The 66,291-nt window shown below is 60.9% G+C and overlaps 6 protein-coding genes across 8 annotated transcripts in view; 2 read left to right on the top strand and 4 right to left on the bottom strand.

Annotated features, from left to right (window-relative positions):
- The window catches only part of LOC148221364 (uncharacterized), an 8,955-nt gene extending 8,564 nt beyond the window's left edge, over nucleotides 1–391 (top strand). The window contains exon 3 of the mRNA XM_088177770.1: nucleotides 1–391. This exon is cut by the window's left edge and continues 1,083 nt beyond it. The gene's annotated coding sequence lies outside the window, so the exon portion shown is untranslated.
- Nucleotides 392–4,001: 3,610 nt separating this feature from the next.
- Nucleotides 4,002–7,616, top strand: RNF26 (ring finger protein 26). The gene has a single exon (XM_014884676.2). It carries the CDS (start codon nucleotides 4,064–4,066, stop codon nucleotides 5,426–5,428), a length of 1,365 nt encoding a protein of 454 aa, XP_014740162.1. The 5' UTR covers nucleotides 4,002–4,063; the 3' UTR covers nucleotides 5,429–7,616.
- A 3,963-nt stretch (nucleotides 7,617–11,579) lies between these two features.
- C1QTNF5 (C1q and TNF related 5) lies at nucleotides 11,580–14,608 on the bottom strand. The gene is made up of 3 exons (XM_014884641.2): nucleotides 13,897–14,608; nucleotides 12,883–13,111; nucleotides 11,580–12,383 (listed from the first exon to the last, which is right to left on the bottom strand). Exons 2-3 carry the CDS (start codon nucleotides 13,094–13,096, stop codon nucleotides 11,866–11,868), a joined length of 732 nt encoding a protein of 243 aa, XP_014740127.1. The 5' UTR covers nucleotides 13,097–13,111; nucleotides 13,897–14,608; the 3' UTR covers nucleotides 11,580–11,865.
- Nucleotides 14,609–15,326: 718 nt separating this feature from the next.
- MFRP (membrane frizzled-related protein) lies at nucleotides 15,327–19,387 on the bottom strand. Its single transcript, XM_014884646.2, has 13 exons — nucleotides 19,334–19,387; nucleotides 19,153–19,258; nucleotides 18,822–18,950; nucleotides 18,336–18,497; nucleotides 18,021–18,258; nucleotides 17,807–17,937; nucleotides 17,560–17,685; nucleotides 17,355–17,431; nucleotides 17,069–17,217; nucleotides 16,769–16,899; nucleotides 16,302–16,436; nucleotides 16,077–16,204; nucleotides 15,327–15,985 (listed from the first exon to the last, which is right to left on the bottom strand). The coding sequence occupies exons 1-13, from the start codon at nucleotides 19,385–19,387 to the stop codon at nucleotides 15,761–15,763; spliced, it is 1,791 nt and encodes a 596-aa protein (XP_014740132.2). The 3' UTR covers nucleotides 15,327–15,760.
- A 2,034-nt stretch (nucleotides 19,388–21,421) lies between these two features.
- Nucleotides 21,422–31,372, bottom strand: USP2 (ubiquitin specific peptidase 2). 2 transcript variants are annotated; one of them, XM_014884721.2, is made up of 12 exons: nucleotides 30,636–31,372; nucleotides 23,966–24,016; nucleotides 23,576–23,699; nucleotides 23,226–23,337; nucleotides 23,036–23,146; nucleotides 22,820–22,884; nucleotides 22,625–22,728; nucleotides 22,465–22,545; nucleotides 22,269–22,347; nucleotides 22,056–22,163; nucleotides 21,736–21,856; nucleotides 21,422–21,643 (listed from the first exon to the last, which is right to left on the bottom strand). In XM_014884721.2, exons 1-12 carry the CDS (start codon nucleotides 31,332–31,334, stop codon nucleotides 21,556–21,558), a joined length of 1,743 nt encoding a protein of 580 aa, XP_014740207.1. In that variant the 5' UTR covers nucleotides 31,335–31,372; the 3' UTR covers nucleotides 21,422–21,555. The 2 variants fall into 2 exon arrangements, with proteins under 2 accessions (XP_014740207.1, XP_014740208.1); XM_014884722.2 differs by lacking the exon at nucleotides 30,636–31,372 and adding an exon at nucleotides 26,494–26,760.
- A 5,018-nt stretch (nucleotides 31,373–36,390) lies between these two features.
- Nucleotides 36,391–41,590, bottom strand: THY1 (Thy-1 cell surface antigen). Of its 2 annotated transcripts, XR_015808188.1 has the most exons (5): nucleotides 41,553–41,590; nucleotides 39,281–39,362; nucleotides 38,785–39,120; nucleotides 37,789–38,292; nucleotides 36,391–37,439 (listed from the first exon to the last, which is right to left on the bottom strand). XR_015808188.1 is itself a non-coding variant. In XM_014884723.2 (4 exons), the coding sequence occupies exons 2-4, from the start codon at nucleotides 39,315–39,317 to the stop codon at nucleotides 38,180–38,182; spliced, it is 486 nt and encodes a 161-aa protein (XP_014740209.1). In that variant the 5' UTR covers nucleotides 39,318–39,362; nucleotides 41,553–41,590; the 3' UTR covers nucleotides 36,391–38,179. The 2 variants fall into 2 exon arrangements, 1 of the variants encoding a protein (XP_014740209.1); XM_014884723.2 differs by having other exon boundaries at nucleotides 36,391–38,292.
- Between the last annotated feature and the right edge of the window lie 24,701 nt (nucleotides 41,591–66,291).

Raw genomic sequence — 66,291 nt, 5'->3', positions numbered from 1 at the left:
AGCTGCCGAGAGCAGCTTCCAAAGACCTGTGTTTGGTGCTGGAAGGGCAGAACGCTGTGGGGTGTCTGCTGGTCACATTTGCTGCCTAACTAGGTTGTAGCTCTTGCTAGCAAGCACAATACTGATCTCTGCAGCAGGCCGGAAGAGTTACCTGTTTTTTCTTGACAACTTTTAGTATTCCAAGGCCTGTTGATTGCCTTGGGCCTGGAGCAGCACAAGATCCACAGCAGGGCACAAAAGGAGGTCTGGTCCCTCCTAGCCACCTTATCCTGCTGAGAGCCACTGTCTGGCCACAGGGGGACAGAGTACTCTGTGGTCTCCCAAGATTTGTAGAGGAGCTGACAGGGTGGCTTGGGGAAGCCGGGAGCTATTAATAAACCGTCCTTTTCCTTGGGAGCACTTCCGAGTCCATCTCCCCCAGTGCCGGCCGGAAAAAGGACCCATTGTGCTGGCGCCGGCTGGGACAGGGCTGGACACTTGCCCACACAAAGGGGCACACGATGGCACCGGCTCTGGGGTCCGGCCCAGGCTGCCCAGGGGACAGCGAGGGCTCCTGGCCACGCTCAGCCAGCACTTGTCAATGCCACAGCTGAGCAGGAGCGGGCAGGGGGAACAGCCCTGCCCTGTGCTCCTGTCACCCGGCTTTTCCTGCTCCCTGCTGCCAAGGAAGGGACGAGAAGCTGGGATGGGGACACAGCATCACTCCCTGGGCTTGCCTGCAGGGATCTCTTCCTCCTGGCTTTGTCTGCAGGCTCCCCCAGGACGGCTCATTAGGATCCTCTGTGACAAAGCCTAATGACAGCCTAGCCCCGTGCAGGCCCAGGTTTGGGGGAGCCCCTCTTGCAGGGGATCCCTTTGGAGAAGGTTCCCTGTGGAGAGGGGTGGTGGCAGCCAAGGGCTGACTGGGATAAGGCAGCAAGCAGGGCACAGTCCCACAGCACTGGGGACACAATGGAGCACCAGGGCCCAGGGGAGCCGTGGCTGGGCTGGCCAAGGAGGAATTTCTTCTAGCAGGACTTTCCCATGGAAGAGCGCTTGCCTTTCCCAGGGCTGTCTGGCCATGCTCCAGGAGGAGATAGATAGCCCAGCTCCCATCGTGGAGACACACAGAGCCCTCCAGAAACGCGGCGAGCAGCCCTCGTGCTCCTGCTCTTGCCCAGGGCTGCAGGCTGAGCAAAGGCAGGGAAGGCTGTGGCTGCTAGGCACACCGGGCTGGGCTCCCTGCAGCTGCACATCCTTCCTGAGGGCTCTCCCCAGCAGCCTGGGGCTGTTCCCTGCCCGTGGGGTACGTGCTGTAGGGATTCCATCTAAGGGCAGAGGAAGAGCGAGCCACAGCGTCCTGGAGCGGAGCCCGAGTGGGGCCGGGGGATTTTCCGGAGCGGATGCAGCGAAATGAGCCATTGTTCCATTGTGGGCTGCGAGCACGGGGATGGTGCCTGCTGTTCCAGCAGCTGGGAGCAAACTGGGAGCACTGGAGTGATGCCAGCGGCACCCACACTCCAGAAATTCCCTCAGGATATGCCCAAGGAACAGGGGAGGAAAGGCAAGATGCTGGGGCTGAGGAATTCCTTCAGGTATGCTGGGCTCCAGAGAATCCCTCAAGCACTGGGACACCCAGCCCTGGAGTTGTTCCCTGCCTTCCTCTGCTTGCCGATCAATCCAGAAGGACTCAGCCCTGGAGCTGGCATCCTCGGGCTGCTGTTTTTCTGGAACGCAGGGTGAGCTCAGCAGCGGGAAGGGAGCTCAGAGTAGTGATGCAGCAGCCCCGAGGCCGGGCTCGGTGCCAGCATGATCTGTGTTGCCCAGCCCCGGTTTCCAGGCAGGGTGAGGCTGCAGGAGTCACACACGTGCCGGGTTCTGCCCTCTCAAGGTCGGCTCTGGTGGTCCCAAATAGCAGCAGAGCTCTGTCTGCCCTGTGGCAAGTGAGGCTGATGAGGGGAGGGTTAGGGTTAGGGTTTCCAAGAGGAACACACCCTGTCCTGCTGCCAGCAGGTGCCACGGGCACAGCTGGGATTGCAGTGGCACCATCCCAGACCTCCAGCAAGTGCATGAACATCTGGTGTGACTCTTCTTGTGAGGAGGGGTCCCACCCACAGCCTGGCTACCAGGCACCTTGGTGGGGAGCTTGGTGTCCCCACAGAGCCCTGGGAAGGGTTTCCATCCCAAGCCCCACTCTACTCCAGCCAAATCACTGTCCCAACCTGAACTGCTGCCAGGTGTTCCCAGCCCCCTGCACCCCTCCTCGCCCCTCTGCCTCTCTCCTGCAGGTCTGGACACCCTGGAGCTGGACATCCTACCGGAATGAGAGCGGGCTGAGCTCCCCTCCATCCCACGGAGCACGGAGAAACCCTGCTATGGAGCCACGACCTCTGAACGCTGCAGCCAGTGTCCCCCCGGCCCGGCAGTGGGGTGCCCACCAGAGTGCCCCAGGGCATGGCAGGGCGTGGGCAGGCACCAGGAGCGGGCAGGGTGAGGCAGGTGCACTCCAGAGGCAGGGAATGAGTGGAGCACGCCCAGCCCTTGGCTTGGCTCGGCTCTCTTTTCCCTTCTCCTGTTTGGGAAAGAGACGAGAAATCCAAACATTACCATAAATGCTGAAAGCATTCTGACTCCGTCACTGGCGTGCACTCCCTGGGGATCCAGGCGCCCGCTGCAGGCACAGGGACAGCCTGGCGGGAGCCAGACAGCCGGACAGAGCCCAGGCAGGGACAGACAGACACAGATGTGCCAGCCGCTGCTGGAAGGTGATCCCAGCTCCCTTTGGGGCTCGTGCCTGCTGCCCGGGGTGTTGTGCTTGGCCCCGCACTGGCCAGAGCCTCCTGGGCTGCACATGGCTTTCCCCTGGGTCACCATCCACTGCACTCACACTCTCCTTCCTTAAAAAGCCTTGGGCCTCAGGGCTGCATTTTCCTGGACTCGTCATCACCTTGAGGGCAGCAGGGTTGGACCATCCCCTGGGGCACTGCAAAGCCAAGGCTTTGATAGCCCCAGGCCCTGGCTGGGATCCAGCAGGGAGGGCAGGGCCTGCTCCAGAGCTGTAACCTTGATCTGGGCCACAGCCATGGCTTTATGTTCAAACCTCCTGCAGGAAACTGCTTGGCCGGGTGACCCTGGGTTGATTGTGTCCCAAACAGGTCCAAGGGATCCTGCTGGCAAGTGCACATCTTCCCTGTGCCAGGGCTGAGGCTGGCACAAACTCATCTCATGCATTGACACTGCAGTCCATGGGTGCCCCCTGTGCTGTTTGGAACCAGGGTCGGGGGCTGACATCAAGCCCTGTCCATCCCTGCACGGTGCCTGCTCTGGCCTGGCTCCTGAACCCCATCCCATCACTCCATCCCTTGTGCCAAATTCCTCTCCAACTCTCCTGGTGCCCCTTTAGGCACTGGAAGGGACTCCAAGGTCTCCTCCTCCTTCTCTTCTCCAAGCTGGACACCCCCAGTTCTCCCAGCCTGGCTCCAGAGCAGAGCTGCTGCATCCCCTGAGCATCCCCGTGCTCTCCCGTGGGACTGAGGGCAGCGTTAAATGGGATTACAGGAATAAATTCTTCCCTGTGAATGTGGTGAGGCCCTGGCACTGGATGCCCAGAGAAGCTGTGGCTGCCCCTGGATCCCTGGAAGAGTTCCAAGGCCAGGCTGGACAGGGCGTGCATCAATCTGAGATATTGGAAGGTGTCCCTCCACCAGGAGCTTTTCCTCTTACCGTAGAGGTCCGGCAGATCCACTTCCACAAAGAGATCAGGAATTACCTTGATAGTCTTCATTCTGCAATTAAAAACTGCAAAAACCGATGTCGCGCGTGGTGAAGAGGACGGTGAGAGCTAACGGGAACTACTGGCCCTTTAAATCAGCGGCAGTGGGCGTGCCCAAGCTCGCGCCCCTACTGGAAGCCGCGCCCCCACCGCGCCCCCGCCGCATCCTGCGAACCGACCAATGGGAGGCGAGCCCAGGCGGAGCCCCCGCCGCTGATTGGCCGCGCGCCGCACGGCGGCGGGTGCCAAGATGGCTGCGCCCATGGCGGAGGGGCCCCGCGGCTGAGCTGCCGTACGGGCCCCGCGGCGAGCATGGACGTGCTGTTCGCGCTGCTCCGCGGGCTGCGCCTGCTGCTCGACCTGCTGCTGCTGGTGCTCGACCTCAACTTCTTCCTGGTGTCTTCGCTGGTGTCCGCGCTGCTGTGGCTGCTGGCCGCGGCCTCCAGCCTGCCCGCGGCCGCGGCCGGCGCGGTGGTGGCGTGCTGGGATGCGCTGGTGCTGGTGCGCGGGTGCTGCGGGGCCATGGAGGCCATGCGGGCTGCCGGACACCTGGCGTCGCACCTGGCGCTGCGGGGCCGGGAGCTGGCGCAGCGCGGGCTGGGCGCCGTGCTGGGCTGCGGGCAGGCGCTGGGCCGGCAGCTGTGCGAGGCGCTGGCCATCGGCACCAGCCTGCTGATGTACCTGGTCAACAGCCTGGTGAACGTGTGTCTCATCGGCACGCAGAACCTCTTCACGCTGCTCGCCGCCCTCTGGGACTCGCTGGTCGGGCCCGTCGTTAGAGTCACCGACCTGCTGGCCGCGTTCCTGGCACATGTGTCCAGCGGTGCCATCGCCGTGTCCATCCTGCTGTGGTCGCCCTGCCAGATGGCCTTCGAGCTGCTCTGCTCGGCCACCGACCTCTTCATCAGCGTCTTCTTCGTCAATGTTTACGGCCTGGGCTTGCTCCTGCTCATCGTGGTGGTCAGCGCCTTCGTGTTCAACCCCGGGCTGCTGTGGACACTGACGGGATACGTGCTGGGCTACTTCCACACGCTGCCCTCCTTCCGCCGCCTGCAGCGGGACGTGTGGCGGCTCTACCAGGTGGCCGTGCTGACCCTGGGCGTGGCCATGACCTCGCAGCCCTGGCGCAGGCTGGTGGACTGGATCCTGCAGGTGACCGACTGGAGCCTGCAGGTGACCAACTGGAGCCGGGGAGGCAGGATGGTGAACCAGGGCAGTGACCAGCGAAGGGCTGCAGCTGCCCCCAGAGCCCCGGGCACCGGCAGGGTGACCCCGGGCCAGGTGCCGGCTGAGCAGGAGGAGCAGCCAGGTGCAGAGCAGGGACCACAACCCCGTCCTGCTCTGAGCCGTGCTGGGGCAGGGCAGCGGCCCCAGACAGCCAGAGAGGAACCAGGCACGTCCTGGTGGAAAGCCCCAAGGAAGCAACAGCTGAACGCCACGGCTGGGAACGCCGAGGGAACCCCCGACAACGACCCCTGGGTGCTGCTGAAAGAACAAGAGGAGCGTAAGAAATGTGTCATCTGCCAGGACCAGACCAAGACAGTCCTGCTGCTGCCCTGCAGGCACCTGTGCCTGTGCCAGGAGTGCACAGAGGTGCTCCTGCAGCAGGACATCTACCAGCGCAACTGCCCCCTGTGCCGCCAGGTGATCCTGCAGACCCTCAACGTCTACCTGTGAGCCCACGAGGGGCTTGGGCTGTTTTCCCAGGAGGTCAAGGGCACCCCTGTCTGCACTTCCCAGAGCTGCCGAGAGCAACTTCCAAAGACCTGTGTTTGGTGCTGGAAGGGCAGAACGCTGTGGGGTGTCTGCTGGTCACATTTGCTGCCTAACTAGGTTGTAGCTCTTGCTAGCAAGCACAATACTGATCTCTGCAGCAGGCTGGAAGAGTTACCTGGTTTTTTGTTGACAGCTTTTGCTGTTTCAGGGCCTGTTGCCTTGAGCCTGAGATCCAAAGCAGAGCGCAGAAAAATGCTCTGGTCCCTCCTAGCCAAAGCTGATTGAAAGGTTAAAGGCTGCGCCCTTCTGGCAATCACAGGGGCTGGTGGAAGGCAAGGGAGGGTTTTTCCCAAGGTCTCACTAGAAAATTACCTGGCAGGCTGCATCCAGGCCTGTTTCCTCCTCCCACCATCAAAGTGGAGGAGCTCTGTGGGAAAAGGGAAAAGTGCCCTGTTTGCAAGGCCCAGGGAGAGCAAGGAGCACACTCGAGTTTTTTTAGTGTTTGCTGAACCTGGCTCTCAGCTGGAGAACATGTTTTCTGGGGTACTTCATCACCTCAGTGGCTTTGCTTTTAAAGGGATCTCGCTTGCCAGGACAGCATGGAGCTGTGATGAACTTGGGCTCCCTGCAGAGCTCAGTGTTGCTGCTGCTTCCACGCATCACCTATGCAAGACTAGCAAGCACACATCAGGTTACCTGCACGGGGAGGCTGGAGGGAGTCACTCCTTCTGCAGGGCTGCTGGTGCTGCTTGGGGGACCTGAGGAGTGGCTCCCCAGCCAGTGCTCCCAGCCTTGGCAGCAGCAGCAGCCCAGATTTGAGCCAAGGCTGGGGAATTCTCTCCAAAAACCACACATTTGCAGGCTAAGAGTGCCATGGAACAGGGAGGGTCACTCCAGAGCTTGCTGGCTCCTTCCCAGGCTGGGCTGGCTAGAGGGAGGAGCTCTTTGAGAGGAGAGGGAGCACCCCAAAGCTCCTGGGAGCTCACAGACATTCCAGCTCCAGGTGCAATTTCTGCACATCCATGCTGTGGATCTGCAGTTGTGTGCGTGGGGCAGTACCAGGACCATGGATATCTTGGATTAGGGCAGGGCTGTACTGTTCTTTTGTCTTGTTTTGTATCACCAGTGTAGCTACTTTCATTCAGGAGTGTCCCCTGAAGTCCACCAAGTGCATCCCATCCTGGCTGAGGGAGGCCTGAGATGGCTCATCCCAGCTAGGGCAACCAGCACCATTCCAAGAAATTGCTGGGCTGCAAGAAGCCCTTGCACTAAAAAGCTTTTCCTTTTCCAGCTGCTTGCCTGAGGTCAGCCACACGCCACAGCCAATTTTGGCTGGAACCAGACCGGGGAGCGTCTTGACTCTGGACTGCAAGCCAAGAGCCTGAGGGCAGCTGGCATGGTTTTCCTTCTATTTTCCTTCTTGATTAGCAATTAAAGCCAAAACAGAAGGAGCAGAGAGGCCAGACTGTGCTGGGAGATGCCTCGGAGCTGTAAAGCTGAGCCCTAGCAAGGAACTATCTTCTCGTTGAGTGGCTTTGCTCGGAAAGGCACTGCCAGGGCTGGTTGCTCCCACATTTCCTGGGAGCTGGAAGGATTCCCCAGGCCAAGCCAGCCTCCTGAGCACTAATGGGTGTTAGAAGGGCTCTCAGCTGCTTCCACTCCACTTCAAAGGGATGCAAAGCTCCCCATTGCTCAACCTCTTGTCCCTGTGCCTCCCCACACACTTCCCTTGGTCATGTTGGCTCTCTCTAGCCACCAATACTTGGGAGCAGCCAAACCCTCACCAGGGAAGTGTGAGCCCAGGCTTTGGCTTGTCCCAGGCACTTGCAGAGGAGTCAGGGAGCTGTACCTGGAGTCACTCAGGAGTGGGATTGTGGCCCTGCTTCTGGCCACAGGCAGCAGCATTCCCTTGGGACCAGCTCATGGATCAGGGGGTGCAGCGTTCCCTACATGAGTTACAGGCTGGGGGGAAAGGATACCTCCCCAAAACTGCAGTTTGTTCCCTTAACCCATTTTTTTTTGTATTATTATAGCAGTCACGCTTGTTTGTTTAGGACCTGTTTGCTGTTTATAAGAGAAGGCTTTGCCTTAAGTAACTCTTTGCACTATGTACTAGATACTGAGCAGATTAAAGTCTCCTTTACCAAAACTGGGCGCTGCCTCATTCTTGGGAAGGTTTTTTTTTCAGGAAATGTGTGTTTATGTCTCTTTTATCCACCCCTGGACTCCAAGGAAAGCCCATCACTCCCCACAAAGGGTCAACATCACCTGCAGGCTCAGGAGTGTTTGCCCCCAGAAAAGCAGAGCAAGGCTACTGCACAGGGAAAATCCAGCACCCAGGAGATGAATTTACACCCAAACCCACTCTGGGTGGGCTTGGCAGAGCTGGCAGCCCCCAACTCCTGCTCTGCCAACCCACAACGAGAGGAGATGGTTGTGGAGATACCACACCAGGGGACAGGGAGAAGGGGCTGGGGTTTCCCAGCATGTTCCAAGCTGGCAGGACCATGCTGGGACATGTTCGTTCCTGCACGAATCTGATCCCTCAACATCCTGTACCAGACTGTTCCTGGGATGGAGGCAGCACAGGGCTGGGTCTTGCCTTGCAGAAAGGCTGTGGCAGGCTCAGGGTTACCTGTGGTTATCTGTGAGCAGATGCATTTGCTGCACAAGGAGCTGCTCCCTGGCTCGAATCTGAGCTCCTGGCAGGTTGCTTTGTGCTTTTAAGCACTCTCTACTTCCCCAGCATCCTCATAAATTGTTTGGAAAAATGACTCAGGACCCTGATGGGCAGAGATTCCAGGAGTCCTGGCTTGCCCTGCCCTGGCAGGACCATGCCAGCAAAGTGGCTCATTTAAATCAGGATGGAAAGCAAGAGAGGGGAGCTGGGAGCTGCTGGGAGGCCAGAAAGAGGCAGATACCTGCTCAGGCACAGGGAGGAGGGCCGTGCTGGCAGATGGGTGATAAGTGGGTGAACTGAGGCACTTCTCTTGCTCCCAGCGTGTGACCCGAGGCTGGGTGGGCACCTGGGGAGGCTGCAGAGGGGGCAGGAAGGTGGGATCAGCAGGGGAATGTCTGCCATACCCTGCACAGGCAGGATGCTCCCAGCCCAGCACCCCAGCAGGGGATGGGAAGGGTGTTGGGCCACGTCAGGCCACTGTGGCCGAGCTTTCCCAGAGAGGACAGGATGTGCAGGACTCAGCCCTCCCCCGGGAGCCATCCTGCACACACTTGGCTCCATCTCTGCTCCAGCAGCCAGCAATTGCAGGAGGGAAATGCAACCACCTCCCTGCTAATGGACACGGTCTGTGAACCCTGCCTGCCCTGGCACTTGGGTTTTTGGTGCAGTTTGGGCAGCAGAAACACTCACAGACCACTCCAGGGCAGAAGATTTGGAGTCCTCGGGGTATTCCCTGCTCCAGAACATGCTTGGGAGGCTCCCACATGGCTGCTGTCAGCTCATCAAAGTTCCAAGAGCCTTCCCTAAGGAGGGAGGAGCGTGATGCTGCCGAGTGACCCCGGTTTAGGAGCACTGGGGTGGTCGGCTCTGGCAGCCTGCTCAAAGCAGGAGCCCCCAGGCGCTGGGAAAAATCCCATTGTCAGCCCAGCTGCAACTCCCCCGCCCTAATGAGCGGCTCGTCACAGCCTGGGGACAAGAGGCACGGTCTGCCTGCCAGCAGGGAGCGGGGGGACAGCCGGGAGCGCAGATGTGGCACAGCAGGAGCGGGGAATGATAGCCGGCCGGGAGGGAGGGAGCAGGTGAGGATCAGCAGCACAACCACGGGGGGCCTTTGGGCTGCTGCCGGCACCATTGGTTCCTCATTAGTGACCCAGCCCAGGGAGCCTCAGCAGCTCCCCGGACACAGCAGCGATCTCGCAGCCTCAGGGACACGGAGGGGCTGAGGCTGGCGGGGACATCGAGGTCACCCAGCCTAGAGCAGCTTGCACGGTACTGGGGACAGCGGGCTTCCCAAAATCTCAGCGCGGGGAGACTCCAGTGCCCCTCTGAGCAGCCATGCCAGGGTTTGATCAGCACAGAGATGCTGCCACTTCATCCCTGCTCGTTTGGAGTTTGGAGGAGCTGGTCCTTCATCCTCTTGGACACCTCTCCAGGACGTGGCATTCTCCCAAGGACATCCCTGAAGGAGCCAGTGTCTGCTCTCCTAAAATCCAGGCTTGTGGTCCTTTTCTTGCCCACTCCACCCCCATGTGAGCAAGGATTGTCCCCTCCCCTGCCATTCCCAGGTTAAAGGTGTCCTTACCAGGTCAGCAGTCCTGAAGACGTCTGGGAATGTTCCCTGCACCTCGTCAGCGATGAGGTCTCTGAACCCGGGCTGTAACCAAACTTTTGGGTGGAGCAGGAGCCCTCCTGGTCACCAGGCCACCCTTCACCACTGGGGGCATTTCCACGCTCTGGCACCATAAGCACTGTGCAGCTGTAGGGTCTCAGAGATGATCCAGTTGATCTCTTTAATCTCTGGTGCCTGCTGACCTCTTCAGGTGACCTTGGAGTGCCAAGGACACGAGTGCTGCTCTAAAAAGAGGTGCTGGCATTTATTTTTGTTTCTAAAAACCCACAACGCAACCACAAAAACCTCAAAAGAAACAACAAAACAACCCGACTGCTGCGTCTGTCAGCTGTGCTGCAGCACCTGTGGGCTCAGCCTGGCTCTTATACGGGCTTCTCTCTTGCCCCGGCTGAGGGATGCTGGCCCCTCCCTAACCTGGGCGCAGCTGGAACAGGATTTCCAAGCTCTCCTAACTCAGGGGGAAGCTGAGAGAGCTCATCAAAAGCAGGAACTCGTCAAAGTCTCTTGTGGCTCTCTTTTCCTTTCCTTTCCTTGCCCTCTTCCTCATGCTCCCTAGGCAGCAGCAGACATTCTCACATTGTCACAGGGGTCCCCCTGATCCCAGACAGTGTCCACACAAACAAGAGCATCCCAAAGGAAGCAGAGCCCAGAAACTGCTGCACCAAAGCGCTGTGGCTGCCTGTGCTGATCGTGCTCCCCCACATCTTGATGGGGACCAGGGAATGCTCCCAGCCCCCACACACCTCGTCCAGCAAATTCCCTTTCCTCCTCCCAGAATAGCCATCGATCTGCTCTGCGGCGTTGTTTGCCCCCTGAGCAGCTCTGCTTACAGAAAAAGCCATCTCCAGCCCAAACAGAGGCTTCTGCTGCAACCCGACCCCGGCGCTGCCTGAGGAGCTTTCGGGGTGCCCCCAAAGGTGTCACCCCTGTTCCCAGCACCTCCGCAGGTCCCGACGGATCGGGAGTAGCCCAGGCAGGTTGCAGTGATGTGCCCATGGTCCTGTCCCGGAGTGTGGGCTCCCCTTGGGGGTGGCACTGTCACACCGGTGTCCCCGCGGCTGCTGCCAGCCTGCTGCAGCTCCCAGGTGAGCAGGGACACGGTGTCTGCTCCTCCCGGTGGGCACAGCTGTAGTCCTGGGGGTCCATCCGGCACAGATGGGGGGATCTGGGGAAGGGGAGGGGTGCCTGTCCGGCTGTGTGGGGGTTCCTGGGCTGGGGAGCTCTGGCACGGCCAGGAGAAGAGCCGGTCCCAGCTGGCACCCTGCAGCCGGGCAGGGCAGCGTCCCAAGCCCATTAAGGGGTTCGGCCGCTGGCCAAGAGCCCCCTCCCCTGCTGGTCCCCTCAGGGACCTATTTTGGGCAAGGAATGAGGAAGCTCTTCATTTCCCTGCTAAAAATAGCGACCTTTCCCAGCGGCGGGTCAGCGCTTTCACACTGGGGCGGGGGGCGGGCACGGGGGGCTCCGCAAGCCACGTTCGAGGACTGACGGGGCACCCCCCGGACCCCTGGCTTTGCTCGCCCCGGGCAATCCGCTCCCCCCGGGGTGGCCCTGACAGCATCGGGACCCTCCCATCCCAGACACTCGGTGCTCGGGGGGACCCCGGGGGTGCTCCCGCCCCGCTCCCGAGCCTTGGGAAGGTGCCGAGGGCTGTCGCAGAGCTGCGCTCACGGCTCAAGGACGCCGATGCCACCATCTAGTGGCTCTCGCTGGCCCTGCGGGGGCATTCCCGACATCCCGGGCAGGGCTGCGCCCTCGGGGGTCCCACGGCATCGGCAGGGGCGCACAGGCAGGCGGCACAGGCGTAGCGGAGCAGCCCTTTATTGAGGGGAGGGATGGGACAGGACCCTCGGGACGGGCTCCTGGCCCCTCAGCCCAGCTTGCCCTGCCCTGGGACCGCGCACCGCGGTGGGTGCCCGAAATAACAGCGAACTTATTTCCTACAACGCAGCGCTGCTGCAGGGGTGCTCCCCGACATCCCCCGATGGCAGAGGGATGGTGTGTGTGCTCCGAGCAGCGCAGGGGTCCCGCTGCCCCCGCTCCCGCCCCGCCCGTGGCTGGGAAGGGGCACCTGCCCACCCCAGGGCGGGCTCAGGCGAACACGGCGGAGTTTTGCCAGTAGGAGTAGACGAGGAAGCCGGTGAAGGTGCTGTCCGTCTTGACGCTGGCGTAGAAGCCGATGTAGTCCCCCACGCCCACCTGCACCCACACCTCGTCCTCGGGCTCCAGGCGGACCAGGGTGCCCCCCGAGAGGGAGGTGGGCTTGGGCCAGTTGCCGTAGTACTGGAAGAAGGAGGCGATGGAGTGGCCGTTCTTCATGATGTCGAACTGCAGGCTGGTGCGGTACACGGTGGCGTGCACGGCGAAGTAATACAGGCCGGGCACCTCGCAGGTGAACTTGCCCGTGGCAGGGTCGTAGTGGCCCTGCTCGTTGATGAGCACCACGTCGAAGAGGATGGGCTGGTCGGCCAGGGGAGGGCTGCGGGACTCGGAGCGCTTGGCACTGAAGGCGGAGCGAGGAGCCACGGCGCACTCGCCCTGAGCCCCCTTCTCACCGTGCAGCCCGTCCACGCCGGGGCTGCCCACCTCCCCGCGGGGACCGGGCACTCCTAGGGCAGGCAGGAGGGGACAGGGTCACCTCTAGGTCACCGACACAGCTCCTCCACCCCTCCTGCCCAGTCCCAATTCCACCAGGGATTCCCTGCCACAGACAGGGCACTGCGTGGTGAAACAGCACAAACGGGTGTGTAATTTAGCACAACATCAACAAATCGTTGGAGAAACCCTCAGAGGCTGAGAAAAAGCCCAGCCCAGGAGCCAGGGCAGGAATGATGCAATGCCTGGTGGTCCCTCCTAAAGCAGGGCTGGAAGAGAGGGGGATGGCACTGGGGATGGGGACAAACGCAGCTTTACCAGTGACAGGGAACTGCTGCCTTTTACAGGAACACAGGGGCATCACAGGCAGAGCCAAAGGGGTCGTGGTGGCGTGGCAGGGGCACTTCTGTAGCATTCATTCTCCATTTGGTAATTTGTGCCTGGCATGAGGGTGTTCACTACGGGCATGGAGTGGCAAATCCCCCTCCCCAGCTGGGATCTCTCCTTTCTTACCAGGAGGGCCCATGTCGCCCTTCTCTCCTGGCATCCCCGTGGCTCCATCCCGACCATCTCGTCCGTCTCTGCCTGGCAAGCCCTGGCCTCCGTGCAGGCCCGGGGTCCCCGGGATGCCCGGCTGCCCTGAGCACAGCCCAGGGATCTTGTTATCTTCGATCTGCAAGGACCTGGTGATGAGCCCGAGGAAGAAGAGCAGGAATAACTGCTTCATCCTGACCTGGAGGGGCTGGAAGAGGGCAGAGAAGGATCACAGCTCCGGGGAGCACAGTGAAGAGGATTGGGAGTGCTTAGCAGAGAGTGCAGACATTCCCCCCATTCTTTTCCCTTTACATATTGGGCTGCTCCTCTAAGCCAGGCCCTGGTGCTGCCTGCACCTGCCACAGCATCCCCATGGCCCGTGTGCCATCACATCATCCTGCAGCCCCGGGACGGCTCGGGATGTGTGTGGGGGGTGGATATAGGGCCAGGGGCTGAGGCAGTGTCTTTGTGTGTGTGGCTCGGGGCTCTCTGGGGTGGGCACTGCCCCGTCACGCCCAGCTATAGGGGAAGGGGCAGGGGGATTTAGGGCTGCCAGCTGGTGAGCTGCGAGCGTGCCTGGGGTGGGGTTGTTGCCTTTGAGGGGGCAGCTCGCAGGACGCGGGGCTGTGTCGTGGCCCTGCCCTTGGCAGCATCCCCGGCTGCCGGCGGCTCCGCTCCACCCCCGGCCGGCTCCCCGGGGCACGGCTGGCAGCGGCTGCAGCATCCCCGGCCGTGCTGGACCACCCCTCTGCCGGGACCACCCCCGTGCCAGGACTGTCCCCAATCCTCCCCACAGCAGCGCAGCGAGGGCTGAGCCCCAGGGCTAGCGCTGGCCCCCTCCCCGTGGCCTTGACCCAGAAAAGCTGCTCTCTTCCCCCTCCAGCACGACAACAAAGAGGAAAAGGAGGAGAGAAAGTGTCTCTCCTCCGCCCAGGCGCCGGAGGCAGGAAGCCAGGGAGTCGCAGCTCCCCCCGGCTGGGTATCCCCACTCACTGCGATCCCGCGGCTCCTGTCCCGGGACCTCGCTGCTCGCTGCTGTGGAAGGGCTGAGGCTCTTCCTGGCCACTTGGCTCTGACGAAGGCCCTAAGAGAGGCAGCCTCTCCACCCCCCCCTCCTCCCCACGTCTCTCCTCCCAAACTCCAAAGGAAATCAAGGGCCTTGGGAGCCAAAAGCTACAAGACAAGGGGAAAAAGAAAAATAATCCCATGATGTCGGAAGTGCTTTAAGCAGGGGGAAGGGAGAGCACTGCAAAGAGCCCGGCCGAGGGAGAGGAGGGTGAACCACCTCAGCTGGACATGGCTGAGCACCCGAGCAGCAGGATGGAGGGGAGGAAAACAGGGAAAACAGGCAGCAGAAGGAAAGGAAACAAGATAAAGGCGAAGGGAGAGAAATCCAGCAAGGCAGAGAGAGATGGAGCGGCAGAAGAGGGAGCTCTCAGGGTGTGTGAGTGCCCTGACAGGCAGCAGAGCTGAGGCAAAGGGGATGGCAGAACACACAGTGCCTGGCAGTGCCAGCCCTGGGAGCATCCAAGGGAAGCCGCAGGATCCATCTGGGAGGTCTCAGCACGTTGGGCTGAGCGTGCAGGGCAGGTGGGAGCACAGGCAGAGCAGGGCTGTGCCCGTGCCAGGAGGCAGGGCTGGCCCTGGGCGCCGGGAGTACGCAGCGGAGCTTTCGAGGCGCTCCCAGCTTGGCTTTAACTCGTTCCAGCGCCAAGGGACACGGTCACACGCTGGCCAGCGGGGCGGGCCTGTGGCTGCGGGGTGTCCCTGTGCCTGGCAGCAGCTGGGACATGCAGGGAATGAAGAAGCTGGGTGGGCTCAAAGCCCCTGAGCTGGGTGAGCAGCAGCGCCGTGCTGGGTACAGGGGCTGAGCGGTGCTGGCACAAATGGGTCCTGATCCCAGTGACCCCAGCCAGGCTGGGGATTTCCCTACATGCTCGGGGAAGTGGGAAACACGGTGGCACTGCTGGCTCAGAGCCTGAAGTGGAGCCGGTGACATTGCCAAATGTCCCTTCCTGACCTGGATACCCACGGCCAGGCTGGGTGGTGGCAGGGAGCCGCCTGTCTCCACGCTCCCAAGGTGTGAAGGCACTGTTGTTTTTGGCCAGCTGGACACTGGTTTGTGGCCATGGGTGTTGCCAGGCCTGTGGCTACCAGGGTGGCCTTCAGCCAGCTCAGCCAGCACGGCCAGCAGAACCACTGCCCTTGGTGGGGCAGGATCCCTTCCCTGCACCATGGGACCACCAACTGGACCCCTCTGAGACTCATCCATCTCCCTGGGACCCTGCAAGCCCCCAGCCCAGTGAGGGCACAGCCAGCTGCCTGCTCTCCCCTGCAGTCTCCCCTGTGCCCCTCCATCCCTGCTCAGATCCCCCACCCCATCCCTGCCTTCCCTCCCTCCCCCCATTTCTCTGTCCCCTGGGATCTGGCACCACCCACACACAGACCCCAAACGAGTCACCTGCTCCATTGGATTTTTCAGCTGCTCTCGCTGTTTATTCTGCTGCCTTTGGGGCTGTGGGACACCGGCAGCCCTGGGCTCTTGTGCCTGTAGCCTGGCTCACCTCTGCCCAGCTTTACTCCGTTTGGGAAGAATCAGCCCTTTCCCTCGTGCCCCAGCACAGCCTCTCCAGCACAAGCCTTTCCCTGTGGGGTATGTCACCTGCTCTCTAGGGAAATGGAGCTGTGGGCAAGCCCGTGGCATCCAGGCACCAAGCCAAGCACTGGGCAGAGGGGCTGAGCCCAGGGCAGGTGCGGGGCCACCCCAACAGCTGGGTATTTACAACAGGAAGAGCATGGGAGGGGTATTTGGAGTGGAGAGCGTGGCTCCAGCCCCTGCTGCTCTCCTCTTGCCGGCTCAGGGCTGGAAGCACTCTACGGGGTCGTTGGAGTCGGGCAGGATGTTGCAGTTGATGGGCCAGAGGATGCCGAGGAGGCCGAGGGACTGCTGGCAGCGCAGCTCTGCCGTCAGGCACACGGCCCGGCAGGGCTGCAGCACCCCCCCGTCAGGGGTGCACTTGGGCACGAAGAGGCTGCAGATGAGCAGGCGGAGGTGCTGGTAACACGCCAGCTCCATCAGCGTCTGCGGGGACAGCGGGGACAATGGGGACAACGGCGTGAGCCCGGCAGGGTGGGCTGAGGGCAGCCCCGCGGGCAGCCCCCGGCCAGCTCACCTGGTAGTCCTGCAGCACCTCGGCGGCTCCCTCCTGGTCCGGGATGGCCAGCCAGATGTTGGGGAAGGAGGTGGCGTTGTAGCCCAGCCCCAGGCACATCTCCACTTCCACGGGCTCGCAGACAGACCCTGCCGCAGGGAGAGGGGATTCACTCGTGCCGGTGTTCAGCGCTGCCTACCGGCTGTGCCAGCCCCGGGGCCAGCCGGGCTCAGGGGTGGCACTCACCAAAGGCCGGGTAGGACACCCCCGTGCAGTTCAGCTCGTCAGTGCCGTCGGGGCAGTCGTGCCAGCCGTCACACACAGACTCCAGCGCCCGGCACTCGCCATTCCCACAGGAAAACTCCGCGGGGCTGCAGGTCTCTGGAAGGGGAGAGGGCAGGGCACGTTCTCATGCACCCCTGGCTGGTGTCCTTCGTCACTGGCCAGGGGATCTGGCAGATCCAGTTTAGGGCGATCCCACATCCCTTGGGTTATCTGGGGACAGCCAGGTCATGGATCATGCCTCTGTGCAGGTGAGCCCTTCCAGGTCACATCTCCATGGCTATAAGGTTATAGGGTAAATCACCTGATTTACCCCGGGGGCCTCTTGCTCCGAGTCTGTGGAACAAGAGCTGTTTTTCCCAGGTTTTTATCCTGGGATGGAGGTGGCACAACCAACCCTGGGCAGTCTGTGCCCCCTCTTGGCTACCTACTCTCTGTGGCATTGCGGGCTTGGTAGGTGGCAAAGAACCCGTCATCTGCAACTCCCTCATCCGCCACGAACAGGACGGTCATGACATGCCGTGAGGAGGTCAGGGTGGGTGGCACCTGGTGGCCACAGAACCTGCCAGGTCATTGGACGAGAGATGGGGTCAGGGGGAGACCAGAACCTCCCCAGACCCTGCATTCTGGTGGCTCCTCCCCACCCGCCAGCCTCGTGCCTCAGTTTCCCCAGGTGAACCATGGTCCCTGTGTCACCAGGGTGGCACAGCAGGCCTGGGGGTGCCGGCTACCTGCCCATGAGGCTGGCGGTCCCCGTGCCCGCGCTGTCGTGCACCTCCACGAAGTCGAAGCTGCAGTCGTCGTGCGACTCCAGGCTGAAGTTGTGGAAGTGCAGGTCGATGACGTGGCCCAGGGGCACCGAGATCTGCCAGAGGCACAGCTGGGGCGGGGGAGCAGCCGGCGACACCCGTGAAGCCGGGCAGGGGCACCCCCAGCTCTCCCCCGGGCGGGGGCTGCCTTCCTCCCTGTTCATCCTCATCCTCATCGTGCTCCTTCTCCCAGGACCCCTTCTCTCACCTGCTGGTGCGGGTATGGCTGGGGGTGGTTCGGGGTGGACAAGTGCCCCTCCAAGGCGGTCAGCGGCCCCCCACACTCTGCAGGGACACACAGACACGGGCAGATTTACCCCTGCTCCTCTCCCTTCCCTCCATCTCCCCTCTCCCCGCCCATCCCCGGGTGCCGCGGGGGCTGGGGGCTGCAGGTGAGGGTCTGTCCCGCCCACCTTTGTGTTTCAGGCTGCAGTTGGCCTCGTCGCTCCTGTCCGTGCAGTCGTGGAAGCCGTCGCACACGAAGCCCAGCTGGAGGCAGAGCCCCTGGTCACACAAGTGCTCGTCCCAGGCGCAGCTCTCTGCACGCAGCCACAGACACCCAGGCTGGCGGGGGGTGGTTCCAGCGGGCACCCTGCCCTCCCCGCTGGGTGTCCCCAGCCCTGAGGGACCCTGGCAGTGCCCTGGCCCGGGAGCACTCACTCTCGGCGGGGCTCACGGCGCGGTAGCGGGCGGTGAAACCCTGGGCACCCACGCTGCTGTCGGACACGAAGGTGACCCGCAGGCGATTGGAGTCGGTGTTGAAGGTCGGGGGGGGCACATTGCCACAAAACCTGGGGGCACAGCAAGGGCTGGCACGGCTCGCTGCCCCCTGCCCCGCTGCACGGCCACGCTCCCCAGGTGTGAGGAGCCCTACCTGGTCGGGCTCCCTCGAGCTGGGGCTGTGCCAGCGGTGCCCTGCTCTTCGTAGAGCTCCAGGCGGTCGAAGAGGCAGGAGGCCGTGCCCTCCACGCTGAACGTCTCCATCCTCAGCTGGATGGCCAGGCCGGCGCCCACCTCGATGCTCCAGATGCAGAGGGCATTGGGGGGATAGGGGCCGGGGTAGTTGGGGGAGCTGAAGGAGCCCTCGGGGCCCCGCAGGGTCCCTCCGCAGGCTGAACGAGGCAACGGCGTGGGCATGAGCTGGAGCAGGGCACCTCCATCCCAAAACACTGCCCCACTCGGGACTTACCCGGTGCTGCTGTGCTGGCCGTGGGCAGCCAGCTCTCGGTTGGGGTGGCGGCTGTTTTGGGGGCCGGGCGGTCCCTTCGGATGGGTGCCGTGGTGGTGGTGGCAGTGCCACGGGCGGGCAGGGCCGTGGCAGGGGCGCCGGGTGGATTTGGGGACGTCAGCTCTGTGCGCAGGGAAGAGCAGGGATTACTCAGTCCCAGCGGGGAGGGATGGCTGCGGGACAGGTAAGGGGTTCAGGAAGCCCCCCCAGCCCCCTGCCCCCACCTTACCCACAGGTGTGCAGCTCCCAGGGGATCCCCAGCTCTCCCAGGGACAGTGACACTGCCCCAACCCACGGACATGGAACTCCCCTTAGCTCCTGTACATGGGGTTACCCTCTCCCCATAGCGGACAGAGCCCGGGATACCCTCTGTGTGCCCCTGGCCCACTCTGAGCCGGTTCTGTGCCCCCCACCCCAGTCACAGCCACCCCCCAGCTCGTCACTCACGGTGGATGACGATGCCAAGCAGGAGGGCGATGAGGAAGAGCAGGATGATGCTCATCAGAGCCACGCAGAGCCAGGTGAACTTGCAGTCGGCGCGGAACCTCCAGCCCACCTGTCCCCAGAGCTGCTGGCCTGGGGGCGAGGACAGCGGGCAGAGCCGGGGTGCTGCTGAGCCAAACCCCCACCTCCCTGCACGGCTGCCTCAGCCCCGCCTGGGCACGTCCCCATTGCTTGTCCCCGCTGCGCTAATGTGTCCCCAAGGTGTCCCAGAGCCCACCACCCGCTCCTGCAGCCCCACGGACAGCGGGGTGTGTACAAACCCCCAGGCTGGTACCGAAGCCGTCCCGGCGTGGTGCGGGGCCGGTCCCATCCTTGTCTGGTTCCACGCTCGGTGCCGCCCGGGGCTCCTCGCCCTCAAAAACGGGGTTGCAGAACTCGGTCTGTAGGACAGTGAGGGCGGGTGGCACCCTGGGGACCCGTGGGACCACCAGCAGCACCCACACCCCCGGCCCTACCTTGCTGCCGTCCAGAGCCTCGGGGCAAAGCGTGATTTCGGTGAAATCTTTCATGGCAGCAGGCGGTTCCTGGCGCAGCCTGGCTAAAATCCTGCCCAGTGCCCTGTGCCCCCCAGCCCCACAGCCCGCTCCTCCCGAGCTGTCCCCATGGGCTCCGGGGCGGGGTGGTGGCAGTGCCAGCTCTACAGGTGACAGCCCAGCACCGGAGCCCACCCGAGGGCCATGCCCGCCGTGCAGCAGTGCGGGGAGCCCCGGGAGGCAGCAGCCCCAGTCCCCTGTGCAGGCCCCTTCCCCCTCGCCCCGTTAATCCAGCTCAGCTGAGGATGCCGAGGTCAGGCTCTGGCACGGAGAGCCAGCGTCTTAAAGGGGAATGAGTGCTCGTGTCCACCCCGCTGGGACCCTGCTGGTGGGGTTCCCACACGGGATTTGGTTCTCCAGGTTCCTCAGTGCTCAGGGCAGCACTGGAGGGGCTGTTTTGGGGACCCTGGGCTGAGCGTGTCCCTCCTGCCCTCGCCGGGTGCCCGGGCTCTGCCACCGGCATTCCCGCTGTCCCTAATGCCCGTCTCCGTCCATAAGCAGGGGAGAAAGGGACCATTGTTTTGAGGGTTTTGAGGGAAGAGCGTGGGAGCTCCGTGGGGCTGGAAAGGCTCTTTCTGCCACCAAGCGCTGCCACCTGCACCCACATCCCCCTTGCTCCAGGTGAGCCCCGATGCTCCTGGTCCATGGGTGCACCTGTGGCAGCTCCCTACCCAGAAACAAACCACACGCACCCAACGCCCTGTTCAAGCTCAAATTTATTCCTGCACGAGTCTCCCTTGTATGAGACACTTCCCACCCGTCTTGCTTACACAGTAAACAAGCCACCTGCCAAGCAGCATCGCTGCCCCAGCCCAGCTCCTGCAGCCCCCCTTTCCCACCCTGTCCCCCCTGAGCCCCGCTGGGATGCCCCAGGCTGGGCAGGATGCTGGTGCCAGCGCTCAGCCCGTGCCCGCAGGGCAGCGAGGGCGATGCCGGCCGGGTGTGGGTTGGATGGAGCTGCCTCGAGGGCTGGGATGGTGCCCGTGTCTCCTCCCGATGCACCTCAGGCAAGGCAGGACGGGGAGGAGAATAAATTAAAGGCTATAAAGGCCACTGGCATTTGCTAGCTGGAGGACAGAGCAGCAAGGCGGGTCCCCGGGCACCCAGGGGGGCTCCTGATCACAGGGAGAAAAAAAAGCCCCGATTGCAGATGGTCCCGGAAAGCCACTGTCCTCCCCTCCCTCTCCCGCACAGGTTCCTGTGCGACCCCCACGGCCCCCCCGCTCCCCTGAATGGTTTAAGGCACCGTCGTATGAGGAGGCAGGTAAAAACCTACCCGGAGCAGCCCCTGGCACAAGTCCCTGGAGAGGCAGGAGGCGGCGGGGGGGGGCTCCAGGTTGAAGCGAAGTCCACTATAAATACATATAAATTCCACAAAATGTTTTCCTCCCTCCTGTCCGTGAGTCTGGGCCTGGGGTCAGGCTGCTTTGAGGAGTGTGTGTGGGGCAGCTGCAGGGGATGTGCTGCCTGAGATGGGGACGGAGGCCACCAGAGGGCTGGAGTCCTTTGCCAGGAGGTTTGGAAGTGCCGGGAGGAGGTCGGGAGCAGTTCACGAATCCTCTGGGATGGCCAAGCAGATACAGGAGTGGCAAGAGGCCAGGAGGGATGTGTGAGGCTCTCCTGGGTGCTGTCCCAGGGGAGCAGAAGTCCTGGTTGAGTCAATGGGACAGGTGGCCCCATTCCTGTAGAGTCCCTTGCTCAGGATTTTTATTACAAACACACACGCACACACACAAAAAAAAAAGAAAAAAAAGAAAAAAAATAAAAAATAAGAAAAAAAATAAATAAAAGAAAGAAGAAAAAATAATAAGAAAAAAATAGAAAAAAAAAGAAAGAAGAAAGAAGAAAAAAAAAAAGAAGAAGAAAAAAAAAAGGAAAAAAGGAAAAAAAGGAAAAAGACCAAATGCCAGCAATCAGAAGGCGCCTGCTGAGCTGCCTGAGCCCTGTTCTGTCACGAGTCCCTCCTCAGTTCGGAGCTGGGCTGTCCCTTGCCCGGGCTCTGCTGTCCCCAAGCCTCCCTCTGCAGCCACCTCGGGGGTGTCTCCTCTTCGCCTCCCTCTTGCTCTGGGGGGGCCGAATGCCCGAGCCCCAGCGGAGCCGGCTCTGAGGGGTGGCACCGGGGGTCCCCAGGGAGGCAGGGCTGGCTACATGCGGGAGGACGGGCTGGCCAGCTCGTAGAAGAGCAGGTAGGCATCGCTGCTGCGCACGTGGCTCGAGGACATGGGAGTGACACTGCAGAGAGGGGAAGAGGAGAGCTGTGAGCAGCGGGGATGGGATGCCCCGAGCAGGGCGGACCCTGCTCGCTGCTCCCACGCCAGGCTCACCGGGAGTCGTTGAAGCTGTGCCACTCGCTGGACACAGGGCTCTTGCAGTAGGCTGTGTAGTGTCCCCCCATGGTGGTGCCCGAGTGGTTGGAGACGGCGTAGAGGTTGTAAACGGCGTGGTCTGCGGGGAGCAGGGGTGCTGCTCAGCCCTGCTGCCCCACTGAGTGCCAGCACACAGCCCCCCCACCATGCCAGCAGCTCCAGCAGCCCGGATTCCCTGCCTCCCACCCCTCACATCTCTGTCCCCCACCAGAGCTGGGGACACGAGGAGCCCAGGAGTTCAGGGCTGGGATTAGAGGCATGCAGGGGCTGGGACTCACTGCAGCTCTGTGAGGCCAATTCCCGGAGGTCCAGGTCCTTCAGTGGGAAGTTGACAAACGTGGTGAGTTTGCTGCTTCGTATCCTGGCCTCGGAGAAGCGCTTCAGGTCTGGAGGGTCACGTCAAGGAGCCAAAGGGACAAAGGGGAGCCTGCAATAACCCATCTCTGCCCCCCACAACAGCCCCTATCCCCATCCCTCTGCCCAGAGGATACGAAGCACCAGGATCTTGGGGAACTTCTGGATGCTGAATTTTTTTGTGCACCTTGTCCTGGCTTTGCAGCGACAACACGTCTGCGGGAGGGAAACAGCACAAGCAGGAGGGTGAGGGCACTGCCCACACAGTCCTGGCAACACAAGCACAGAGGGGAAAGGTCCCAGCCCGCCCCAGGGAGCCCCCCTGCCCCGTACCGGTTTCTCATCCCCATCCAGCACATCCTCTTTGGTGAAGAGCCGGAGGCAATCCATGAGCGTCACCTCCCCGTAGCCTTTCTGTGGGAGTAGAGAGACGGTTTGGGACAGGGAGTGTGGGACAAGGAGTGTGGGACAGGGATCCTTGGGGCTTCCTCACCTTGGGGATGGGCAGGGACAGGTCCCAGAAAGGGTCGAAGGCTGTGGAGCAGTAGCCACACTCGCTGCAGGTCAGAGAACTCTTCAGCTGCCCAACAAAGAGATCTGGTGGGGTGAGACAGGGCAGGGTGAGACCTCTGATTCCCCACCCTGCTCCCAGCCCAGCCCTGTCCTCCCTTGCCCCAGCCCTGCTCACCGCTGATGCGGCTGTCCTCCCTCTCCTGGTACCTCCTCCACATCTGCCGGCTCTTCTCGTCGTCACTGCAAGGATGGGGACACAGCAAGGCAATGAGCATGACCTGGAGGACGCCAACCCCGTCACCCAGCCCAGAGGGACCCGTGTGGTCACTGTCCCTGGGCTGGCCTTGCGGGCAGTGAACTCTTCTGGGGCTTGTGCAGTGCCAGCACTTACGGGAGGTGATCCAGGGTGTCGGTGCTGGCGCGGGGCCGCACCAGCACACGGTTCACCTCGCTGTGCAGCCCGTCCAGCAGGAACCGCAGGAATTCCTGAGCATCCTGCTGGCTGCAAGACACGGGGCACGGCCAGTGAGAGGCTGCAGGGGGCTCAGCTCCCCCCACCACCCTGCACACACCCCCCTTACTTGTAGCCGACGAAGCGTGGGGCGTATCTCTGGATCTGTGTCTTGAACTCGGAGGGGCTCACGCTCTCGTTGGGGGATGAGGTCCAGAGCAGCTGGATCAGCTTTGCAAACTCTGCAGGTACAGAGGCAGGTCAGCAGCAGAGAGGGCACAGCCATGTCCCTAAAGGGACAGCTCAGGGCCACACTCTGGGCTCTCTGCCCTGATCCTCCACTGGCTGGGCAGCCCAAGGAGGAGCATCGAGCCCTGGGTGGGGGTCCTGCAGGATGTGGGGATGTGCTGCAGGGATGTGCTGCAGGAATTGCTGCAGGGAAGCCCCCGCAGCCGCCAGGGGCTGGGGATGGGCAGGTACCTGACATGAGCGCCGTGCGCATGCGGCTGTTGTTGTTGAGGTCCCGCAGGTACTGGTTCTGCAGGCAGTAATCCCGCAGCTCCTTGGTGTTGCTCAGGCACTGCAGGATGGAGTTCATGAAGCACTGGGGGAGGCAGAAGAGAAAACCATGGCAACGGGAAGCAGAGGGAAGCAGGCCGTGGCAGGGGGACACCTGTGCCGGCCAGGTACAGGATGGGGATGAAGCCCTGAGGAGCAGGGGATGCTCTTCCTCAGGCAGCACCGTGGGGAGATGGGTGCAGGGAGCTGCCAGGGTGATGGTGTGGGTGTTGGGAGCAAGGTGAAGGGACAGGGCTCCCCCTGCCCTACAGATGTGCCCAGTGTGAGCCAGAGGCCCGGGGACACACTCACCGTGTTGCCGAGGTTCCGCAGGCCAGTCAGCCCCTGCACGGCCTTGGAGCTCTGCAGAGAGAAGGAAGGGGGCTTGAAGGGTGGTGTGCTGGCCATGCCTGTGGGCAGCCCAGCGAGGCCATGGTGCCACAGACCTGCCTGTGGAGCAGACCCTCAGGTGCAAGCTGAGGCCCCATCCCGCTGTGACATCATGGGCAGAACCAGCACCCAGCAGCTCTCTGGTGACAAAGCATGGCTGGCCTGCTTGCCCAGGACAAGGCACAGAGCTCAAAGTTCTCCCTGCCTGGCAACACTTTTGCCCCATGCCCTGGATTGCTGGTCAGGCCAGCAGCCCAGGCTGCCTCCCTTGGGGACACTGTGGCATGGCAGTGCCCTGTGCCTGCCCCACGCTGCAGAGGGAGCACAGTCCCCTGTCACTGCCTGTCTGGCTCGCTCCAGGCGTCCATCTCCTCCAGGACACCGTGCACAAGCGCAGCCCAGACTTTGGCACAGCTGTTTTGCAGGATAAAGTCCACCTGGGAAAGTGCAAGCCCAGCCCTGTGACAGCCAGCCTGGGAAACAGGGTTGTGTGCCCAGTGGTCTTTCCCAGCCACTCACTGCCCTGGCTGTGCTGCACCTGTGCCATGGGGTGGCAATTCCAGGTGCTCCAGATGCTCCAGATGCTCCCAGAGCCGGGAAAAGCAAAGATGGGCATGGGCAGCTGGACGCTGGGGCTGGGAACCATCATCACTCTTTGCTCTTTGAGAGCTCAGAGGGGTTTAGGGGTGCCACCACCCCTCTCCCAGCATGCAGGACAGGATGCTGGTGGGAGGCACTGGTGGGAGCCCAGGGGTCCTGCACAGGGAAGCAGCAGGATGAACCTCCCTGGAGCAGGGTGGGGGTCTGACAGGGCCTTTAGGGTCAGACTGCTGATGGTGCTCCCCCAGATGCCCAGGATTTAAGGATCCTTAGGCAAACAGCCCAGCTGCCCACCTCAGGCTTGAGGAGGAGGAGAGGAGGCGAGAGGAGGGGAGGGGGCCCAGCAGCTCCGAAATAGCAGCAGCTGGTGTGTGTGTGGGAGGTGCTGAGCACCCAGCCCTGACAGCAGCCCAAAATAACCCAGATCCAGTTACACGTGCTCCTTAGCGACGGCGCAGGCATCACCCACCGCGGCAGGGACCAGCACGGACCCGGGCACCCTGTGTGGGCATACGTGGCTCTGCCAGACTGACCAGCTGCCCTCCATGCCATTGGGTGCCCCCCGGTGCCCAGAGGTGTCCCCAGATGTGGCTGCCCATGGCCATCAGTGCCAGGGGGTTGCTGTCCTAAAGTGCCAGGTAACTCCTCCGTGCCTTCTTGGGCTGGGGGCAGGCTCAGCTGGGCACAGGGTGCCAGCAGGATGTGACAGGTCAGTGTCACACCACGGCTGGAGGAGCTGGTCTGGCTCTGGTCCCCGAGCAGATGGTGACAGGAGAGGTGGGCCTGTGTCCCAACAACCTACATCCATCCCCTGGAGGATCTGAACCCCAAGGCCCTGCTCGTGTCCCCATCACTACCCCAGGGAAGGTCACGGTGCCAGGGGTGAGCAGCAATCCCCGGGAGCTGCCCCAGCCATCCCCACCAGGACGTGCTTGTCCAGTTGTCCTGGTTATGCAGCTCCCGCCGTGTGCCAGGAGAGACCGGCCAGTCCTGCCCATGTGGGTGCAAAGCTCCCCATAGATCCTGCCTTCCCCCACAGCCAGGTCCCAGGCTGTCCTCCCAGAGCCTGGAACAACCCCAGGGGAGGGCTGGAGCTGAGGAGGGGGCGTCAGGTGCTCCCCTAGTGTGGCACAAGCCCTGTGTGCACCGAGGTGTTATTTCCCCCTCTGGATTTCCCTCCCCTGGGTGACTCAACTCCAGCTAATCCCCCTCTCCCGTACAGGGCTTTATCTAGGACACGACATGCTCAGAGGCGGTGAAGGAGAGCTGGCTCACGCGGCGCGGCTGGGGACTCCCCGAGGCTGCACCGCAGGACGGGGACAAGGGACAGGCGATGGGGACAAGGGACAAGATCCTGAGCGTCCTGCCCCGTCCAGGTCCGCATGCCAGGAGCCTGCTGGGGCAGCAGGAGAACCAGAGCAGCCAGACTTACATAAGTGCTCAGACCCTGCCCTCCCTGCCCCTTGCTCTGCCATCCCTGCGGGAGAGATCTGTCCCGGCACTGTGGCTCTGGGGACAGCCAAGTTCACTCCGATGACACTGCCAAAGGGCTCGGTGTGGCCAGCAGACCCTTCCCTGTGGTGGGACACGGCGACCTGGCCAAGGTCACCGCAAGGGCAGGGCTGGGAGAGGAACCCAGGTGTCCTGACACGTGCGGTTCACCTGCTCCCTGCCATCCTGTGGGACACCGGGACACGCCGTCCCCGGGGCAGCGGGAGGGCACCCACCCCAGGCACCCCATCCTCGGGCACAGGGGATGGCACAGGGCACTGCACGCCCCCCAGGGAGGGCAGGGGCTGCCCCCTTCTCTGCCCCCAAGCCGGGGGATGGGGGCTGCGGGCATCTCCTACCTTGGTCTTGTTGAGGACGAGCCCGACAAAGGTGGAGACCAGCAGGGACCCTGGCATGGAGGTGCGGGGCCGCAGGTCCTTGTGAAGGTCGGGGAGCGCGGGGGGCTCCTCGGGCAGCGTCACCGTGTAGGAATCCCTCATGGTGGCCCCGGCGGGCACCGCAGGACGGCGGGGAGCAGCCGCGGGCAGCGGGGTACCAGGGGACACCGGCCGGGCTGCCCTCGCCCAGGGCTGGCTACAGCGGGGGGCGCGGGGTCAGCAGCGGAGCCCCCCGTGCTGGGCGTGCGGGGCCGGAGCCGGTGCCGGCTGCGGGGCTGACGGCACCTGAGCGGCTCTGACATCAAATGGGTGGAGAGGCGGCACCGGCCGGGCTCGGTGACGGCTCGGTGACGGCTCGGTGACGGCCAGCCCCCGCGCACCGCGTGGTACAGCGCGCCGGGAGCCAGGGGGGCCCGCGAGGGGCGGCTCTGCCCCGGGGACACGCTCCGGGTCTCCGGGGGGCTCCGGAGATGCCCCCTCGGCATTTCTGACAGCGCGGCTCCCCGCGCTCCCGGACCCCAACACCGGCAGAACCGGGGAGAGGCGGCAGCCGGAGGAGCTGCGCCCCCAGTGCTCTCCCAGTGCCCCTCCAGTGCTCCCCCAGTGCTCTCCCAGTGCTCCCAGCTCGGCGTGCCCAGCGCTGGTGGCACCGGCTGTGCGGCCCCGGGCACGCTGTGCTCCGGGCGGGCACTGGACGGGGAGCAGGGCTCCCCAGCTGGGGGTTACTCGCCAAAATTGCCTTGGTAAAAGTGAGACGGCCCCACAGCATGCGGGTGTACCCAGAGAGGGGCTGCGGGCTGCCAGACAGGGCTGTGGGGCTCCTGGGCATGTGCCTTTCCTGAACTGCCAGGTCCCCAAGCAATGACATTTTGGGTAACCCCCTCTTTGGGGGATGCATTAGCGCTGAGCTCAGAGGATATTTCAGTGCCTTGTTCTGGGGAAAAACTCCCTGAAATTCCTACGTGGAGCAAAGACCCCACCTGGTGTCTCCCCTCGGTAAACTGAGGCACGGCACGGGCTGGGCTCCAGCTCTTCTCCTGCAGCAAGGGCAGATGCGGAGACTGGCAGGGAGCCCAGCCCGGCTGTCCTGCGTCTCCTGCTGCTTCACCCCTCTGACCGCGGCAGGACGAACCAGAGCCCTGCGCCTGCTGTGCGTGCCCAGGTGTTCCTCTGCCTGCTCAGGGAAATTTCCATGGGCAGCCAGGGCAGGGAGAGCAGTTGGGCTGCTCTGACAGAGCCACAGCCTCCAACCTCACTTAAAGGGCTCTAAGCAGAGCCTCCTTTCCTCCTCTGGAGCCCCCAAAACACTCCCATGCAGAGGCAGGGGCTGCTGAATCCTGATGGCTGCAGATACAGCTTCCCTGTGGAGCAGAGCTCGGCACAGCCAGCGGAGGGGCTGGCTGGGATTGGGGGGAGGGAAGGAGGAAGGGAAGGAGCCTATTTTTGGCACCAGCAAAAATATCCGAGGAGGCATCTTGCAGCGTTATTCATCTGCAGGGCCAGGTTTCTTTTGCATCACAACAGGAGGGCTGTCGTAATCGGGGCCCGCGCGTGCTCACATGTGTGTACATGTACACACCCCGCGCTGTGTACTCCGTACACACACGGGGACACGGCGTGCACACCGAGGCACACGCCCCGCTGCCCTCCTGCAGCCTGCCTGGCTGCCCTGCCGTGCCCAGGGGCACAGCCTGTGGCACAGCTCCCCAAAATCTGAGGCTGCTGCCACCCTGCCAGGCAGCGCAGGTGGGTGGTGCGGGGGCAGGATGGGCGCTGGTGCACAGCCAGCCCCGAGCCCTGTGCGGGGAGCTGGGGCAGCTCTCCCCGTGGGGATGCACCGTGCTGGCCCAGCCGGTTCCATGGCAAGAGGGCGGTTCTGCCACATCCCGTGTTGAACCTTGTGCCCTGGTGACATGGAGCACCCCAGGCCAAGGACTGAATTCCCCTACAGCCAGAGAGTGGCACGCAGGCTCTGAGGGTGAGGCTGGAGTGGGAGAGAGACGGGGACATCCCACCGGGTGGGATGGCATCACCCCGAGCCAGGTGCCTGCCCTCAGCTGGCCCCTCTGCAGCGGTGACCTTCTGCCACAGGCAGAGGTTGCCACAGGCCCGGCTGGCACCGTGGCAGCAGGCAGGGCCAGGCAGCTCTGGCTGCGTGCCAGGGGCGTCAGCTGCTCAGGATGGGACTGCGGAGAGCTGCCGGCAGTTTTGTGGGTGGCCCTGGCCTTCTGACCCTATGTACACCCAGAGTGCTTAATGGGCCGGCACAGCTCCAGTCCTGCCCCCCCATACTGCCCTTCCCAGGAGCCAGCATGGCCCTGCAGCTCCACGGGCTGAAACCACACCTTGACACACGTCCCTCTGCCCACGGGGTGGTAAACTGAGGCACGAAGTGATGGCGAGGGTAGGGACACACGGAGACACCCTCACTCCTGCCTGCAAACCCCTCTGGACGGTTTCTGTGGCGCAGAGGCAGGAGGTGGCAGTGGAAAAAGGGAAGGGAGGAGGCATGGGGCCAGCCCCGCTGTCGCCTGGCTGCGTCAGGAGCGGGTGCTGCTGACACTGCCCTCGGGGCTGGGCAATGGGGCAGAACCGATGGCAGCTCCGGGGCTGCAGCCTGCGCTTGTTTCCGGCACCTGGCACGGCCGCAGGCACCCAAGTCTGGTTTACAATCGGGACATTTGCTTCCCAGCTTGGGAAAGGCAGAGAATAAACCACAGCAGTGGAAAATAGCAGCTGTGCCCATCAAAGCACCAAGGAAACCTAAGCCAGTGTCACTGACCCTGCCTGCCCCGGCATGGGTGTCTGTCCCAGTGCCTTGTGTCACCTTTGCCACCCGTCAGGCCAGGCTGTGTTCACGTGCAGACAACAGGGCTGTGGTTTGGGACTTGCACAGCCCCTGCTGCCCCGCGGGCATCCTATGGGAGCAGGCTGGCACCCCACCCCAGCAGTGTGTGGGCACAGGGGGTGGGTACCCTGTAGTGGTTGAGTGGGCTTTTGTGAGAGCCAGTGGCTGCAGCAGCCGCTGGATTCCCCCCTTGGTCCCCCCAACCAGGGCCTGGTGTGGGAGGGGGAGGCAGGAATTCCCTTCCACAGCACTGATCCTTCACTCCCCTGACTCCCCAGCCTGCTCCCTCACCCCAGGACTGGGGGCCAGGCATGAGGCAGGTGGGCACAGGGGGTCCCACACCACGGGCGGTTCTGCTTCCCTGCGAGCAGAACTGCACTTCTCCTCGAGGTATGGCGATGACAGTGGAACAGAGACGCAGGGAAGCAAAGGGCAGGTCAGACCTTGGGTGAATGGAGGGTGACTGGAAAGACAGCGGGAGACAATGCAGGCAGAGCCTGGCCAGATCTTGGAAGGAAACCTGAGTGGAAAATTACCAGGCTGCTCCCCTGCACGGGCTGCGTGTGCGGTGCCTGCTCCCGGCCCGGGCTGGGGCTCTGGGGACACTGCAGCATTGATGGGGACTTGGGGCACAGAGTACCTGCCAACACGTGTGGTGCTGCCCAGAGCAGCCCTGCCATGGAGAACCCCCTGCTGCCACACAGGCTGGGGCACAGGGCCCCAAACTGGCAGCAGTGAATGGTGCCAGGGAACTGGCATCGCTGGGCACCAGAGAACTGACTGGCAGCTGGGCACCGAATCACTGTGGCAGATCCAGCACCAGACAAACCAGCTGTCCCAGCAGGATAAGTGCCCAGCCTTCTCGTGTCACCTTCCCTATCTGGATGAGGCAGCAGGAAATCCTCGTCAGCCCCACATGGGGCCGGAGCCATCACCTGCTGTCACATGCATGCAGAAAGTGCAGCGGGCACAATGCTGGGCACAGGCTGATCCTGCCTCCTCGGGGAGCGTCCCCTGTGAGCCAGCCCCTCAGAGGACACCCTCTAAGGACACCCCACGGCTGCCTCAGCAGCTCCAGCCAGGACTGCTGCGCCAGCAAGGGCATCTCGGAGGGTCATAGGCAGAAACTGAGGCATGGAGCAGCACACTCAGGTTCCCAGGCACAGCCCAGGTGCCTCGGGCTCAGCTCACCACAAGCACGGCCCAAATCCCCCCCAGCACAGCTGTGTCCCCCAGCCCAGCCAACCCCACGTACCGTGGTGTCCTGGGTGGACACGTCACAGTGGTCATCGCTCCTCTCGCAGGGCTGGCTGGCACAGCGGGTACCTGAGGGTGGCAGGGTGGCCTGAGAGGGGCTGAGGTGGCCGGTGGAGAGGCTGCTGTGGTGGCTTTTCCTGCCGTAGCTCTCCAGGTAGCCACGGACATAGTCGGAGTGAGTGGCAGCCTGGTAGAGACCCTGCAGGTTGCCGCGGGCGCTGAGCGCGCCGGCCGCGGGCAGGTAGGCGCTGTCTGAGGTGTGCAGCCCCGAGAACTCCCGCGCCAGGTCCGAGTGGCTGATGGATTTGTGGCGGCTGAGGGGTGCTGCGGAGGGCAGGTAGCCCGTGGGGCTGCCGGGGGTGCCGCTGAAGGTGTAGCAGCCACCCCCGCTGAGCCCGGCGCCGGGCGGTCGCGGCTGAGTGCGGATGTACGAGGGGCTCAGGCGGATGCTGGGGTCGGGGTACAGCCGGCTGCTGTCATAGCCGCTGGTGGGGGACAGCCCCCCAGCGTGGTGGTAGCGGGGGGAGGGCAGGTAGCTGGCTTTGAAGCCGATTTTGTCGCTGTCTGCGTAGGCGGTGGACAGGGTGGACCCATAGGAGCTGTAGGAGCTGTAGCCGCTGGGCACTTTGCTGTAGGTGGTCTCGGCGTAGCGGGAGGAGTCCACGTATCGCTTCAGGGTGGAGGAGAGCTGGGACATGCTGGAGGCTGAGGCTCAGCAGGTTGTCCTGGAGGGATCGGCTGCAAGGGAAGAGCACAAGGGTCAGCTTCCACAGGCTCTGGTCAGCACAACAAGGCACCCAGCAGCTCCCACCCAGCAGCTCCCACCCTGCCTCCCCTGGAGATCCTGGGACACAAAGGGGATCCAGGGGCTGTTGGTCACAGTGTGGCCATGGCTTCTGCCACCTGTCAGCCTTCCTGGAGAGCCTGGGACAGCAGGACCTGGCTGGCACTGCCACCAGGCCCCTCATACCACAGAAGGGAGCCCCAGGGCACAGCTAGACACATCTAACATCCTCATAGACACCAAGGAACTGCAGCAGTCACCTCTGCCCCAGCCCTGGCATCCCTGCCACACCATCCCGTGGCTGTCCCACTCTTGGGGCTGGAGAGATGTCCCCAGTGCCTGCTCCAGGTGGGAGGCAGTGGCCTGGTCACAGGATGATGCTCAGGCCCAGCTCTGGCTGAGACAGGCAGGTGGGATGGACTGATCCAGCCGGCCCAGCTCCTTCCCCTGGTTACTCACAGGGAGTGCTGGGGCTTGGCAAGGGGTTGGCATTTCAATGAGAGGGAAACTGAGGCAAGATCAGCATCTGAGCAGCTTTCCTGTCTCACTGCCATGGCTGTGCCCCGTGAGCCCCCATCAGTAATTCAAGCCGAGAACTGGCTCGAATGGTTCTCCTGGTGAGGTGGCAGCCATGCCCCTGCCAGCCAGGCAGAGCCAGCACTCGGTCCCCACAGAGAGCTGGTGGCCGCCTCACAGGGCAGGAGAGGAGCACACAGACACAGAGAACCCCAGAGCACACACAGAGCCAACCCGGAGCAGGGACAGGGCAGTGTGGCAGCCAGCAGTCCCCAAACACGTGCTGGCAGGAGCTGGAGGAGAGTTTTGCCCTCAGCACCCACGCTGGCAGGCTGACAGCTGCATCCCTACCTGTCCCTGGGGCTGTGGGTGGCACTGGGGCACGCAGGACCCCAGCCGAGCTGCTCTGCTCCTCTGCCCAGGGTGACTGGTGTCCCTTCCCTGGCAGGACAGTGGCTCATGTGGCTCCGAGAGTCTCCAGTCACCCGGGAGATGACCCTGATTCAAAGGCTTTTCCCAGCCCAGCCGGGGCGGGCCCTGGCCCGGCTCCAAGCCAGGAGGTGCCGGAGCCTGTGCCTGGCCCGTCCCTTGCACGGTCCCGGCAGCACCGAGGGCGCACCCGGGCTTGGGGACAGCCGCTGGATCCCGGCCACCAGGGGTCACAGCCTGCCTGGCCCTGGGGGACACAGCCTCCTGCTCAGAGCCCCGCAGGCTCAGTGTGGAAACACCCCGGGAATGCTTTTAGGAGTGGCAGGTGAGACACAGCAGCCAGCCCCCGTGGGCTCCTGGCTGGCAGCCTGGCTTTGCCGCTGTTGTTGCTGCCCAGGGAGCAGCATCCCGCAGCGGAGAGGGAAATATTTACAAGCAGCAGCGAGGTGGAGCGCACAGACCTGTTTGGGGACGGAGGCTGAAGGGTGAATAATCTACTCCCAAATTAAACACCCGGCTCTTCCCAGCCTGGCTGCGGCTGCCCTCAACAGGAGCGTGGCTCTGCCAGTCGGGATTGGACATGGACAGCAGGGAATTTCGCTCAGAGGGAGTGGGACCCCAGCCAAAGGACTGGCACTCGAGTGCCAGGATGGGAATGACGGAGCCCCTGGGCTCCCGGGGAGCACATGCCTGGCTGCCTGCCCTGCTGGGGCACGGAGCAGCCTGGCACAGGGATGCCCCTGCTCCCCACCTCCTGGCCAGCAGAGATGATCTTGGCTTGGGACAGTGCCAGGGCAGCCCCACGCTATCATCCCCTGCCAGGTGCCCATGCTCTCTCCTGGCACCAGCAGCACCAGGAGAGCACCAGTTTGGGAGCAGGAGGGCAGCAGGTGATCCTGGCAGCAGGACAGCAGCACCTGCCCTGGGGATGCAGAGGAGCCGATGGAGGGATGCAGAGTCGGGAGCAGACACGGGAGCTACCCCATTCCTTGGGAAGAGAGGCCTTACCATAGAGGAATGTCACATCTGCCAGGCTTGCCTATGCTTCCAAGTCCCCATGTCACATCCGAGCGGACCCCAGGGCGGCGGGAGAGCGGAGCGTGCCAGGAGCCAGAGGAGCTGAGGGGGTGTGAGAAAACCCCGGTTCCTCCCAGCGCTTCCTGGGCTGCCTGGCCCCTCCCTAGCCGTCATTGTGCTGAGCTTTCCTGCTGCCTGGCAAAGCCCTGGGGCCGGCACGGCTGAGTCAGGCCTCCTCCTGCACCCTCATCATCCTCCCGGGGTGTCAGGGGAAGCTGAGGCACAGGAATGTCCGGTCTGCGCTCACGAGGCCAGGCAGGAGCAGTGCCACGACATGGCACTGGGACACCATGGCACTGCTCAGGGTGCTGGGGAGTCCTGCCCTGGCCTTCAGCTCCGGCATCCTTCCCAATGGGAAGCTCAGCTCAAAGTGAGGAGGCAAAACCTTCACTCTGGAGGCAGAGAAGCAGAACCCCTGCTCTGTCCCCAGCTGCTGTTCTGCCCGTGCCCGGTGGCAGCTGTCCCCTCTGTCCTGCCCGTGCCCGGTGGCAGCTGTCCCCTTCAGTGGCCACGGAGCCCCAGAGCAGGCTCGGCTCAGCTTACACAGCGCTGGCTCCAACCAAGGTGTCACAGCACAGCTGCTTCTCGCTTACGCACGCTCCGAGCTGTGTCCCCTGTCCCCTGAGACACAATGTCCCAGCCTGGAGCTTACGTGGGAGCTCCCAGGACTCTGCAGTGGTGGAGGCAGAGAGGGGACCCTGTGTGAGGCACTTTGCACGCTCCAGAGTACAAATGGTTTGGGGTCGAGGGGCTCTGTGTCCAGCTGAGCGTGCCAGCGGGGTGGCACAGCCTTCTGCCCATTCACCAAGGGAAACAAGGCACAGGATACCCTCCAGGTATCCATTTCCCTCTAAGGAATGGTGACCCCGAGCAGGCCTGGAGGGAATGTGCCACAAGATGTTTGCTCCCTGGAAGGGGCTGGAGCCACCCTTATTGACAGATGGGGACTGCAGTGCCTCTGTCACTGCATTGCCCCCCACCACTCCCACCCCACAAAGTGGCCAGCCCTGCCCAAGGTGACTCACCCAGCCGGGACCAGCCTGGCCAGGGCCCTTCCCCTGCCAGCCCTGGGCTGAGAACCCTCCAAGCTCACAGCCCCGGCCTCGCTCCGTGCTGCTGACACATCCTCACCCTGCTGCACAACCTGCTGGCCACTGCTCCCCCCAGGCAGCAAAACCCCAAACCCACGGGGGACCCTGACGTAAGAGCCAGGGCATGAGTTACTGCTCTGAGGTCTGTGGGTGGCAAAAAAAATAAAGGGACCCTCGGGCAGGCGGCTCTGCCCACGCCGGGGGATGAGGAGGGTGCCAGGAAGGGAGGCTCAAAGCCAGGATTTTGTGTGAACTCGGAACCTTCTCCCTCTTGCCGTGGTTTTATCCAGCTGAAGGAAGAGCGGGACAGTTTTGTTTGTCTCGGTGTCCCCCTCCCCGGGACGGTGTCCCCACCGCACCCCCTGCACTCACCTGCATGTGGCGAGGGTGGCTGCTCAGGGCACGGCGAGGGGCGACCAGCCTGGCATTTGGCGATGCCCTCGGGGCTGATCCTGCCTCCTTGGGGAGCTTCCCCTGGCACCGGAGATGGGCGATGTGAGGATGGGCAGCAGCCGAGCCCTTCGCAGGGGACAGGACACCCCCGGCTCAGCCCCTCCACCCTGGGAGGGAGCGCAGTGGCCGGAGGGGGCCGAGCCCGAGGGCTGTGGGGCCACGTAAAAACACCACCGCAGAAATTCAAGGCTCAGGTTACCAGGCAGATAAATATAGTGTCTTTATCTGACCTCACAGGGCGCTGAAACGCTCCTCTCGCATTCCAGCCTGGGGAGGCTTAAAGGGGACGTGAACCCGGGGGGGGGGCTGGTGGCCCACGGCAAGGGGGAGCCGAGAGGGGAGGCTGCGGGGGCAGCGGGGGCTGCGAGAATGGAGATGGAGGATTGAAGGTAAGGTGAGAAGGGAGAGATTTGGGGAGGAAGATCGAGGTCCAGGAGGGAAAGGATATAGGGAGAGTTAAGGGAGGAGTATACAGTTTGGCGTGGGGGGGGACAGGAGGCACAAAAAAGGGGTCCCAGCAAGGTCTGGAGTTGAGCATCAGGGTGAAGGGAGGAGTTGGACTGGGTTTTGCCCTCCTTGGGGTGAGCTGCAGGGAGAAGAGCCCCCTAAACCTTCAGCAAAGGTGGGCATGGGGCTGGCGTGGCGTGGCCACCCCTCGTGGACCCATGGGGACACCGCTCAGGGACGCCTGGCCCGCCCAGGGTACGGCACCTGCGTGGCCGTGACTCAGCGAGCACCTGCCGAGGATAACCGGAGGGATGTAATTAGGGAGGCATCTCGCTCCCTCCCTCCCGCCTGCCTCCAGCCCTTAAACAGGGAGGGACGCGTCGGGGCGTCACTCTGGGAGGTGGCGCAGGGTCACCAATGGTGTTAGGGGGTGGTGGCAGGGTCTTGCTGGTGGCTCCCGGTGCCAGGGTGGCATTTTGACCCTGGGCAGGGCGGTGTATGGCTGCTCCAGAGGACACGCGAGCCCTTGGCAGCCCCTTGGGGAGTGTGTGGGCACAGAGGCTCCAGCAGGACCCTGGGGTGACAGGCACAGGAGTTTTGGGACACCCAACCCGGCTCCCATCCCGGACAATTCCCGACCCAGACCTGGTCCCCTGCTTTGTCTCCCTGCCACCACCGTGGGCAGTAGGTGGCCTCTGGGATGGAGCCAAGGTTTTAGGGACAGGGATGGGAACAAAGGATTTGGGTGCAGGGGGCCACGCTCCAGGTTGGCAGGAGGGGGTTGCCCTGCCCAGGAAAGTCGAGTCTTGCCCCTCTTCCTGCTTCTCTCCCACAGGCAGTGGGGTCCTGGAGGCACAGAGGGGCTGCCTGGGGGGGCTGCACCCCTCAGCAGGGTCCTGGAGCCCAGCCCCACACAAACCCCTGTCCCCACCGCCGCACACACGGGCGCCCGTGGCTCCAACACACAACCTAGGTAGGCTTTTATTGTGCAGATAGAGGAACACTCCTGGATGATAAGGTCGTTTTGTTGTTGTTGTTGCTTTTCATAGGGTTCTTTTTTTTTTCTGTATTTTTTTTTTTAACTTTTCCCTTAACAGAATTTCTTTGACGACAAGCTGTGGAAACAACTACAAATGTTCACAAAAAAATGAGACTCGAGCCGTGTCCGCGCTCTGCCGCTGGGCTCTGCGCCTGCCCCGGCGCTCACCAGCACGCCCAGGGAGCTGGGCACAGCCAGACCTCAGCTGGGCACGGCCTCAGCAGCACTAGACAGCAAGCAAGCAGGCAGGGATGGGCAGGGGACGGGCACGGGGGTAGGAAGCAGCTCTGGAGAAGAGCAAGGAGTGGGGAGCAGCTGCTGTGTATTGCTCTCAGCCGTGGTGGCACAGCCCGGGCTGCACGGGTAGCACAGCTGGGGTTCACTCCATGCACCTGGATGCTCCCGCCTGCCTCTTCCTTTCCCTGTGCCCTCCCCTGGGCGAGGCTCCTCGGGGTCCCGTGGGCATCTGGGCAGCTCTGGGCTGGCAGATCTGAGCTGTGCTGGCCATCCCTGTCCCTGCTCTTGCCAACCCCTGGCACCATCCTGGCCTCACCGAGGTTGTGAGCTGCCCTTAGGTCCTTTGCTGCTCTTAAAGGGAGACAGGGAAATGCTGAAAGGGAAGAGGGAGAAGGGAGGGGGTACGTGGGATTTGAGGAAGACTGCTCTGCTTCTCCATGAGGAAGGACTGGGGTCCCCTTAGAGATGACAAGGTGCGGGTGCAGAGGAGTCCCTGCAGGTCACACTGCCAGAGGGGAACCCCCTCCCCACCAGCCAGCCTGGGTGCAGCTCTGAGGGCCTGGGGAGGGCAGTGGGGCTGTGGCTAGCTCAGAGAGGCTCTGCTTGCCTCCACTGGTGCTGGCAGCAATTCTCTCGTCACAGCTAAGGGCTGGTCCCCGGGGAGAGCGAGTGGTGTCTCTGGCTCGGGCAGCCCAATGGTGGCTGGAGGAGGCCTCACTTCCAGCTCAGCTGTAAGAAACAGATTAGGAAAAACTTGTTGCCGAAGCACATTTGCACTGAGCACGTTCCCCGGGCCCCAGAGGAGCCCTAAGGAGGCAGGGGGGGCTCATGGTGTCTCCTAGACCTGCTCCCCTCTCTCCTCCCAGCTGCCAGGCCCAGCAGCATGCCGTTCACTGAGACAGGAGTCATTTTGTGCCCTCTCCCAGCTCAGGGTGAGAGGAGCAGGGCGAGGAATCAGTCACCGGGATGGCAGGCAGGGCAGGTGGGGACACCAAGAGCCCTGTCACCTCCATGGGCACGGGCACAGCACCCACCACGGGCACCCTCGGCACTCTCTCACATCACCCCTCTCTCTTACCTGCCGATCCAGCTGTCTTTCCCCAGTTGAGAACAGGCAAACCCCAAGAGTTAAAGGGACGGGACAAGCGAGGCTGAGGCCTCCAGTGCTCCCAGCACAAGCAAACCAGCCAGCCTACGGAGCGGGGAGGCGCCATGGGAGAAGCAACGCTGCCTAGCAGAGCCACCATGCTTCGGAGCGGGGCGTGTGTGCGTGGGATGGCGAGCCTCGGCACGGGACGGTGGTTAGCGTTAGATATACGGCTAAATAGAGATAACACAGAGAGGTTTCACGGCTTCCAGACGCTTTCAGCTTCTCTTTCCAGGGGCTGCGAGGAAGGCGGGGTGCTGGGGTGCTCGGTGTGTGCGTGCGTGTGTGCGAGTGCTGTGTGTGTGTGTGAGGGTTTCGCCTTTCACAGGGACACGAAGTCCACGGCTTGCAGGAGAGGCAGGGAAAGGAGCAGCAGCAGGAGCCACGAGGTGTTCTGGATCAAGAGGCTGAAGCCGGCGCATTTCTCCAGTTTGTCTGTGACGAGAAGGAAGGGGGAGGGAGAGAAGAGAGGCAATGAAATCCCTCAGGAACAGGGCTCACGTTGGGTGTTCTAATGGTACTGGAACACAGCTTCTTGCCTTTGCTCTGTCACAGAAATGCAGCACGTCCCATTCTGGTCTGTTTCCCTCCCAATGTGTAGTAGCAAAGATATTTTGGGACCCTGAGAAGCATAACCCTGCCTGTCCCTGACTGAGGTGACAAGTGGATGGACACCAGGTCTCTGCATCTGGAGGATCCCCACTGTCCTCTCTATGGGAGGATATCTAGGCAATAGTGCCTGACCCAAGAGAGGCAGGAAAAGCAGTGTGAGATGGGGTAGAGTATGGGATGAAGCCCACCTGAAGGGCGTGTAAGGGTCGGGACACATTTATTGAGCTCAGGGAGGATCTGGGGACCCTCTGCTGCCCTTGCCAAACCAAGGAGTAGGTGGGAAGGGCTGAGGCCAGGTGCCACTGCCTGTCTCACCTTTGATAACAGTGATGTTCTTTATCTGGTTGCCAGTGTAGTCGTTGGTGGCCTTCAGCTCGCACATGTAGATGCCCTCATCGCTGGTGGTGAAGCTCTGCAGGTGGAGGCACACCAGGTTCTTGTGCATGGTGACGTTGGCTCGGCTCCGGTAGATGTTCTCGGAGACGCTGATGGTGCTGTGGATGACGTGCTTCCTGTTGTCCTTGGTGATGCTGAACTCGTAGGTCAGGGGGTTGTCGGTTTTGTTCTCATAGCGACAGTCCACACGCAGGTTCTGGCCCAGCAGGCAGGCACTCAGGTCCTTGATCATCTGGCAGTGGGCAACCTGGAGGACTGGGAGAGGCAGGAGGGGGTTGGACAGGGAACAGCGAGCTCTGGGGATGCCCATGCAGCCTCCAGGCTGCTCTGGGCTGAGCAGAGAGCAGGGAGCAGGGAGCAGGGAGCAGGGAGCAGGGAGCAGGGAGCAGGGAGCAGGGAGCAGGGAGGGATGTACCTGTCAGGATGACAGCGATGCCCACGGTGGGATTCATCTTGCTGCTGAGGTGCCCGGTGGGGACTGTCTCTGAAAGGGGAACCTGGGCAGGGGGGAGAGAGAAGCAGTTAGCCAGGCCACTGCCCCATGGATGTGGGCACTCGCTGGTGCAGGCAGCCCTTCTTGCAGAAAAGATGCTCTGGAGTCTGCTCCTCCTCACCAGTGATTCACTGCACAGAGCCTGGCTGGCTCTGCACCCAGCTGGGGAATCAGGCACTGTATGTCTGCCCAGCATCACCTTTGCACATCCCCAGGCAATTCCCCACCCACACGTTGTTTTCCCTGTCCAGATGCCCCCAGCAGACCTTTAATGAGCGTGGCCAGACCCACAGCAAGGCCTGCATGTCCTGCCTCCTCCCCCTTTTGCCCCATGGCCAGCCAAGGTTCAGATAGGTGAAACCAGGCTGCACCCCAGTGCCAGCACACCTTGATCAGAGGTCTGTGGCTCACGGTGAGAGGGCTGCCAGGTGAGGGACCCTCTTTTGGGGCTGGTGGGTGCCCGCCTTGCCAGTCCTGCAGCGGCTCCAGCGGGTGAGCTCAGCAAGGATGAGTCATTGCGATGCAGTGAGGGAAAGGGGCCAAGAGCAGTGAGGAAGAGGGACACAGCAGCTGGACAGGGAGCCAAGACCGCCAAAGGATGGCACGAAGCCTCCAGGAGCTGAGCTCAGCCTGCCTGGCCACGGGGTGGAAGGGGTTTGGGTGGCAGCATGCAAACGTTCTGGGTCCCTGCCCGGCGCCTGTCTCTCTCTCCAGGCTGTGTGTGTGGGTAAGGAGCCCGTGATGTGCCATCCAAACACCAGGGCTGCTGATTCCAGCCGGCCCAATGCGGCCACAGGGAATCAATTAAGGGTTTGCAGCCTGGCCAAGCAGCCGCGTGGGGAATCCAGCCGCAGACATGCAGAATGGAGGGATGGAGTGGGGGAGCAGCGAGGCAGCCGCCAGGCTGAAGGACACACCAAGCACCCTGCAGTCAGCCCTCCAGGCTGGCCATGTGGGGCCAGGTCCAAGAGAGGGAGCTGATAAACCAGCCCTTCGTGACTCCAGGCTGGCAGAGGGGACAACAGACCCTCAGTTTGCTCCCTCTGAGCCTGGCAAAGCATCCAGGGAAGAGATAGGAATTGCCTGTACCACATCCAGCTGCATTTTTCTACTTAGCAATTTTTGGGTTTTTCATATAACGTTCTAAGAGGAAATACCAAGCCCATTTGCTCACCCTGAAGCTCTGAAAAACCTCTTTATCCAGAACCCTGAACCATGGCCAGGAAGAAAAATTCCCGTCTGATTTTGACAAGCAAGAGGTTGCCAATGGGCTAAATGCTTGCACCTCTGGAAACTGTCCCTCCGTCCGTTGCTTTGTCATTTCCCAGCACCAACCTGCTCCTTTTTGAATGTCCTGGGACACTATCTAGGTCATAGCCCAGCTTTCCTCCAGAAAACCAGTGCAAAGAAGCCCCCAGAGAGGGGGTCATCCTCTCATCTATGTGCCCAACACTCAAATTTTCTAGGCTCTGGGTTGGCAGCTCTTGGACCCTTCTACTCCTGACAGCGATGCTGGGAGCAGATCAAACCATTAACTCTGACTCCTGCATGATCCCAGGGGTTTGGCGTAGGGACAGGGCTCAGGAGGACGGTGGCATTCGAGGGTCTCCAGCTCTTACAGGGCAGAATTCCCGGCGCGGTCCCAGCTGCTCGGGGTCACACCACGGCGGTACCCACCCCCTGTGCCCACCAGGGTGACAAACGATCTGTGGGGATGGGGATGGGGGCGCGCAGAGCCAGCCTGGTGGGCTGGGTGGAACGCAGAGCCGCAGGAGCCTCGCTGTGCCGGGGGGTGGCGGTCAGCAAAGGGGGTGCACGGGGACGCAGTGAGCAGGGCAGAGCCATCGGGCGACCCTCGAGAGGGGCAGGAGGGCTCACGGCGGGCGAGCTCCCTCCCTGCAGCAGCGCGGAGCGGGAGCGCGGCTGCGGCGCGGGCGTGCGCGCGGGCGCGCCCACCGGGAATGCCGCAGTCCCGAGCCCAGGGTGGGGGGCACCGGCACCGGGGTGAGAAGCTGAACCCGTCCCCTCCTCCTCGTCCGGCCGAGCATGTCCCGGGCGAGGGGCGAGATGCTCCCGGTGCCACCGCCGCGGTTGCGGACCCTCCCCGCGCCCGCAGCCCCGCGTTGTGTCCCGAGCGCGGCGGCTGCTCCGGACCCGGTGGCGTGCGGGGCGCTGCGGGGTGCTCGGTGCCTACCTGCGGGCGCTGTCCGGTGCTGCCCGCTGCCTGCGGGGCTGCCGGCGCTGTCCGGGGCTGCCCAGCGGGCTGTGGGCGCGGCGCTCCCGCAGTCTGGGCAGGGCTGGGCGGGCGGACCCAGCGAATGGGGACCGGGAGGCGTCACTGAGGCTCGGCCCCCGGCCCTGCGGCGGGGGGCGGTGCGGGGGGGCCCTGCCTCTGCGGGACTCGGACGCCCCCGCCCCGGACAAGGGGCGCGCAGTGATGCGGAAGGTGCCGTTCGCCCCCCTTATGTTTCCCAGGAAGGGCGACACATCCCCATTGCCATGGGAACATCATTTTGCGGAAGAGCTGCCAACCCTCATCCTTCCCGGCAGCGTGGGAGGTGTTCTGCTGGGCAAGGAGGATGGTTAGGAAAGGAAAAAGGAGCTTGGCGTGGGCTTTGCTGAGGAGGGGGCAGGTATGAACCTCTGCCACCAAGTGAGTTCAGCTCAGGTGCTCGGACAGGCCACTCTGCACTAAGTCACCAAAGGTCTGTGTGACACAGGTCTCCTCCATGTGGGAAATCATTATGGGAATGGCAGGACATTCTGCTGAATCAAAGAATCACACAAGCAGTTAATTTGGGAAAGACCTTTAATACCATGGAGTCCAACTGCTAACCCAGCACTGCCAAATCCACTGCTAAGCCATAGCCCCAAGTGTCACATCTACAGGCTCTGTCTGTGATGGCACAGGACACAGACCTGCAGTTTTAGGCCCAGGGCTGGTGACAGTAAGGACACACCAAGGTTTTGCTCCCCATAGGCTCCCTTCAGAGTGTTTGGGAAGGGGAGAAGCAGAGATGCTTCTGCACAGGCAAAATGGCTTTGAGTCCAGAAAGCAGCCTGGGACAAGACCTCTTCCCTGCTCCTTGGCAAGGTCATGAGAGCAGGGGAGAGCAGCATCAGGGAACTGTTTTCCCTGGGAATTTGGGTCCAGAGCTATCCCAGGCAGGCACAGAGACTCACATAAGGGGCTGCCGTCCTCAGCCCTGCCTGGGCTCTGCTAAAAGGGCTGACACTGGGAAAGTTGATATAAATGTCATGTTCTTCTCCAGCAGAACTCGATCCCAGGTGATGCTCGAGTGCTGAGGTTTTGCAAGCTGGCTGTACAGGGGGTTTTGCTAATTCTACAGAAGCTTGGCTCTGGCTGCTTGCTTACTGCATGGGACTGCAGGTGTGCTGGCCCAAAGAGGGGACAGCCCCCTAAGCTAGCATCAGCTGTGGTGCCCTGGGAGTATTCAGCAGGGTCCCAGCATGCTGCCAAGAGAAGACCAAAGGCCTGATCGTTGTGGCAGTACAATGACACACCACACTGCTGGCTCAGGATGGCTCAGGCTGGCAGGGCTGGCTATGGATGGGAGGAGAGGCATGGCAAAACATGAGAGAGAGATGCAGAGACAGGGAGCAGATGGATGCAAGGGAAAGAGACAGACATGAGGCATGCTGCAATGTTGTTGGGGTGAAAAAGTGCAAGCACAAAGTCTATGTCCAAACACAGCTGTGATGTGGGGCAGGCCTTCTGACATTTAGCCTCACACCTCCACAAGCTGTGTCTCCTCCACATCCCCACCCTTAACCCCAGCTATTGCACAGGGAATCAAGGAATTCAAGCTCCAATGACTGGGTTTTAGAGGCATACAGCGGCCCAAGTCCTGCTGCGAGAGATTTGGGCTTCCTTTCAGTCTCTGGCTGTTGTGCTGAGGAAGCAGGCGTGAGTGCGCAGTTTCTGGGCAGAGCTGGCAGCCACTGTCCTGCCTAGGTATTTGCAGGAGGCTCCTTGCAGAGGCTTTCCCTCTGCAGATTGCAGCCTGGCTGCTATTCATAAACCAGAAAAAAGCACCCAAGTCACTCCTAATGCAGAGGTCTCGGGATAGCAGCCAGAGGAAAGGGGTGGGGAGGAGAAAAGCTCATAGTGAGAGACCAACGGAAAGGGGGCAGGCAGTTTTTGCAGTGGCAAGTGTCAGTCAGGGAGACAGACAGCAAGAGGGACAAGGAGGCAGCCAAACAGGCACAGTGCAGCACAGCAGTGCAGACACCAGCAGGAGCAAGTGGATGCAGCAGGACAGACAGACGGGCCGGCAGAAGCATGGCACACACAGCTCCCCTGGGAGCCCAGAGCAGCCAAACGGCCCCGATCCTCTCTGGAGAGAAAGCCAGGGTGTGGGGGGTCTCTGGGGGGAAATTCACTGCTCCCAGTAGCTCAGTAGCTGCAGGAAGCAGGCTGGGAGCAGAGGCTCTGAGGGGCACCATGACTCGGGTGTCTGATGATGCTGCAGCAATTAAAACCTGGCCTTGCGCAAGGACATCCTGCTGCAGGAGACACTCTTCGAGGAGAAAGATGTTCCTTTCCAAAAGGAACAGCTCTGCCCTGCCCTCAGCCCATCCCAAACACAGGAACTGAGGAGTCTCTCCCTTTCCCTCCTGCTCATGAATCACAGCACAGCAGCATACCCGGCTCAAAGCAATACCCACGTAGCAACTGCCAGTTGCTGGGGAGAGGGGATGGATGTCAAGACACTGACAACAGGACTTAGGGCAGCCATGAGACCCCTGACACCCTCTCCAAGACCCTTAGAGCTGGGGACTTGCAACATGGAGTAAGGGAGAGCCTCTGGGAATCTGTGATGGAGCTGCAGAGATCACAGCCCTCACTGTGATGCTCACCTGCCTCACTGCTCAGCCCCTGCCTCAGAGACAGGAGAGCTGCAAAGGGTTTACTCCTCACTGCACTAAGTGAAACCCAGGCCCTTCCCACCCCATCTTCGAGGAACAAGGAAGGGAGGCTGCAGAAGAGCTGTTCCCTTAATTGGAGGGACAGAATGGCCCTCGGGAGCCCAGTAAGGCCCCACAGATGCTAAATGTAGCACGGCCCAGATATGAAGCCCCTGGGCTTTGTGGCAGTGCTGCACAGAGCAAGGGTGGAGGAGACTGTGCTCCCCCTTGCTTCCTGCAGGCAGCATAGAGCCAGGGAAAACAGGGGCAGGCAGGACTCGTGCTGCAGCACTGGCCTGGGGTCACATCAGTCTGGCAAAGGAGATGGCTGGCACAGAGCCCCAGCCATGGTAGCCTCTACCTGCTCCATGCCCGTGTCCTGCATAAAGAGAATCCCCAGAGAGTGAAGATCTCTAACAGTGATCAGGACTAGGAGTCCCTGTGAGCAATCAGCTCCAGCCCTGCACTGACACACTTGCCAGCAGGAACATCCCTCCCTTCCTTCCTGTTTGCTGAATGCTGTATCCTGGAGCTGCCTCGGACCTCCCAGTTCTGTGCTCACAACCAGGAGTGCCCAAAGTGGGCATGTCATGGAGGGGGCTTCTCTGGGAGGCTGCCAGCACTGAGCATTCACTAGAGTATAAGATCCTCGCCAATAAATCCCTACTTCACCTGCAGTGCTGCCTTCCGAGCTGTCCTGCCCAAGGAGAGCAGAGCCATTGTCCCTGGAAGCCTCACAACCATCTGGAGGAGTGGGTGACTACCTCTGCCTCCAGCCTAAGGCCACTAAAATCTCTTTGCAAGTCTTGGGAATCCTTGTGGGAGCCAGCCAGGACATGAGGAGCCAGCTCAGCCTGGAAGAGTAGGTTGACTGAGGTAGAGCTCTTAGTTTGCTCCATCTGCTCTCCAGACTGAGTGGGAAGGGTGCTTGGCTGCCTGATCCAGCCTCCTCCTCACTCCCTCCCATCACATCCTGTTATTTCTTGGCAGGGGCTGCGGGTTTTTTGGGAGAGGTGCTTTCTGCACTGTGCCCTGCAAACCAAATCTCTGAGCTCTGAAGGAGACTCATCCCTGGGGGCAGGAAGGGCATCTCTGCCAGCTGAGCTGGGCAGGTTGGGCAGGTAACTCCAAGTTCAGTTTGCAGACCTGTTTCTTACCTGCAGGGTCTGTGGCCACAGGGCCTGTATTCCAAGCTCTTTGCAGAGAACTGAACACGGACAGAGTTGGAATTGGGAAAAGCTGCCACTTCATAAACTCCCCTCCACCACCTGAACAGGTGTGACATCACCACCCTCACTCCCTTTAAAACGGGGAGTACCTGTGGGGGCTGATACAGGACGTGCAGCACTAGAAGCCCCAAGAGGGAACGGATTCCCAGATAAACCTTAAGCCCCTTTGTTTTGGGGAAACTTACCCATGTTGGAAAGGAGCAGCTACTGGGGGGCTTCCCAAGAGGTGCTGGGCAGAAAAAGAGGTGCAGAGCACAGCACCATTTCTGTTGCCCATCCCCAGCCAAGCTTTCTCTTGTGTCTCAGGAGAGATGACTAATTCAAGTTACAGAAAGTAGAATTAGGTTCCTTGATTATTTTCTTCCTATCTAGTGGGCCTTGAGGAATGGGAAGTATTTATTAATATCCCTTTTTTATGAAGGAACTATTAGGCCAGGGTGGTTAACTCCCACCACACAGGTTCCTAGGGATAGCACCAGAGAGGAACCACAGGAAGCAGCTGCCTGCAGGGTCTCCCCATGCTCTGAGCCAGCTGGGGAACCCCAAACTCTGGAGAGAGGCAGGTTTTAAATACAGTCTAGAGTTAAATATAACCTACAACTTCCTCCTGAGGGGCAGCACAGATCTCTGCTCTTTGATGACCAAGAACAGGAAGTGAAGGGAGGGCTGGAGCTGTGCCAGGGGAGATTTAGCTTGGATGTTTGGAAAAGAGGGTGCTGGGCACCACCCAGACTCCCCGGGGAATGGTCATGGCCCCAAGGCTGCCAGAGCTCCAAGAGCGTTTGGACAGCTCTCAGGGTGGGATTATTTGGGCTGTGTTGTGGGGACTCAATGACCCCTTCCCAACTCAGGATATTCCATTATTCCATGATAAATAAAGGCAGTTTCGTCCCTTTGTAGCACTGCACAGGGCTCAGTCCTACTCTGAGGCTGTCAGGAGCCCTGGCTGGGACCCGGGCAGTGCTGGCAAGGCAGCGGCTGTGACTGAACACACAGAGCTTCCCTTGAGCAGCCACCAGCTGCTCCTGCCCTGGGGTTTGTGTCATCAGCTCCAGCGCTCCCTCCTCTCCCCATTGTTAGCAGGGACAATGGCACACGTGCAGGGCTGGGGGAGAAAGGGCTTCCCCTGCTCTGAGGAGCCCTCCTGCCCCAGCCCAGTGCCTGGAAGAGGAGGAGCAGCCCTGCCTGCCCACACTCCTGTGGCTGTGGCTCCTCCAGGCACTCAGCCAGCCTCGCTGTTCCCCTTGTCAGCATCACAACCCAAACACCAGCAGCCCTCCAGCCATATCAACCTCCTCTGCTGTAATGATCACTCAGGGATTCCTCCCAGTCCATGACAAACTGGAGCAGAGGGGGATTTTCAGGGGCTTTCTAGGCAGTTCAATCCCCATTTGTTGTCTGCTCCTGCTTAGGCTGCAGAAGCTTGGAAAACCCTCAAGTGTCTGGGCTCTGACAGCAGAACCGGGAGCTTAAGTCCCCCATCCCTTCTACTGTCACCTTCAGGGAAAGCAAGTGGGTCACTTGACATCCCCGAGGAGCAGTTTCACCACAGAAAAACACACCCTGAAGAAACGCCTTCGTTTTTTTTAGTGCAAGTCAACACTCTGCATTGAAATATTAGTGTAGGAGAGACTGTAGATATAGACAGCAGTGTCATGAAGAAGAACTGAGCTTTAGAAAGGAGAATCCCAATGCTAGAAAAAAGAAATGAAAGGGGAAAAGATTCAGGATTGTAGCAGTGAGAACTTACCCAGGCAAACAAAGAACTGTGCTGGTAAGTCCTCATCTCTCCAAGCCATGACTTACTATCCATTAATTATTATCTATTGTTATAATTAATTACTTAACTTTTTATTACTTATTATTATCAACAGTACATCAAACTCAGCAAGTGGAGGCCCTGCCACTTGGAAAATTCTTTAGCTGTGGCCAAGAAGCACAAGAGACATGAGTAAACCAGGTTTTGCTGAGGTTGCTCTCCTATTCCTGAGGAATTCACAGCTAGGAACACCAGGAATAAACAAGAAAAGGCAACATATGCTTAATAAATCTCCCTTAAATATTGAAGTCCTCAATGCAAAGAGCAAACACCTCCTGTCTGTATTTAATGGAAGAAAAGTCTCCCTGTGGAGGAGGTAACTCGAGCATACTCCAAACCAGGAGCTACAGAGCATCTGCTGTAACATTCAGGCCTAAGGGGTTTGGGATCCTGCCAGTCAGCACCTGATTATCTCTCACTCTCATACTCTATTCAGATAATGCACAGAAATCTGCCCATAAGATATCAGCTGCAGCCTAGCAATGGCACCTACCTGGACACGGAAACATAGTAACAAACCTGCATTTTGGAGAACCAAGGATGGACAAAAACCTCATGACACGACAGTGCACAGCTACAGGGAAAAACGTTCAATAAAGAAACTACAAGTTTAAAAGTTTAAGAGGGTTTGAGAAAGCGCATGAAAAATTGGAAACGACAACTGAAAAAGCATTTTAATGATGGAAAACAAGATGGAGGAAGACAAAACCTGGATGCCAAGGCTGCTGTTCCTGCAGAGAAAAAAAGAGCAATGAAGTGAATGCTGACATAGAGAGGTTTTCTCTTCACTAAAAATGCGGAAAAAAAGAAAAAACAGGTGGAACAAAAAGACCAACTAAACCGTTAAGAACATGGGTGAAAATATAAAAGAAGGGCAAAAAGACAGAAAACAATTAATCAGTCCCTGACAACGAAGTGGACAACCACGTGCAAAAAGAAGTTAGACGGAAATTTCCACACGGAAAAACCACTGAAACAACTCCCCACCACCACCAAACTCTCCAAACTCAGGCTGGCTCACCTTGGCGTCCAATGTCGAAGGCCGTTCCACTGGTGGGAGCGAGACCCTCTGGGCAAATGAAGCTGGGCATGGCAAGCAGTGGCCAAAGAGCCTGCACCCCTGCTTACAGGGGACTGCAGCTGCTGCCTGATCTGAGTGCAGGCCAGGCACGCTGGCAGGTGCCAGCAGGACAGGCAGCCCTGCAGCACGGGCACACACCCAGGCCCTGGCTACAGGCGGGTCCCGGTGCCCATGCTGCCACTAAGCGGCTTTGCTCTGTCTTCAGGAGCAAGGGGCCAGGCCGGGCCCTGTCTCTGCCTGCGCTGTGATAGGGAACCTCTGGCTGAGTCACAGAGCTCCTCATTCCCTCCTGGCAGCTCTAACCTATTCTGCTCTACTTCTAAGGGACACACTCAGGGACACACACACTGCCTCACTTACACGGACATGACAAGGGAACACACAAGGGCAAGGTGCCAGGAGAGGGAGCAAGCTCTGTGGACACAGCCTGTGGGGGCCCTGCCCCCGCTGAGCAGGAGACCAGAGCTTCGGGCCTGCCCCGGGAGACTGCAGGGAGGCCATAAAGGCCTAAAAACGCTGAGGCGTGTCAGAGTGGCCAAGGCACAAAAGGTTGTGACATGCCCTGAGTACAGGGTGTCACGCTGATCAGTTGCACAAAGCCATCAGCCATGGGGAAAAGGCCATGCGCCCTGCTTACAGGGTGGCCTGGGGGTGCTCCATTTCCCCCCTGGATTTTAGTGTATGGAGCGCTCACCCTCCTTTTACAGGGTCGCTCCGCTCTTCAGCCAGTCAAAGAAACAGCAAATGACAAAAGGCCAACTATAGCAAAGCAAAGACCCAGCCCTGCTTACAGGGAGGTTGCCCAGCACAAAAGGAGTCAGGGCACCCTGAAGGTGCCCACCAGTCTCTGAGGCTAAACGTGTGCCCTGGAAAGGCCAGGGATGCCATTTGCCCAGAGGGTGTCATGTGCCACCTCTTGACCTCGAAGCCGCTGCTCCTCTTGCTGTCTCTTGCCTCGCAGTTCTACTCTTGACCTCGAAGCCGCTGCTCCTCTTGCTGTCTCTTGCCTCGCAGTTCCTCATGATGTCTCTTCTTTCTCCCCCGATGGCTTCTGCCAAGGAAGGAGGACCAGAGGACACAGTTACAGCAACAGAAGGCAAATGGCACCCAAGAGCCCAGAGGCAGTTCTGCAAACCCTCACTGGGGATCCCATACACTCCCCACCACCACCAAATTCTCCAAACTCAGGCTGGCTCACCTTGGCGTCCAATGTCGAAGGCCGTTCCACTGGTGGGAGCGAGACCCTCTGGGCAAATGAAGCTGGGCATGGCAAGCAGTGGCCAAAGAGCCTGCACCCCTGCTTACAGGGGACTGCAGCTGCTGCCTGATCTGAGTGCAGGCCAGGCACGCTGGCAGGTGCCAGCAGGACAGGCAGCCCTGCAGCACGGGCACACACCCAGGCCCTGGCTACAGGCGGGTCCCGGTGCCCATGCTGCCACTAAGCGGCTTTGCTCTGTCTTCAGGAGCAAGGGGCCAGGCCGGGCCCTGTCTCTGCCTGCGCTGTGATAGGGAACCTCCGGCTGAGTCACAGCCTGTAGGGGCCCTGCCTCCGCTGAGCAGGAGACCAGAGCTTCGGGCCTGCCCCGGGAGACTGCAGGGAGGCCATAAAGGCCTAAAAACGCTGAGGCGTGTCAGGGTGGCCAAGGCACAAAAGGTTGTGACATGCCCTGAGTACAGGGTGTCACGCTGATCAGTTGCACAAAGCCATCAGCCATGGGGAAAAGGCCATGCGCCCTGCTTACAGGGTGGCCTGGGGGTGCTCCATTTCCCCCCTGGATTTTAGTGTATGGAGCGCTCACCCTCCTTTTACAGGGTCGCTCCGCTCTTCAGCCAGTCAAAGAAACAGCAAATGACAAAAGGCCAACTATAGCAAAGCAAAGACCCAGCCCTGCTTACAGGGAGGTTGCCCAGCACAAAAGGAGTCAGGGCACCCTGAAGGTGCCCACCAGTCTCTGAGGCTAAACGTGTGCCCTGGAAAGGCCAGGGATGCCATTTGCCCAGAGGGTGTCATGTGCCACCTCTTGACCTCGAAGCCGCTGCTCCTCTTGCTGTCTCTTGCCTCGCAGTTCTACTCTTGACCTCGAAGCCGCTGCTCCTCTTGCTGTCTCTTGCCTCGCAGTTCCTCATGATGTCTCTTCTTTCTCCCCCGATGGCTTCTGCCAAGGAAGGAGGACCAGAGGACACAGTTACAGCAACAGGAGGCAAATGGCACCCAAGAGCCCAGAGGCAGTTCTGCAAACCCTCACTGGGGATCCCATACACTCCCCACCACCACCAAACTCTCCAAACTCAGGCTGGCTCACCTTGGCGTCCAATGTCGAAGGCCGTTCCACTGGTGGGAGCGAGACCCTCTGGGCAAATGAAGCTGGGCATGGCAAGCAGTGGCCAAAGAGCCTGCACCCCTGCTTACAGGGGACTGCAGCTGCTGCCTGCTCTGAGTGCAGGCCAGGCACGCTGGCAGGTGCCAGCAGGACAGGCAGCCCTGCAGCACGGGCACACACCCAGGCCCTGGCTACAGGCGGGTCCCGGTGCCCATGCTGCCACTAAGCGGCTTTGCTCTGTCTTCAGGAGCAAGGGGCCAGGCCGGGCCCTGTCTCTGCCTGCGCTGTGATAGGGAACCTCCGGCTGAGTCACAGCCTGTGGGGGCCCTGCCTCCGCTGAGCAAGAGACCAGAGCTTCGGGCCTGCCCCGGGAGACTGCAGGGAGGCCATAAAGGCCTAAAAACGCTGAGGCGTGTCAGGGTGGCCAAGGCAAAAAAGGTTGTGACATGCCCTGAGTACAGGGTGTCACGCTGATCAGTTGCACAAAGCCATCAGCCATGGGGAAAAGGCCATGCGCCCTGCTTACAGGGTGGCCTGGGGGTGCTCCATTTCCCCCCTGGATTTTAGTGTATGGAGCGCTCACCCTCCTTTTACAGGGTCGCTCCGCTCTTCAGCCAGTCAAAGAAACAGCAAATGACAAAAGGCCAACTATAGCAAAGCAAAGACCCAGCCCTGCTTACAGGGAGGTTGCCCAGCACAAAAGGAGTCAGGGCACCCTGAAGGTGCCCACCAGTCTCTGAGGCTAAACGTGTGCCCTGGAAAGGCCAGGGATGCCATTTGCCCAGAGGGTGTCATGTGCCACCTACCTCTTGACCTCGAAGCCGCTGCTCCTCTTGCTGTCTCTTGCCTCGCAGTTCCTCATGATGTCTCTTCGTTCTCCCCCGATGGCTTCTGCCAAGGAAGGAGGACCAGAGGACACAGTTACAGCAACAGAAGGCAAATGGCACCCAAGAGCCCAGAGGCAGTTCTGCAAACCCTCACTGGGGATCCCATACACTCCCCACCACCACCAAACTCTCCAAACTCAGGCTGGCTCACCTTGGCGTCCAATGTCGAAGGCCGTTCCACTGGTGGGAGCGAGACCCTCTGGGCAAATGAAGCTGGGCATGGCAAGCAGTGGCCAAAGAGCCTGCACCCCTGCTTACAGGGGACTGCAGCTGCTGCCTGATCTGAGTGCAGGCCAGGCACGCTGGCAGGTGCCAGCAGGACAGGCAGCCCTGCAGCACGGGCACACACCCAGGCCCTGGCTACAGGCGGGTCCCGGTGCCCATGCTGCCACTAAGCGGCTTTGCTCTGTCTTCAGGAGCAAGGGGCCAGGCCGGGCCCTGTCTCTGCCTGCGCTGTGATAGGGAACCTCTGGCTGAGTCACAGAGCTCCTCATTCCCTCCTGGCAGCTCTAACCTATTCTGCTCTACTTCTAAGGGACACACTCAGGGACACACACACTGCCTCACTTACACGGACATGACAAGGGAACACACAAGGGCAAGGTGCCAGGAGAGGGAGCAAGCTCTGTGGACACAGCCTGTGGGGGCCCTGCCCCCGCTGAGCAGGAGACCAGAGCTTCGGGCCTGCCCCGGGAGACTGCAGGGAGGCCATAAAGGCCTAAAAACGCTGAGGCGTGTCAGAGTGGCCAAGGCACAAAAGGTTGTGACATGCCCTGAGTACAGGGTGTCACGCTGATCAGTTGCACAAAGCCATCAGCCATGGGGAAAAGGCCATGCGCCCTGCTTACAGGGTGGCCTGGGGGTGCTCCATTTCCCCCCTGGATTTTAGTGTATGGAGCGCTCACCCTCCTTTTACAGGGTCGCTCCGCTCTTCAGCCAGTCAAAGAAACAGCAAATGACAAAAGGCCAACTATAGCAAAGCAAAGACCCAGCCCTGCTTACAGGGAGGTTGCCCAGCACAAAAGGAGTCAGGGCACCCTGAAGGTGCCCACCAGTCTCTGAGGCTAAACGTGTGCCCTGGAAAGGCCAGGGATGCCATTTGCCCAGAGGGTGTCATGTGCCACCTCTTGACCTCGAAGCCGCTGCTCCTCTTGCTGTCTCTTGCCTCGCAGTTCCACTCTTGACCTCGAAGCCGCTGCTCCTCTTGCTGTCTCTTGCCTCGCAGTTCCTCATGATGTCTCTTCTTTCTCCCCCGATGGCTTCTGCCAAGGAAGGAGGACCAGAGGACACAGTTACAGCAACAGAAGGCAAATGGCACCCAAGAGCCCAGAGGCAGTTCTGCAAACCCTCACTGGGGATCCCATACACTCCCCACCACCACCAAACTCTCCAAACTCAGGCTGGCTCACCTTGGCGTCCAATGTCGAAGGCCGTTCCACTGGTGGGAGCGAGACCCTCTGGGCAAATGAAGCTGGGCATGGCAAGCAGTGGCCAAAGAGCCTGCACCCCTGCTTACAGGGGACTGCAGCTGCTGCCTGCTCTGAGTGCAGGCCAGGCACGCTGGCAGGTGCCAGCAGGACAGGCAGCCCTGCAGCACGGGCACACACCCAGGCCCTGGCTACAGGCGGGTCCCGGTGCCCATGCTGCCACTAAGCGGCTTTGCTCTGTCTTCAGGAGCAAGGGGCCAGGCCGGGCCCTGTCTCTGCCTGCGCTGTGATAGGGAACCTCTGGCTGAGTCACAGAGCTCCTCATTCCCTCCTGGCAGCTCTAACCTATTCTGCTCTACTTCTAAGGGACACACTCAGGGACACACACACTGCCTCACTTACACGGACATGACAAGGGAACACACAAGGGCAAGGTGCCAGGAGAGGGAGCAAGCTCTGTGGACACAGCCTGTGGGGGCCCTGCCCCCGCTGAGCAGGAGACCAGAGCTTCGGGCCTGCCCCGGGAGACTGCAGGGAGGCCATAAAGGCCTAAAAACGCTGAGGCGTGTCAGAGTGGCCAAGGCACAAAAGGTTGTGACATGCCCTGAGTACAGGGTGTCACGCTGATCAGTTGCACAAAGCCATCAGCCATGGGGAAAAGGCCATGCGCCCTGCTTACAGGGTGGCCTGGGGGTGCTCCATTTCCCCCCTGGATTTTAGTGTATGGAGCGCTCACCCTCCTTTTACAGGGTCGCTCCGCTCTTCAGCCAGTCAAAGAAACAGCAAATGACAAAAGGCCAACTATAGCAAAGCAAAGACCCAGCCCTGCTTACAGGGAGGTTGCCCAGCACAAAAGGAGTCAGGGCACCCTGAAGGTGCCCACCAGTCTCTGAGGCTAAACGTGTGCCCTGGAAAGGCCAGGGATGCCATTTGCCCAGAGGGTGTCATGTGCCACCTACCTCTTGACCTCGAAGCCGCTGCTCCTCTTGCTGTCTCTTGCCTCGCAGTTCTACTCTTGACCTCGAAGCCGCTGCTCCTCTTGCTGTCTCTTGCCTCGCAGTTCCTCATGATGTCTCTTCTTTCTCCCCCGATGGCTTCTGCCAAGGAAGGAGGACCAGAGGACACAGTTACAGCAACAGAAGGCAAATGGCACCCAAGAGCCCAGAGGCAGTTCTGCAAACCCTCACTGGGGATCCCATACACTCCCCACCACCACCAAATTCTCCAAACTCAGGCTGGCTCACCTTGGCGTCCAATGTCGAAGGCCGTTCCACTGGTGGGAGCGAGACCCTCTGGGCAAATGAAGCTGGGCATGGCAAGCAGTGGCCAAAGAGCCTGCACCCCTGCTTACAGGGGACTGCAGCTGCTGCCTGATCTGAGTGCAGGCCAGGCACGCTGGCAGGTGCCAGCAGGACAGGCAGCCCTGCAGCACGGGCACACACCCAGGCCCTGGCTACAGGCGGGTCCCGGTGCCCATGCTGCCACTAAGCGGCTTTGCTCTGTCTTCAGGAGCAAGGGGCCAGGCCGGGCCCTGTCTCTGCCTGCGCTGTGATAGGGAACCTCCGGCTGAGTCACAGCCTGTAGGGGCCCTGCCTCCGCTGAGCAGGAGACCAGAGCTTCGGGCCTGCCCCGGGAGACTGCAGGGAGGCCATAAAGGCCTAAAAACGCTGAGGCGTGTCAGGGTGGCCAAGGCACAAAAGGTTGTGACATGCCCTGAGTACAGGGTGTCACGCTGATCAGTTGCACAAAGCCATCAGCCATGGGGAAAAGGCCATGCGCCCTGCTTACAGGGTGGCCTGGGGGTGCTCCATTTCCCCCCTGGATTTTAGTGTATGGAGCGCTCACCCTCCTTTTACAGGGTCGCTCCGCTCTTCAGCCAGTCAAAGAAACAGCAAATGACAAAAGGCCAACTATAGCAAAGCAAAGACCCAGCCCTGCTTACAGGGAGGTTGCCCAGCACAAAAGGAGTCAGGGCACCCTGAAGGTGCCCACCAGTCTCTGAGGCTAAACGTGTGCCCTGGAAAGGCCAGGGATGCCATTTGCCCAGAGGGTGTCATGTGCCACCTCTTGACCTCGAAGCCGCTGCTCCTCTTGCTGTCTCTTGCCTCGCAGTTCTACTCTTGACCTCGAAGCCGCTGCTCCTCTTGCTGTCTCTTGCCTCGCAGTTCCTCATGATGTCTCTTCTTTCTCCCCCGATGGCTTCTGCCAAGGAAGGAGGACCAGAGGACACAGTTACAGCAACAGGAGGCAAATGGCACCCAAGAGCCCAGAGGCAGTTCTGCAAACCCTCACTGGGGATCCCATACACTCCCCACCACCACCAAACTCTCCAAACTCAGGCTGGCTCACCTTGGCGTCCAATGTCGAAGGCCGTTCCACTGGTGGGAGCGAGACCCTCTGGGCAAATGAAGCTGGGCATGGCAAGCAGTGGCCAAAGAGCCTGCACCCCTGCTTACAGGGGACTGCAGCTGCTGCCTGCTCTGAGTGCAGGCCAGGCACGCTGGCAGGTGCCAGCAGGACAGGCAGCCCTGCAGCACGGGCACACACCCAGGCCCTGGCTACAGGCGGGTCCCGGTGCCCATGCTGCCACTAAGCGGCTTTGCTCTGTCTTCAGGAGCAAGGGGCCAGGCCGGGCCCTGTCTCTGCCTGCGCTGTGATAGGGAACCTCCGGCTGAGTCACAGCCTGTGGGGGCCCTGCCTCCGCTGAGCAGGAGACCAGAGCTTCGGGCCTGCCCCGGGAGACTGCAGGGAGGCCATAAAGGCCTAAAAACGCTGAGGCGTGTCAGGGTGGCCAAGGCAAAAAAGGTTGTGACATGCCCTGAGTACAGGGTGTCACGCTGATCAGTTGCACAAAGCCATCAGCCATGGGGAAAAGGCCATGCGCCCTGCTTACAGGGTGGCCTGGGGGTGCTCCATTTCCCCCCTGGATTTTAGTGTATGGAGCGCTCACCCTCCTTTTACAGGGTCGCTCCGCTCTTCAGCCAGTCAAAGAAACAGCAAATGACAAAAGGCCAACTATAGCAAAGCAAAGACCCAGCCCTGCTTACAGGGAGGTTGCCCAGCACAAAAGGAGTCAGGGCACCCTGAAGGTGCCCACCAGTCTCTGAGGCTAAACGTGTGCCCTGGAAAGGCCAGGGATGCCATTTGCCCAGAGGGTGTCATGTGCCACCTACCTCTTGACCTCGAAGCCGCTGCTCCTCTTGCTGTCTCTTGCCTCGCAGTTCCTCATGATGTCTCTTCGTTCTCCCCCGATGGCTTCTGCCAAGGAAGGAGGACCAGAGGACACAGTTACAGCAACAGAAGGCAAATGGCACCCAAGAGCCCAGAGGCAGTTCTGCAAACCCTCACTGGGGATCCCATACACTCCCCACCACCACCAAACTCTCCAAACTCAGGCTGGCTCACCTTGGCGTCCAATGTCGAAGGCCGTTCCACTGGTGGGAGCGAGACCCTCTGGGCAAATGAAGCTGGGCATGGCAAGCAGTGGCCAAAGAGCCTGCACCCCTGCTTACAGGGGACTGCAGCTGCTGCCTGATCTGAGTGCAGGCCAGGCACGCTGGCAGGTGCCAGCAGGACAGGCAGCCCTGCAGCACGGGCACACACCCAGGCCCTGGCTACAGGCGGGTCCGGTGCCCATGCTGCCACTAAGCGGCTTTGCTCTGTCTTCAGGAGCAAGGGGCCAGGCCGGGCCCTGTCTCTGCCTGCGCTGTGATAGGGAACCTCTGGCTGAGTCACAGAGCTCCTCATTCCCTCCTGGCAGCTCTAACCTATTCTGCTCTACTTCTAAGGGACACACTCAGGGACACACACACTGCCTCACTTACACGGACATGACAAGGGAACACACAAGGGCAAGGTGCCAGGAGAGGGAGCAAGCTCTGTGGACACAGCCTGTGGGGGCCCTGCCCCCGCTGAGCAGGAGACCAGAGCTTCGGGCCTGCCCCGGGAGACTGCAGGGAGGCCATAAAGGCCTAAAAACGCTGAGGCGTGTCAGAGTGGCCAAGGCACAAAAGGTTGTGACATGCCCTGAGTACAGGGTGTCACGCTGATCAGTTGCACAAAGCCATCAGCCATGGGGAAAAGGCCATGCGCCCTGCTTACAGGGTGGCCTGGGGGTGCTCCATTTCCCCCCTGGATTTTAGTGTATGGAGCGCTCACCCTCCTTTTACAGGGTCGCTCCGCTCTTCAGCCAGTCAAAGAAACAGCAAATGACAAAAGGCCAACTATAGCAAAGCAAAGACCCAGCCCTGCTTACAGGGAGGTTGCCCAGCACAAAAGGAGTCAGGGCACCCTGAAGGTGCCCACCAGTCTCTGAGGCTAAACGTGTGCCCTGGAAAGGCCAGGGATGCCATTTGCCCAGAGGGTGTCATGTGCCACCTCTTGACCTCGAAGCCGCTGCTCCTCTTGCTGTCTCTTGCCTCGCAGTTCCACTCTTGACCTCGAAGCCGCTGCTCCTCTTGCTGTCTCTTGCCTCGCAGTTCCTCATGATGTCTCTTCTTTCTCCCCCGATGGCTTCTGCCAAGGAAGGAGGACCAGAGGACACAGTTACAGCAACAGAAGGCAAATGGCACCCAAGAGCCCAGAGGCAGTTCTGCAAACCCTCACTGGGGATCCCATACACTCCCCACCACCACCAAACTCTCCAAACTCAGGCTGGCTCACCTTGGCGTCCAATGTCGAAGGCCGTTCCACTGGTGGGAGCGAGACCCTCTGGGCAAATGAAGCTGGGCATGGCAAGCAGTGGCCAAAGAGCCTGCACCCCTGCTTACAGGGGACTGCAGCTGCTGCCTGCTCTGAGTGCAGGCCAGGCACGCTGGCAGGTGCCAGCAGGACAGGCAGCCCTGCAGCACGGGCACACACCCAGGCCCTGGCTACAGGCGGGTCCCGGTGCCCATGCTGCCACTAAGCGGCTTTGCTCTGTCTTCAGGAGCAAGGGGCCAGGCCGGGCCCTGTCTCTGCCTGCGCTGTGATAGGGAACCTCTGGCTGAGTCACAGAGCTCCTCATTCCCTCCTGGCAGCTCTAACCTATTCTGCTCTACTTCTAAGGGACACACTCAGGGACACACACACTGCCTCACTTACACGGACATGACAAGGGAACACACAAGGGCAAGGTGCCAGGAGAGGGAGCAAGCTCTGTGGACACAGCCTGTGGGGGCCCTGCCCCCGCTGAGCAGGAGACCAGAGCTTCGGGCCTGCCCCGGGAGACTGCAGGGAGGCCATAAAGGCCTAAAAACGCTGAGGCGTGTCAGGGTGGCCAAGGCACAAAAGGTTGTGACATGCCCTGAGTACAGGGTGTCACGCTGATCAGTTGCACAAAGCCATCAGCCATGGGGAAAAGGCCATGCGCCCTGCTTACAGGGTGGCCTGGGGGTGCTCCATTTCCCCCCTGGATTTTAGTGTATGGAGCGCTCACCCTCCTTTTACAGGGTCGCTCCGCTCTTCAGCCAGTCAAAGAAACAGCAAATGACAAAAGGCCAACTATAGCAAAGCAAAGACCCAGCCCTGCTTACAGGGAGGTTGCCCAGCACAAAAGGAGTCAGGGCACCCTGAAGGTGCCCACCAGTCTCTGAGGCTAAACGTGTGCCCTGGAAAGGCCAGGGATGCCATTTGCCCAGAGGGTGTCATGTGCCACCTCTTGACCTCGAAGCCGCTGCTCCTCTTGCTGTCTCTTGCCTCGCAGTTCTACTCTTGACCTCGAAGCCGCTGCTCCTCTTGCTGTCTCTTGCCTCGCAGTTCCTCATGATGTCTCTTCTTTCTCCCCCGATGGCTTCTGCCAAGGAAGGAGGACCAGAGGACACAGTTACAGCAACAGGAGGCAAATGGCACCCAAGAGCCCAGAGGCAGTTCTGCAAACCCTCACTGGGGATCCCATACACTCCCCACCACCACCAAACTCTCCAAACTCAGGCTGGCTCACCTTGGCGTCCAATGTCGAAGGCCGTTCCACTGGTGGGAGCGAGACCCTCTGGGCAAATGAAGCTGGGCATGGCAAGCAGTGGCCAAAGAGCCTGCACCCCTGCTTACAGGGGACTGCAGCTGCTGCCTGATCTGAGTGCAGGCCAGGCACGCTGGCAGGTGCCAGCAGGACAGGCAGCCCTGCAGCACGGGCACACACCCAGGCCCTGGCTACAGGCGGGTCCCGGTGCCCATGCTGCCACTAAGCGGCTTTGCTCTGTCTTCAGGAGCAAGGGGCCAGGCCGGGCCCTGTCTCTGCCTGCGCTGTGATAGGGAACCTCCGGCTGAGTCACAGCCTGTGGGGGCCCTGCCTCCGCTGAGCAGGAGACCAGAGCTTCGGGCCTGCCCCGGGAGACTGCAGGGAGGCCATAAAGGCCTAAAAACGCTGAGGCGTGTCAGGGTGGCCAAGGCAAAAAAGGTTGTGACATGCCCTGAGTACAGGGTGTCACGCTGATCAGTTGCACAAAGCCATCAGCCATGGGGAAAAGGCCATGCGCCCTGCTTACAGGGTGGCCTGGGGGTGCTCCATTTCCCCCCTGGATTTTAGTGTATGGAGCGCTCACCCTCCTTTTACAGGGTCGCTCCGCTCTTCAGCCAGTCAAAGAAACAGCAAATGACAAAAGGCCAACTATAGCAAAGCAAAGACCCAGCCCTGCTTACAGGGAGGTTGCCCAGCACAAAAGGAGTCAGGGCACCCTGAAGGTGCCCACCAGTCTCTGAGGCTAAACGTGTGCCCTGGAAAGGCCAGGGATGCCATTTGCCCAGAGGGTGTCATGTGCCACCTACCTCTTGACCTCGAAGCCGCTGCTCCTCTTGCTGTCTCTTGCCTCGCAGTTCCTCATGATGTCTCTTCGTTCTCCCCCGATGGCTTCTGCCAAGGAAGGAGGACCAGAGGACACAGTTACAGCAACAGAAGGCAAATGGCACCCAAGAGCCCAGAGGCAGTTCTGCAAACCCTCACTGGGGATCCCATACACTCCCCACCACCACCAAACTCTCCAAACTCAGGCTGGCTCACCTTGGCGTCCAATGTCGAAGGCCGTTCCACTGGTGGGAGCGAGACCCTCTGGGCAAATGAAGCTGGGCATGGCAAGCAGTGGCCAAAGAGCCTGCACCCCTGCTTACAGGGGACTGCAGCTGCTGCCTGATCTGAGTGCAGGCCAGGCACGCTGGCAGGTGCCAGCAGGACAGGCAGCCCTGCAGCACGGGCACACACCCAGGCCCTGGCTACAGGCGGGTCCCGGTGCCCATGCTGCCACTAAGCGGCTTTGCTCTGTCTTCAGGAGCAAGGGGCCAGGCCGGGCCCTGTCTCTGCCTGCGCTGTGATAGGGAACCTCTGGCTGAGTCACAGAGCTCCTCATTCCCTCCTGGCAGCTCTAACCTATTCTGCTCTACTTCTAAGGGACACACTCAGGGACACACACACTGCCTCACTTACACGGACATGACAAGGGAACACACAAGGGCAAGGTGCCAGGAGAGGGAGCAAGCTCTGTGGACACAGCCTGTGGGGGCCCTGCCCCCGCTGAGCAGGAGACCAGAGCTTCGGGCCTGCCCCGGGAGACTGCAGGGAGGCCATAAAGGCCTAAAAACGCTGAGGCGTGTCAGAGTGGCCAAGGCACAAAAGGTTGTGACATGCCCTGAGTACAGGGTGTCACGCTGATCAGTTGCACAAAGCCATCAGCCATGGGGAAAAGGCCATGCGCCCTGCTTACAGGGTGGCCTGGGGGTGCTCCATTTCCCCCCTGGATTTTAGTGTATGGAGCGCTCACCCTCCTTTTACAGGGTCGCTCCGCTCTTCAGCCAGTCAAAGAAACAGCAAATGACAAAAGGCCAACTATAGCAAAGCAAAGACCCAGCCCTGCTTACAGGGAGGTTGCCCAGCACAAAAGGAGTCAGGGCACCCTGAAGGTGCCCACCAGTCTCTGAGGCTAAACGTGTGCCCTGGAAAGGCCAGGGATGCCATTTGCCCAGAGGGTGTCATGTGCCACCTCTTGACCTCGAAGCCGCTGCTCCTCTTGCTGTCTCTTGCCTCGCAGTTCCACTCTTGACCTCGAAGCCGCTGCTCCTCTTGCTGTCTCTTGCCTCGCAGTTCCTCATGATGTCTCTTCTTTCTCCCCCGATGGCTTCTGCCAAGGAAGGAGGACCAGAGGACACAGTTACAGCAACAGAAGGCAAATGGCACCCAAGAGCCCAGAGGCAGTTCTGCAAACCCTCACTGGGGATCCCATACACTCCCCACCACCACCAAACTCTCCAAACTCAGGCTGGCTCACCTTGGCGTCCAATGTCGAAGGCCGTTCCACTGGTGGGAGCGAGACCCTCTGGGCAAATGAAGCTGGGCATGGCAAGCAGTGGCCAAAGAGCCTGCACCCCTGCTTACAGGGGACTGCAGCTGCTGCCTGCTCTGAGTGCAGGCCAGGCACGCTGGCAGGTGCCAGCAGGACAGGCAGCCCTGCAGCACGGGCACACACCCAGGCCCTGGCTACAGGCGGGTCCCGGTGCCCATGCTGCCACTAAGCGGCTTTGCTCTGTCTTCAGGAGCAAGGGGCCAGGCCGGGCCCTGTCTCTGCCTGCGCTGTGATAGGGAACCTCTGGCTGAGTCACAGAGCTCCTCATTCCCTCCTGGCAGCTCTAACCTATTCTGCTCTACTTCTAAGGGACACACTCAGGGACACACACACTGCCTCACTTACACGGACATGACAAGGGAACACACAAGGGCAAGGTGCCAGGAGAGGGAGCAAGCTCTGTGGACACAGCCTGTGGGGGCCCTGCCCCCGCTGAGCAGGAGACCAGAGCTTCGGGCCTGCCCCGGGAGACTGCAGGGAGGCCATAAAGGCCTAAAAACGCTGAGGCGTGTCAGAGTGGCCAAGGCACAAAAGGTTGTGACATGCCCTGAGTACAGGGTGTCACGCTGATCAGTTGCACAAAGCCATCAGCCATGGGGAAAAGGCCATGCGCCCTGCTTACAGGGTGGCCTGGGGGTGCTCCATTTCCCCCCTGGATTTTAGTGTATGGAGCGCTCACCCTCCTTTTACAGGGTCGCTCCGCTCTTCAGCCAGTCAAAGAAACAGCAAATGACAAAAGGCCAACTATAGCAAAGCAAAGACCCAGCCCTGCTTACAGGGAGGTTGCCCAGCACAAAAGGAGTCAGGGCACCCTGAAGGTGCCCACCAGTCTCTGAGGCTAAACGTGTGCCCTGGAAAGGCCAGGGATGCCATTTGCCCAGAGGGTGTCATGTGCCACCTACCTCTTGACCTCGAAGCCGCTGCTCCTCTTGCTGTCTCTTGCCTCGCAGTTCTACTCTTGACCTCGAAGCCGCTGCTCCTCTTGCTGTCTCTTGCCTCGCAGTTCCTCATGATGTCTCTTCTTTCTCCCCCGATGGCTTCTGCCAAGGAAGGAGGACCAGAGGACACAGTTACAGCAACAGAAGGCAAATGGCACCCAAGAGCCCAGAGGCAGTTCTGCAAACCCTCACTGGGGATCCCATACACTCCCCACCACCACCAAATTCTCCAAACTCAGGCTGGCTCACCTTGGCGTCCAATGTCGAAGGCCGTTCCACTGGTGGGAGCGAGACCCTCTGGGCAAATGAAGCTGGGCATGGCAAGCAGTGGCCAAAGAGCCTGCACCCCTGCTTACAGGGGACTGCAGCTGCTGCCTGATCTGAGTGCAGGCCAGGCACGCTGGCAGGTGCCAGCAGGACAGGCAGCCCTGCAGCACGGGCACACACCCAGGCCCTGGCTACAGGCGGGTCCCGGTGCCCATGCTGCCACTAAGCGGCTTTGCTCTGTCTTCAGGAGCAAGGGGCCAGGCCGGGCCCTGTCTCTGCCTGCGCTGTGATAGGGAACCTCCGGCTGAGTCACAGCCTGTAGGGGCCCTGCCTCCGCTGAGCAGGAGACCAGAGCTTCGGGCCTGCCCCGGGAGACTGCAGGGAGGCCATAAAGGCCTAAAAACGCTGAGGCGTGTCAGGGTGGCCAAGGCACAAAAGGTTGTGACATGCCCTGAGTACAGGGTGTCACGCTGATCAGTTGCACAAAGCCATCAGCCATGGGGAAAAGGCCATGCGCCCTGCTTACAGGGTGGCCTGGGGGTGCTCCATTTCCCCCCTGGATTTTAGTGTATGGAGCGCTCACCCTCCTTTTACAGGGTCGCTCCGCTCTTCAGCCAGTCAAAGAAACAGCAAATGACAAAAGGCCAACTATAGCAAAGCAAAGACCCAGCCCTGCTTACAGGGAGGTTGCCCAGCACAAAAGGAGTCAGGGCACCCTGAAGGTGCCCACCAGTCTCTGAGGCTAAACGTGTGCCCTGGAAAGGCCAGGGATGCCATTTGCCCAGAGGGTGTCATGTGCCACCTCTTGACCTCGAAGCCGCTGCTCCTCTTGCTGTCTCTTGCCTCGCAGTTCTACTCTTGACCTCGAAGCCGCTGCTCCTCTTGCTGTCTCTTGCCTCGCAGTTCCTCATGATGTCTCTTCTTTCTCCCCCGATGGCTTCTGCCAAGGAAGGAGGACCAGAGGACACAGTTACAGCAACAGGAGGCAAATGGCACCCAAGAGCCCAGAGGCAGTTCTGCAAACCCTCACTGGGGATCCCATACACTCCCCACCACCACCAAACTCTCCAAACTCAGGCTGGCTCACCTTGGCGTCCAATGTCGAAGGCCGTTCCACTGGTGGGAGCGAGACCCTCTGGGCAAATGAAGCTGGGCATGGCAAGCAGTGGCCAAAGAGCCTGCACCCCTGCTTACAGGGGACTGCAGCTGCTGCCTGCTCTGAGTGCAGGCCAGGCACGCTGGCAGGTGCCAGCAGGACAGGCAGCCCTGCAGCACGGGCACACACCCAGGCCCTGGCTACAGGCGGGTCCCGGTGCCCATGCTGCCACTAAGCGGCTTTGCTCTGTCTTCAGGAGCAAGGGGCCAGGCCGGGCCCTGTCTCTGCCTGCGCTGTGATAGGGAACCTCCGGCTGAGTCACAGCCTGTGGGGGCCCTGCCTCCGCTGAGCAGGAGACCAGAGCTTCGGGCCTGCCCCGGGAGACTGCAGGGAGGCCATAAAGGCCTAAAAACGCTGAGGCGTGTCAGGGTGGCCAAGGCAAAAAAGGTTGTGACATGCCCTGAGTACAGGGTGTCACGCTGATCAGTTGCACAAAGCCATCAGCCATGGGGAAAAGGCCATGCGCCCTGCTTACAGGGTGGCCTGGGGGTGCTCCATTTCCCCCCTGGATTTTAGTGTATGGAGCGCTCACCCTCCTTTTACAGGGTCGCTCCGCTCTTCAGCCAGTCAAAGAAACAGCAAATGACAAAAGGCCAACTATAGCAAAGCAAAGACCCAGCCCTGCTTACAGGGAGGTTGCCCAGCACAAAAGGAGTCAGGGCACCCTGAAGGTGCCCACCAGTCTCTGAGGCTAAACGTGTGCCCTGGAAAGGCCAGGGATGCCATTTGCCCAGAGGGTGTCATGTGCCACCTACCTCTTGACCTCGAAGCCGCTGCTCCTCTTGCTGTCTCTTGCCTCGCAGTTCCTCATGATGTCTCTTCGTTCTCCCCCGATGGCTTCTGCCAAGGAAGGAGGACCAGAGGACACAGTTACAGCAACAGAAGGCAAATGGCACCCAAGAGCCCAGAGGCAGTTCTGCAAACCCTCACTGGGGATCCCATACACTCCCCACCACCACCAAATTCTCCAAACTCAGGCTGGCTCACCTTGGCGTCCAATGTCGAAGGCCGTTCCACTGGTGGGAGCGAGACCCTCTGGGCAAATGAAGCTGGGCATGGCAAGCAGTGGCCAAAGAGCCTGCACCCCTGCTTACAGGGGACTGCAGCTGCTGCCTGATCTGAGTGCAGGCCAGGCACGCTGGCAGGTGCCAGCAGGACAGGCAGCCCTGCAGCACGGGCACACACCCAGGCCCTGGCTACAGGCGGGTCCCGGTGCCCATGCTGCCACTAAGCGGCTTTGCTCTGTCTTCAGGAGCAAGGGGCCAGGCCGGGCCCTGTCTCTGCCTGCGCTGTGATAGGGAACCTCTGGCTGAGTCACAGAGCTCCTCATTCCCTCCTGGCAGCTCTAACCTATTCTGCTCTACTTCTAAGGGACACACTCAGGGACACACACACTGCCTCACTTACACGGACATGACAAGGGAACACACAAGGGCAAGGTGCCAGGAGAGGGAGCAAGCTCTGTGGACACAGCCTGTGGGGGCCCTGCCCCCGCTGAGCAGGAGACCAGAGCTTCGGGCCTGCCCCGGGAGACTGCAGGGAGGCCATAAAGGCCTAAAAACGCTGAGGCGTGTCAGAGTGGCCAAGGCACAAAAGGTTGTGACATGCCCTGAGTACAGGGTGTCACGCTGATCAGTTGCACAAAGCCATCAGCCATGGGGAAAAGGCCATGCGCCCTGCTTACAGGGTGGCCTGGGGGTGCTCCATTTCCCCCCTGGATTTTAGTGTATGGAGCGCTCACCCTCCTTTTACAGGGTCGCTCCGCTCTTCAGCCAGTCAAAGAAACAGCAAATGACAAAAGGCCAACTATAGCAAAGCAAAGACCCAGCCCTGCTTACAGGGAGGTTGCCCAGCACAAAAGGAGTCAGGGCACCCTGAAGGTGCCCACCAGTCTCTGAGGCTAAACGTGTGCCCTGGAAAGGCCAGGGATGCCATTTGCCCAGAGGGTGTCATGTGCCACCTCTTGACCTCGAAGCCGCTGCTCCTCTTGCTGTCTCTTGCCTCGCAGTTCCACTCTTGACCTCGAAGCCGCTGCTCCTCTTGCTGTCTCTTGCCTCGCAGTTCCTCATGATGTCTCTTCTTTCTCCCCCGATGGCTTCTGCCAAGGAAGGAGGACCAGAGGACACAGTTACAGCAACAGAAGGCAAATGGCACCCAAGAGCCCAGAGGCAGTTCTGCAAACCCTCACTGGGGATCCCATACACTCCCCACCACCACCAAACTCTCCAAACTCAGGCTGGCTCACCTTGGCGTCCAATGTCGAAGGCCGTTCCACTGGTGGGAGCGAGACCCTCTGGGCAAATGAAGCTGGGCATGGCAAGCAGTGGCCAAAGAGCCTGCACCCCTGCTTACAGGGGACTGCAGCTGCTGCCTGCTCTGAGTGCAGGCCAGGCACGCTGGCAGGTGCCAGCAGGACAGGCAGCCCTGCAGCACGGGCACACACCCAGGCCCTGGCTACAGGCGGGTCCCGGTGCCCATGCTGCCACTAAGCGGCTTTGCTCTGTCTTCAGGAGCAAGGGGCCAGGCCGGGCCCTGTCTCTGCCTGCGCTGTGATAGGGAACCTCTGGCTG

Source organism: Sturnus vulgaris, chromosome 23 (assembly GCF_052056855.1).
Source record: "Sturnus vulgaris isolate bStuVul1 chromosome 23, bStuVul1.hap1, whole genome shotgun sequence".
Taxonomy (NCBI): Eukaryota; Metazoa; Chordata; class Aves; order Passeriformes; family Sturnidae; genus Sturnus; species Sturnus vulgaris.
The sequence above is the reverse complement of the archived record's forward strand: the minus strand, read 5'-3'. Positions and strand labels throughout refer to the sequence as shown.

Coding starts and splice junctions, on each gene's coding strand:
- RNF26 (XM_014884676.2), top strand. CDS start 4,064: ATGGACGTGCTGTTCGCGCTGCTCCGCGGGCTGCGCCTGCTGCTCGAC.
- C1QTNF5 (XM_014884641.2), bottom strand. CDS start 13,096: ATGAAGCAGTTATTCCTGCTCTTCTTCCTCGGGCTCATCACCAGGTCC. Junction 12,384..12,882: donor GGGCGACATGGGCCCTCCTG/GTAAGAAAGGAG, acceptor TGCCTGCCCTAG/GAGTGCCCGGTCCCCGCGGG.
- MFRP (XM_014884646.2), bottom strand. CDS start 19,387: ATGAAAGATTTCACCGAAATCACGCTTTGCCCCGAGGCTCTGGACGGC. Junction 16,900..17,068: donor ACCGCCAGCCTCATGGGCAG/GTAGCCGGCACC, acceptor ATGACCTGGCAG/GTTCTGTGGCCACCAGGTGC. Junction 16,205..16,301: donor GGTGTCCTACCCGGCCTTTG/GTGAGTGCCACC, acceptor TCCCTGCGGCAG/GGTCTGTCTGCGAGCCCGTG.
- USP2 (XM_014884721.2), bottom strand. CDS start 31,334: ATGTCCCAGCTCTCCTCCACCCTGAAGCGATACGTGGACTCCTCCCGC. Junction 22,729..22,819: donor GGAGGACAGCCGCATCAGCG/GTGAGCAGGGCT, acceptor TCACCCCACCAG/ATCTCTTTGTTGGGCAGCTG. Junction 22,546..22,624: donor TGTCCCTGCCCATCCCCAAG/GTGAGGAAGCCC, acceptor CTACTCCCACAG/AAAGGCTACGGGGAGGTGAC.
- THY1 (XM_014884723.2), bottom strand. CDS start 39,317: ATGAATCCCACCGTGGGCATCGCTGTCATCCTGACAG. Junction 39,121..39,280: donor CATCGCTGTCATCCTGACAG/GTACATCCCTCC, acceptor TGCCTCTCCCAG/TCCTCCAGGTTGCCCACTGC. Junction 38,293..38,784: donor GAACATCACTGTTATCAAAG/GTGAGACAGGCA, acceptor TTCTCGTCACAG/ACAAACTGGAGAAATGCGCC.